The sequence below is a fragment of the Populus trichocarpa genome, chromosome 2 (assembly GCF_000002775.5).
Source record: "Populus trichocarpa isolate Nisqually-1 chromosome 2, P.trichocarpa_v4.1, whole genome shotgun sequence".
Taxonomy (NCBI): domain Eukaryota; kingdom Viridiplantae; phylum Streptophyta; class Magnoliopsida; order Malpighiales; family Salicaceae; genus Populus; species Populus trichocarpa.
Genome location: NC_037286.2, coordinates 7641143 through 7693307, shown reverse-complemented (window position 1 = coordinate 7693307; position 52165 = coordinate 7641143). Strand labels below are relative to the sequence as shown.

Sequence of the window (52165 nt, the reverse complement as noted above, 5' to 3'; positions counted from 1 at the left end):
AATGTGCCTTGCCAAGGACATTGGGTCATTGTGTGTGTGTGTGGGGGTGGGGGGGGATTTTCCCCATTCTTTACCCCCATCAAGATATCCTTTTTTTCGTCAAATAAGGATTGATTAAATCGAAAAAAAAATTTAGGGTGTGAAACGACAATAAAATGCAATTATATCCAATGGACTGTCTAGTTTCTATAGAAGCCATCACTAAAATACCACTAGAAAGGAGTAAGACTAAGCTAGAAAAATATATAGTAAAATCATCCTTTCGATTCTTTCTCTTGAACCCCCTACTAAGAAGGATATTTACTTTTTAAAATATCCCATATACATAGATGAGAATGAGAAAGAGGGTCAAATTTATCCTCATAGGAGCAAGAGTAACCATACAAATTATAATGCTACAGTTGCAAATATAGTAAGCAAGATCATACGAGAAGAAAGGGGAGATGCAGTGTAAAAATGAGATGCAGTGGGTATACAAATTTATCCTTCATTCGTTTACATGTCTATCCTATTTATCACAAGACCTGTCCATTTATGAAAAATATGGGCCGTTTTTTTTCTTTTTGGACTTGCGGGGATCTTGATAGATTACCATAGCATGAGGAGTGGGCTCACAAACAATCCTGTAGTTCCATATTAGAGAGGACTCAAGCCCAGACTGCTTTTTCATCAGCTGGCTTGTGAAAAACATTCTGAGAGAAACTTGATAGTGGGAAACAGGATGATATTGACAAAGAAGCATTTATAATGCGATATCTACCAGATCATTTTTATATTTGTTCTCAAGTAAACAACTGTATGGGGTTCAAAAACCCTTTTGGGACAAGGTTTGGAAAAGACCCCCTCTGCACTATACACTTTGAGGACTTCCCGGAAAGGAATTTGAAAAAATGGTGACGGCCGATCTATTTTAAAACAAAGCCAACTACAAGAGTATAGATTACATACAGCCCCCCTCCTTCCCAACTCTTATTTACCCCTTTTAACTTAATACCTCGTCATGAAATGCTTAGTCTGTTCTTTCGCTTACTGATCTTCTAAAGGATACCCCGGATTTTACATCATTTAAAGGGTTAAGTGATCCTAATTTTGTCGACACCTTATCCCTACAACTATTACTACTTGGTAACTTTCTACATTGTTCAGTCGTGTCAGGATGCAAAAAAGAATTTCCCCTCTTACCTTCCAGATCCACCAGCTTCCTCCCCCCGCTTGGTATCCTGTCCGAAAGATCAGGACCCCCAATCCTTGAATATGCATGCGAATCATTCTGGTTCTTATCAGCATGGGGTGAATACCTTGAGTACAAAGGGGAGGAAGATGAAGAAGTGTCTGAATCAGATGTGTTCCTCCAAGAGTTCCAACTTCCAAAAATGTAATCAGAAAGGTCATCAGTACTTGTAGAATCATGGGTGCTGTCAGTACTGCAGGAAGCTTCATCGGAATTGCCACTGGTAAAAGAGAAATTGTCACTTGATGAGTCCTCTTCTGAAATCCTCAGAAGCCGGTGGAGCTTCAAATAGAAAGATTCAACACTGGCCAAATTGTCCGAAGGAATTGAATCTGGATGCGATTGAACACTGGATTGCATAGACATGGATCTTGAATTCAATGCAGTGTTTGTTGCCTTGATTTTGGAGGGACTGCATTTATTTTTTGGATCAGAAGATATTATTCTGCTCCTTATCAGTCTTGGGGCCCTCGGTGAGCACCTGCAAAAATTTAATTGAGTCAAACACTACAACAAAAGAACATGAAGAAATTTCAACCTTCATAGAACTAATCTCCAGAGATCCATCACCTTGCATAAAGAAGCATGTAAGCGCCTTTTGATAAAACCCTTTCAAGTTCCACAGCTGTAACCTAGCCAATAATTGTCAATACCATGATCAAAAACTCACAGCTCGTGCACAAACACACAAGCATATGTTCTATCCATTAAAAAAAATATTGATGTATTGCAGAAAGGCGTTAACACTGAAACAGTGCACCGGGAGACCCTAAGAAGAAATTGGGACACAGATACCAATAGGTCTAACAATGAAAAGACTTCCAGACCCAAAACAAACCACAGCCTTCAAAGATACTGCTATAATGAAAACAAATTTTGATTCTTTATAGTTTGTACCTCACAGACATAGGCTAAACATATGTTTGTCTCCAATAATCAAGGTTTGACTTCTTCATAGAGATAAACAATATAAACAACACACAGGCTTGGCCATCTAAATAAAAGACTTAATCAGATAATAATCCCAAATGCAACAGAAAATGTCAAAGGTTCCTTGACTAAAGCACAAAGCAACAGAACCCAAACTTTTCTTGTAACCAATGGCTGATAATTAAAAATAAATTCTTTTAGTTTATATAAGAGATGGAGATGTCAGGGCGATGTCAATATACCCAGGACCAAAGTGAAGAGATTGTCACAACTAGAAGTTAATCAAGTACAACAACTAGGAGAAAAACACATCAAATGACCAAATAAACTTGCTTCGCAAATTAAGATAGAGAACATACTGTGCTGTCATCAATTTTGAACCACTTGTTCTGGATGTTTTTGACATAGCAGACATAGTGACCAGAAAATGCAGCATTCATGACATCCAAGTGAACAATCACTCCATAAAGCCTATATATGGGTGATTTATCACTAGTTCCACTCATATACGGTGCTAAGTCCAGGATCTCCGGGAACCGAATAGATTTATTGAGCTTTCCAAATTTACCTGACTGTAAAATCAAGCACAGTAAGAAAAGAAATAAGAATTTGCCTATAACACTGGATAAAAAAATACCATCTTTGATCTCCAGATCTACCTGAAAGCGCTTCAATGCAATTGTAAGGACATTAGGAGCCTCCAATATTGTCAACTTTTTCTTAGCCTTCTCATAAGATCTGCACCTGAACAGAATGATGATGGTAAACAAACTCTGAATGCTCAAAGCCAACAACTCCAACAAAAGAGAAGATTCAATATAAACTAGAATTAATAGAAAAGTCAGATCTTGATATTTCCTTGGAAGTAAAAACTGGCAGAGCAATCATCAAAATGCTGTACAGGCAGCATAACACAAAGCAACACAACTGCGGTATGTTTTCAGTTACAAACTGTTTGGTCCAAATGTCAAACAACTCAAATATAAAATCAATATTAAACTATTTAAGGTTTAAATCAGTTTGCACTGTCTCACTGCAATATAGAAATTGGTAAAAACAAGTCACCAAAAGAATAAACACATTTGAAACAATACTCTCAAGAGCTTTATCAGAAAAGGAAATTGACGAACCTGCCACACTGGTACTTGTTGTCCCCATCCAGAATCTCGGTACCCGTGAATCGTCTAAGTGCATCTTCAAGCTTCCCTATATCCCCCTCTATTTCAACAGTAAGATCCATCATTCTTTCCTGCCACTCTGACTTGTAATGGCACTTCATGCATTTAATCTGCAAACAGTAGCAAATTTGTATGCATAATCTAAATTATTGAACCTTTCTCAAAAGAGCACCTAGATGCTAATGAGAGTTAGGGGAAAAGAAAAGGAAATAAAAAGAGAATCGATTTGCATTAAATCTTTTGAGTGTCATTTAACTCCAAAAGATATTACCTTTGAGCGAAGGTAGCCTCCAAATGTAAGGCCTATGAGAGTGGCTTCTTCTTCAAAGGAATCTACTGCATTCACCCTAGCTTCCTTAAGGCAAACAGATTGCATTGCATCAATTGCATACCTGTTTGTTGTTCATGTATTCTCTATCAAGAAATTCTCCAAAAGCTGAAATCATAAAAACATGCAAGTTGCTATTTCATTGGTCACAGAGCAAAGAAACCAGCTCACCTCAGGAATTCATGTGCATCTTCTTCTCTTCCATTACCAAGCTGACTCCCAATATTTTGTAATTGGGATAGTATGCCAATGGGAGAAAGCGGAGATTTCCCTTCCTTTGCCTTTAAAATTACTTTTTCAAACTCACAAGAGAAGCACCGTTCTTTTTTTACACCTGATATGGAAAAGAATGGCCTTAGCTAATATTGAAAAAGTTGCAAAACATGTTATTCAAAAATGCATGCTGAATCTAATAAGTTGACCATGATGAGAAACATACAGGCTTTAGAGTGGAGCCCTTGCACAAAATAAGAAGTCAAAGGAGGAGTAAATGCCAAGCATTGTAGAACAGCATTAGCATAGCAGCTGCAGAAATGGAACACGGGATATGTTATCAACAACTTGGGGTAGTTTATGTAATGCTGACATAAAAAGTAGAGAAGATGCAATCAGATAGTGACTAGCATAATTAACATTAAGACAACTGCATGTGGTATTAATATTGCAAAATAATGGATAAAGAAGCCATTTTAATTACAAGTGATTGTAAAAATACACCATTTTGTTACTTCAATCTGCTTTCCCTACAAAAGAAACATGTCATGTACCTGTTTCCACAATTGATAAGGCCACATGGTCGCATTTCCACCTTATTTGAAGTGTATAACTTCACAAATAAATCATATGGGAAAAGGCCCTGAAAAGCCAAAAATAAACTCATGGAAATTTATTGCATCTCGAGAAAAAGAAAATGTAAGAGATGTAAACAAAATCAATTTATAACCCAAACCTTATTACTATATCTCCCACATTTAGGTCCTCTGAATTGGTCAACAACTTTCCACACTGATGACTTCAATCCATTAATAGAACTTGGAGAATAGCTAGAAATTTGAGAAGTAGCAGCAGCACCTGGTTCAACATTTTCAACTTTTCCTCCAAGTTTCACACTTGAAACTGAATGCCCACCGACACTAGAATTCAAATGGGTTTGAGAAGCACTAGATGATAATCTGTACTTAGATAGATGTGAAGTATCAACAATGTCATCAACAACAACATTTGACCTTTCAGATCTCAAAGCTTGAGATCTGCATACTTTTGAAGCACTTGGATCTAATTTAACTCCTCCGGAACTGAAAGAAACATGTGCATAAGGAGAGGACGATGATACAGATTTACTCTCAATGGAAACATTTGAACCTCCACCAGAGTTATTATCAACAAGATTGGACCTTTCAAAACTTATGGTTGGGGATCTCTTGACTTTTAGAGCATCAAAGCCATTCTTTTCTGGTGAAACTGCTCCATCAGCAGGCCTACTGACGCCAGGAACAGAAGGGGGTGCATCATCCGATATGATGTTGTTCACCTTTGAGCTTTTTGCATGCGAAATGAGAGCATCACTTCCAGATAGATTGGACTTGAAAAGTAGGGATGGTTTGTCATTAGATGACTTGCTGTTACCAGGGCCATTGAAATTTGACAGAGCAGATCCATCCCCAGCATCACTGCTGGGCCCAACAGAATCCAGAGTTCTCCACCAGAAACCAGAAGAAACCTTTGCTGGTTTTGTGATTGTTTCATCATTCCCGGCACTTATGCTATGGCTTGAAGAACTAGATGAGCATTGACTCTCCCTGTCATTGCCATGATTTGATTTACTCAATTTATTAAAACTACCTATAGAATCAACCAAAGTAGCAAACTTTGGAGATGATGGTTTGGTCGTAGCCACCTCGTTCACACTGGACTCCAGTGTATCAGGGGCAATATCAGCCGGTGTTTGTCTGTCTGATCCCTCTGTTTCATTTGAACTAATGCTCTCACTTACAGAAACACTGTCAGATGATTCCCCATTTGAATGAGCAGAGAATCCAGAAAATGAAGAGCCCGTAGGAGTGGAAAATCCAGAAAATGAGGTGCCTGGTGATTCAGAAATAGAATCTGCTCCCTCTGTGTCTAAAACAGAATCAACTATAATATCATCATCCTTTAAGAGTGAAACTCCAGGAGAGTAACTGGAATCAGACACCACAGGTTCCACGGAGAATGTTTCAATTGGTCTTTTCTCATATCTGCCATCATAAATATCATGTTGGTCTTGCTTTGCCGCCCTCTGGCCAGGATTGCCTCCATCATCATTAATGTGGTATGTGGTGGGAGGACGACGACATTCTTCCTTGTGACCTTGTCGCCAGTGGATAATTTGACACTTACCAGAACTGAAACAAACCAATTTGCGACATAAATATACAAATAGAAAGATCCGAAGCGTACTTAAGGAAGGTGGAAAAGGAAAACAACAAAAACTATTATCACCAATTAAAAAGGCAATCTTATAGATTGTAGAGAAGAACACATCAACAGTTGGCTAAACCTTGTTAGGTCCTCATAAAACATGTTTCGACAAAAGTTAGCGAACTAAATCATACTAAATTGCAGGATACTCCCGATTATGCAGAGCAACTTTTTTACAACTACATAACAGAATAATAGTGGATTTAGGACACTCCTGATTATGTAAAACAACCTTTGTAAAATTACATAACAGAATAATAGCGGAACTAAACACTATATACTTCAAACAAGTATTTCATCCTAATCCATGTATACTACCAACTTGCAATATTTGAAGATTGTAAATGTAATTTACATTAACATTTCCCACTAATGCCTTCACACAATTGAGAGCACATGGATGTCGTGAACTGCTGACATTCAAAAGTTATATATTGAATTTAATTTCATATGATGATAAACATTAGATTGCAGTTTTCCAGTAGTGACTTATATATGTATAAAACCAGTTGTACAGATCCTGATCTATAAGATACAGATCTCTAAAAATTCATTCAAGGATTGACACTCACCACACTGTCTTCTTAACAAGCTAAAATGTTTTCAGTTAGTAATACAAGTTTTCTCCTTAGTTTCATATGCACTTAACAACACTATCATATGAATGAAAGGTTCATATAACCCACGCAAAACAAGAAACTAGCTAAGCTCACATCTAGCATCTAACGAACGAAGAAGATCTATGATTTAGTTTAGTGAGTCAGAAATCCCTCCACACAGATTAAACCTCTATTTCGGAATTCCCTTCAACAATTAGCACCTAATTCCACAGTTTTTCCCCCTTCCCTGTTTAACTGGAACAATGTGAAGCAAAGAATCAGATTCTTCTAAAAGTATACTGTTAAAACAGCTTCGCTTCCGTAACATTACCCAATTATTATCAACAATCAACTCCAGTTCACTTCATTACAAAAAAACAGCAACAAAAGACATCAAATTTCACCGGAAACGAACCCAAATTCAACGCATTAAAGACTAAAACCCCAGATTAAAATCAAGCATTGACGCAGAATTAACATACCAATATCTAACAGCTTTACAGCGGGAACACCGTGTCGTTCTCGGGCAAAAACAAACAACACACTGGTAATTATTTTTTGAAACCGGAACGGTGCCGTACGAAACCGGAACGGTGCTGTACGAAACCGTGGCCTCAAACTCGGCCCTGGCGGCTTCCTCTGCCGCTAAAACCATCAACCTCTTGATCTCCTCCTTTCTCGCAACCACTCCCCGCCATTTACACCTAATTACAAACCAACCCACCGGAATAACCACTACACAGAAAACAAGGACCACTAGGCTCGAAAACCCTAGATCCCCCTCGACATGCATTTATGAAAATGAGCAGCATCCACCAAATTTCACGATCTTTAACCTCCTTATCTTGTACATGGATGGAGGTGCTGTCCTCGCTGACGATTTTGCATCGGTTGATTGCTAGATCGAAGCCACTGGTAAAAAAACCGACGGTGAGGGTTAAAAGAGGGTTTGTTGAGCAAAAAATAACTTGACTGGGTTTTTCGATGTCGAGCTAGTGTGAAAGATTAGGGGTCTTTGATTGTTGCTGTGGTTTTCGGACAATCTGATCGAGATTTTAGGGCTTCTTGTTATTGTTGTGAAATGAGATAGATTTTTTTAAAAGAGTGGGAATCAATTGGATTTATAATTTTGTTAATATTGTTTTTTTTTAAAAAAAAAAAAGAAATTTAATGGTTGAGGGAAAGGAATTTTGTTTTAAGAGACATTCAGATGCGTGAATTCTTTGCTCGTCAAATATTCGGACATGAGACCCCACCACCGGTCTCCGTTTTTTTTTTTCGTGATTTATATATTTTTTTTATCACGATTAAGTTATTTTCAAAGTAATTTTTATTTAAAAATATATAAAAAATATTTTTTTATTTTTTATAATATCAATATATTAAAACAATATAAAGATATAAAAATTAATAATTTAAAAATAAAAAAAAACTCTAAGGTTTTTTAAAGTATAGCTGGACCAAAATGATAAACAACATTATAATATGGTAACTTTCTCTTCTTTCAAAAACAAAATTTCAAAGATTTTAAATGAAAATGAGCATATTAATCAGTCGAAACAATATTGTTTGGCTGTCGATAGTGAAAATTGTAATGTAAATTTTGTAATTTCATTTTATTTTATTAAGTTTTAAGTGTATAAAGTTAGAAGGTATGTGAAAAATTGTTTCTGCGCCAATTAGTTTTGTAAATCACAATAGTAATTCACTAGTATTGTTTTCTTTTCTGTATTTTGACCCCTTTTTTGCCTTTAGTTATTGATTTTTTTTAATTTAATTTTTGGATTGATATTTTATTTTAATTTATTTTTTATATAGTTATTGCAACATAAAAAAAATATCATAGTATTAAATTGGTATCAAAACAATATCTCCGTATTGCAGTATGGTTTATTTTTAAAAAAATAGTTAGATAACAAATGATTTCTGAAAAACCAGGCTATCAAATTTTGTAGAGTCAGTGACATGGTTTATGAGTTTGACGAGATAGCTCTGGCTGCCTCAATTCACGGGTTTAGTGGTGGTTTTTCTTTTTATTATTTAAACTCAATTTAGAAAAAATATGTTATTAAATTTTAGAAAGTTTATAGCATGTTGACGAGTTTAGCGAGTTTAACTTCTTTTTTTAATTCATTTTTTTATTTGATCATTTGATACTGGGTTGATTGAGAATTGAGTTTCATAATTTGTTTCATTTTACTTTCTACGAAGTTATTACATCATGAAAAAAAAATATTGGTATCGATTTGACACTTAATTTTGCAACCATTTATTTTTGTTATCATATGGTTAAAAAAAAAGTTTTTTTAAAAAAGTTATTAATCACAATGGAGTCTATTACCCGGTTTGCAGATTTGATGTGTTGACTCGGGTTACCAGATTTACAAGTTTAGCGGATTTACTCATCAAACCTGGTATGTTTGTTTTTTTAGTTTCCGGTCATTTGATTTTTCTAATTGTTTTTTTATTTAATTCTTTTTCAATATTGGATTGAATGAGAAATAGAATTTATAGTTTTTTTTAAAAAATTCACAGGGTTATTATGATCTCAAGTAAATATTTTTTTTATGTTGGTTCGTGATTTTGAAAGTATCTAATTTTATCATAAAATTAAATAAAAATAATTTACAAAAACAACAAAATTATTAATTTCATTGAAATTCATTATCATTTACCAATGTCGTACGGTGAGAGATGTCGATCCAATCTGACACCGTTCTAATATTAAAAAAAATCATTTTAAAGTTTTTTTTAAGTTATGTCATATTTTTATTGGTTGTTCAAGTTATATTAAACTCATTAAATTAAATAATTCATTCTGAATCAGTTTTTATATAATTTAATACGAAACTTAAATCATGTAAGAAGTCAGATTAACAAGTTTTAAAATCGAGTAGCTTGATTGAATTTAATAATATTATTAAAAAAATTCATGCTTTTAATATTTTTTAATTTTATTTTAAAAAATAGTACAAACCGCAGTGAAACAGGAGAATATATTAGTAATAACGATAACGACAATTAACAGTAAAATAGCAGTAATGGTACAGGGTTTTGACAATTCTTATGTTCGGTTTTTTTTTTTTTTTTTTACCGAGAATTATAAATCTGGTGATGCGGTAGTTGGATTCATTAGTCAATGGATAGTCAGAGTTGGATGCATAACTTCCAAAATTCCTAACTCTTTCCCCGTCATTTGGTTCCAACTTCTTATACGGGCAACGGATAATGTTTGAGTGGTGATCCTGATGAAATTTCCCCACCACAATCATGAACTGTTCCCTTCCTTTCCGTGATAACAACAGCATTTTTCTCTTTCAATGGACAGCATGAGTTAGAAGTTATGTGCCACACTTGTAAAATGACTGCTTTCTTGGAAAAAAAAAATAGTGATTGGTGCAGTTTTAACTGCGATGCCCGGAATTAAATTTTAACTGCGCCACGAAAAAAAAAAAAACTTGTGTTGAGAAATCTGCACGGCACCGTTTGTTGATTGTGCTGGTTTCAAATTTTCTTTCAATATAAAAATTAATTTAAATATAAAAATATTATTTTTATATATTTTAAAGTGAAAAATAATTTGAAAAGCAACCACTACCACGTGATAAAACACTACCAAAAAGAAATTAAAATAATTGCAACCACCATAAATGCCTAATTGAGTTGCTAGTTGATAGAGGTTAATCCATGCATAAATGCCTCTTTGGAAGCTGTCTCATTTCTAGAGATGATTAGCAGGAAAAAAAAGAAAAAGAAAAAGAAAAGGCAAGTAGGTAGGATCTTAGTTGAGCATCTAAAGGTATAAAAAGATACTTTCTCTGTTTTTAGGGTTAGCCAACTCGTCTTTGGAATTTGGATTTATAGGGTCCTGCATCTAATAAGTTGCAACAAGTATTATTGTTTTTATATTTTAAAAGTATTTTAAAAAAAAATAATTTAATTTTTTTTCTTCAAATTAATATTTTTTGTATTTTTGAATCATTTTAATGCGTTGATTTCAAAAATTATTTTTAAAAAATAAAAAAATATTATTTCAATTAATTTCTAAATAAAAAATATTTTAAAAATAATTAGAAAAGATATCTTCCTGCGGTGTTTATAATTATTATCAGTAAATCTAAAATGTATAGAGAATTGATTTATACAATGTACTCTCAATCCACTCACATGATATAATTTATTAGACACAGTGCACTATGAATCCTAACGCAAGGTATTGTGAACAAACTATTCATAGTGCTTTTTTTCCTTTCCCCCCCGGTCTAGCCTTTGGTGGACCAGATTCTAGAACAATTTAGACTAATTTATTGAAGAAAAGTGAGATTAAATGACAGGACCAAGGTGAAAAACTTGAAGGGAATGGGTGATATTTTCAAATATCAGCATGGAATACCTATTTTGCCCCTATAAAAAAACCAATAAATCATTCTACTAGGGTGATTAAGTAATTTCATAATAGTTCATATGGGACAATTATATTTATATCCTATGGCATACCCACGCGCTACCGCGAGCTTATAAAATAAATATGTTTGATGGTGTTATAATTACAAATAAAAACGACAAAGATAATTTTGGAAATAATCATAACAAAAAAAACAGGAAAAAAAATCATATAGGGAAATACTATAACAATCCACAATGTTTTGTGAGGAAAGCTACAGTGCTTACCCCACATAATTTAGTCTTACTTTTAAATGTAGTTCTCAATTAGCTCAATATTAAAAAAAAAAATCGACAAAGATAATTTTAGAAAAAAAGCATTAAAAAATAACATGCGGGGAAAACACTGTAGCAATCCACGGTAATTTATGAAGAAAGCTACATTGCTTTTTCCATATATTGTAATTATAATTCGCAACCAGCTTAATATTAAAAAATAAAATCGACAAATATAATTTTGGGGAAAAATCATAAAAAAACACAAAAACAACAACCACAAAAAACTCATGTGGGGGAACACTGTAGTAATCTACAATGTTTTAAAGAAAAAAATTTCAAAACTAAATTCTCAACCAACTCCATATTAAAAAAATAAAATTGACAAATAAAATTTTGAACGAAATCATAAAAAAAAAACCATATTGGAAAACATTGTAGCAATCCACATTGTTTTGTGAGAAAAGTCACAACTGTAATTCTCAACTAACTCAATATTAAAAAAATAAAATCAAAAAATAATTTTGAAAAAAATCATAACAAAAAAAGTATATGGGAAAACATTGTAGCAATTTACAGTGTCTTAAAGAAAAAAATTACAAAACTAAATTCTTAACCAACTTAATATTAAAAAAATAAAATTGACAAATATAATTTTGTGAAAAAAAAAAAACAAAATTGGGAAAGAAAAAAAACAAAATTACAAAATTGGTTTTTCATGCTTACCTTTCTATCGAGTTATCCCGAGTTCATAACTTGACCAATGGATTTGGGGGTTGACCCTGGCGGGCTTAGGTCTTTTTTTTTCCTATAATTACTATTTTCCCCCGCTTTGTATATATTTTTTTAATTTTATTATTTAATATTTTATTAGTTGAAGATTGAGTTTTGATGGTTTTTTAAATTTATTGTTTCTATCAAATAACTTTAATCATAAATTTAACAAGTTAACGTACACTGACATAATGTTTTTTGAATTTATTTTCTTTTCCTTTTCTTTTATCATTCAATATTAATTTTTAATATTTGATATTGGTTTTTCTTATTTTTTTAACATGCGATTGTATCACCTAACTAAACGTTTTTTTTCCCTCGGCACCAGTCACATAGTTAGTGTCTTCCCATCAGGTGTGTGCTGCATTTGCAGGGTTGTCTGGAGACCATGCAAATGGCGTGAGTCACTGAAGTAAAATAGGAAAAAGGAGGAAAGTAAAACAACCATAGCAATGGCCTCGGTAGTTAAAACACAGATAGCCAGCCTATGATCAGTAAATAAAAGCAACAGGCTTTTGGCTTGGCTTCTGGTCTTTTCTTCCACGTACAGGAATATTATGCTAAACCAACCCCTAAAAAGTAAAATGGAAGATTAAAGTTATCTCCAATAATGTGAAATTATTAATAATATCAATTAATACTACACTCTAAATTAGGCTTTTCACTGTTTGCATTATTGTTCACAATTTAAAAAAGATCCTTAAAGTTTTTTGTTTTTTGCACTTGGAACAAAGAACTTTGTTTTTTTTTTTTAATTAATGTGGATGTCCGTGCCTGCTTGCATACATCTCAATTAACCCCACGGGCCCTGAAGTTAACTATCATGTAAGCCTTCAATGACCTTAAAATTTGTGAAACTGGAACTGATGATCTTTAGGGCGCAAACTCATGACCTAATTAGTTGAATTAACCCTTATTTATTCTTACAATCTATTTCTACATTACAGTAAATGTTCCTGATACAAAATACAATTATAAGTTTTAATTAAAAAAATTGAAAGCACAAACTGTGTCAGTTAGGTGATTTACGGTATGTGCACGGTTCACCAGCACTCATTTCACTATTCACGCCGCTTTTCGTAGCCTTATTTCCTTTTAGGTCCCTGAATTTTGTTTGTTTTTTGTGCTTTGATTGTTTAACTTTTTTTCATCCCGGGGCTTGTTTCTCTTTACATGTTCTCGCGTATATATCATGCAATTTCTTTACATGTTCTCGCGTATATATCATGCAATTTCTTTACATGTTCTCGCGTATATATCATGCAAATATTATTTCTCCATTGCATTGCTGGTTGCCATTACGGGAATACAATTACAGGGCTCAGTTAAAAAAATATAATAATAAAAGGAGCAAAAACCAAAATTAACGAAAAAAAAAATTGTTTTTTTTTTCATTTGTATTGTGTAAGGGCACCTTTTTCAACACTTTGATTCTTGTTTTTATCGAAGTTTACATTTAAGTTATAAAATTGCCAAAATTGACACAAGGTAAGAAACAAAGCAATTTGCAAAACAAAAAAGAATAAAACCATGTAAAAGTCCCATTTGATCCCTTAAATATCAATTTCTTCATATTTTCTCTGTTCTTTCGAGTTATTATCTCTTGGTCTAAATTTTTTTTATCACGTTTTAGTCCCTAAAAATTAAGAAAGGACAAAGAAGGTGAGCGAATTATACAAATCAATAAATTCAATTTTAGTCTTCATGGACTCAATTCCAAGAGAAAAACTTAACTAAGGTGGTTTCTCCCTTTGATCATGCTCTTGAACAAGTTTTTTAATTATTTTTTTGAAAAAATTTGTTAACCAGCATTGATTTAACAAGAACATAGTATTAAAAATAAATATAAAGAAGAAACACCAAATTTGAACTTAGAAGGGCATTTCTTTTTCTGTTTTTCGTAAAACAGCCCATCTTAGAAATAGGAACAAATAATGTTTTTATATATATATATATATATTTTTAGATCCGGAGAGCGTTATAGTCAAATCACCAAAAATTGAGGTGATATGTAATGTCGAGACATGTCAATAAAGTTATTACTGTAATTCACCAAAAATAACTAATTAAAGTTTTATTTGAAGTATTTGGTCAGCAGAATTTAAAGAAAATATACTTTGAAAGAGGAAAGTGAGAGAATTTTGAGAGGAGTTTGCTTTAAAAATTCGAAAATTCCAAGAATTTTGCAAGTTGCACGAACCGACCCAAAAGCATGAGAAAATTCTTTGAAGTTCAAACGATGATGACTGGACCCAGCCTGGAAACCCGGGAGAAATTATTTAAAACTACAGGTTTTGAACAAGTGATAGTTTATCTAGAAAAGTACTATGAGCCCATTGCATAAAAGGCCTTATTCGGCCCATAATCTGTCTAAGTATTGGCGCGCATCAAAGAGCCGTCATCATCACGTCTCTCTCTGTTTGTCACTATCTAATTTTCACGTAAACAAATACAAAAAATAAACAAATCCACGGAAACAGAAATATCTAGGACTCGGTTGTCAACTCGATCCTCGGAAGGGTAATTAGCAGCTGAGCTGAGTGAGTAAAAAATCAATCCATCCATCCATCAAACCATGAGTGCAAACCTTGGATGCGTGATCGTAGCCGTTGATGGAAGCGAGGAGAGCATGAACGCCTTGAGATATGCCCTCGATAACCTCAAGCTCCGATCTCCTGCTCCCGACTCCACTGAAACCCCTGGCTCCTTCGTCATCCTCCATGTCCAACCACCACCGTCTATCGCTGCTGGCCTTAATCCCGGTGCCATCCCTTTTGGCGGACCCAGTTAAGTACTGAAACCATCTGTATTCTGCTTTCGTTACTGCTTGAATTCTGATTTCCGTTTTAATTTAATTACTCAATGGTTTTCTTGAAATGATCAATTAAGGTGGTTTGGAGGTGCCTGCGTTCACGGCGGCGATTGAAGCGCATCAGAGGAGGATTACGGAGGCGATTCTAGAACATGCCTTGGAGATTTGCCGTGAAAAGAAAGTAACTTTTTCTTTTTTGGTCATGTCATGTCAGCTTCATGAGTTGCTATCTCTATTAATTCGTTTTGCTATTCTGCTGAGAATTACTTTAATGCTCAGGTGAATGTGAAAACACAAGTGGTGATTGGGGATCCAAAGGAGAAGATATGTGAAGTTGCTGAGAATCTGCCCGCCGATTTGCTTGTGATGGGATGTCGTTCTTTTGGCCCTATTAAAAGGTAGCTAGTGCAGCTCGAGATTAATTTATTTGACAACAAGTATTTTGGAGCTACAATAACTTTTTTCGTTTTATTGATGTTGAAAATAAAAAATAAAGATGTCATGTAGTATTGGTTCTTGTAGTTCATTAATTGAGCATATATTAATCCTGGTGGTAATTTTGACGATTGAGAGTTAGAGTTACGCATGGGCAACTTTACTGATATGATTGCACCCAGTGCAACCCGTTATTTCTAGCAGGAGTAGCATTTTCTTTAATGGTTATTTTGGACAAAAAAGCTAAAGATTACAAATGTGGGCTCTTTAATAATAGCCATTCATGCATCCATTTAACCAACCCTCAAATGATTTTGTTTTCCCAATAAATAGATATATGCACAAGGTTTCTTGTTAGTTGCTGTTTGAGTTACTTTTTAGATGCTAGCTACTGAACTTTTCATTTCGATTAATTGTAGGAATTTTAAATACATTCATTTGCTTTTTCTCGATTTAACCATGTATTTGAAAATTTGATAGACCGTCAAGCAACAAAGCTTGGTCAGTTTTTATTTTCGTTTCTTTTGTAACAACATGATCTCATTAGCTTAGACATAAAGGCATGACTGGCATGTCAATATGCTCCTTCAGAATGCTAAAATTGCTGAAGTGTTTTGTTTGTGAGCAGGATGTTTCTGGGAAGTGTAAGCAATTACTGCACCAACCAGGCACAATGCCCTGTCATAATAGTCAAGGGAAAGGACCCCTCATCGTGAACGAAACTAGGTATGCTTCTTAATACCACAGTGGAGTAATGGCCGCACTCCGTGTCTTTAATCCTTCAATTCTATGATGCATGAATTTTCTGTACACTTTTCGATCATATAACAGTTTATTTCTGTATATTTGTTCTAGTGATTCATTGATCCACAATTTATAACTACTGTGGCAACACACATAAGGTGCATAGTTTGCATTGCGGTGTTGCTTTGAGTTGATATTGTCTTAAGCAGAAAAAGTTGTTTTGAAATTGAAATTTGTTTTATTAAATACTTGCCCATTTCCAACTAGTTTGGGACTAGGATTAGTTGAATTGGATTTGATGCTGTTCTCACTAACAACTAACTGTTTTAGAATATTATTTCGATTGATACTTGCATGTGCCATTGAGCAGTTATTTTTAAACTTGATAACGAGTGGTTCCTCAATTTCATTAATAAATTAAACTGCATAGGTCAGTGTTTTTTTCTTCTTCCTTGAAATTTCTACCAGAGAGTTTCTTGAAATTTCTTTTACAACTAAACCAGACATAATAGGTTGTTCCTCAACCTCATTCTCAAACTCATTTGGACTCATTGTATTAAGTCCTTGTTCGTTCACATTCATCCTTTTCTTGTTGTTATTGCTAGGTCTTTGCGGTAATCCAATGAGTTTGATCTTTCTACCTTTAAAAGTGAAAGAACATGAATTTGATCAACAAGAAATGGTGACATTTAAATCATATATCCATGGCCTTCCTAAAATGACATGTCCTACATCCAATGGAATTGCATCACACCAAGTTTTATCATGATAGTCTAGGAATTTGATAGGGAACAAACATCTCTCATTGATTGCTATGGAGTTATTATTAACTCATGACACATTATATGACTTAGGATGGGGAACAAGTTTTAGGCCTAAGCGAGATACTACATCGATACAACTTTCATTATTAATGATAATCTTGCAACACTTATCCCTACACTTGATATAGGTGTGAAAGATATAGTCCTTCTCCAATCTTCAGTTCCCTCGGGTTGTGTCAAGGCATATCTAACTACACCCAACCTAGTTATCTCAAATGCTACGGTGTTTAGTTCATCATTGGTTCTAAAGATATCACTTAAGGTCGAATCCATGGTAATTGGAAACTTAAAGTTATATACTAGATGATTATTCACAAATGCATGTAACACTAACTTAGAAATGGAATTGAGATTAAAAATGGTTCTTGCAAGTAAAATCACAATACAAAAATAAAGCTAATTCAATTATTTTTTTTACATGGAGATTAATCAAGAACAAAATGCACCAAGAAAATTTTAAGTATATATTATTAGATCCTTAAATGTAAATGATTAATTAAACACAATGTCACAAATAAGAACTCACAATTAACAAAGAGGACTAATGCTAGATATCAATGATGAAAGAGGTTGATAGGCAAAAAAATTAATAAATAAAAATGCCAAATGAAACTTATTTATTTATTTATTTTCAGGCACAAAAATAATATTAATTACAACTTATGGACGAGCGGAAAACTAGAAAAGTTAAATTCAACAAATTAAAAGGTAGAGTAATTTATTGATCAAATTGCTTGACGATAAACTACTTGGAACATGCGAGCTATCCTTGACGTCGTGGAGCTATTGTCAGTGATGTCCCAAATGACTTCCTTTTACTGCCTTTCGGGACTTCCTTTTGCTGCCTTCAATTTTCCTTGTTGTTTTCGTTGTCACTTCATTTTTTCATGACTTTTTTTACACCTTTTTTTTTCTTTTTAAATCAAATTAAAAGAAAGAAGAGTGCAACTAAAAAAACAACCAGGACTTTATAGAAAAGTAAAATAACAAGGAAGACTTCTAAAACTACTCCTTCTTCACCCCTCTTTCAAAATCTGATTTGTTGTGCTGGCTGTCTGTTCGCTGGTTTGTTGCTGTTGTTAAAGAAATCAAAATTGCCACAGCTGGTTGAGGGAAATGGTGTGTTGGCATGGATGTCTGGTGGCCAAGGTTGAAGGCGTTGTTGTTTGGCTTGAAGTCTGCAAAAGTGCTATTGGTTTGTTGCTGCTATTCCAGGAAGATAGTCTGTTTTTCTTTTCTTTTCTTTTCTTTTTGTTAAAGATTTGATTCAAGGAATCTGAAGGTCCTCTCCTCTGTTTCTTTCTCTCTTTTTCTCTAGCAATCGAGGCTTTTGAAATCCCTTATTTCGAAGCCCTCAAATTCGATAGAATCTCAATAACTTTGTTGGTCTCCTGGGAAAACTTTTAATTGTTTATTGAAGGGGACTATAGAAACAGAGAAAAATTTGTTATTGGTTTCATCTGGTGAAATCCTCCAGCGTGTGGGTGGTGAAGACTCAGGGATAAATTGTTGGGTAGTGGTGGGATTTGTTGAACTGGGTGTTCTGGTGATCAAGAGCTGCTGGGTTTGACAACGTGATGTGATTTTGCAGTGTTAGGTGGCGTGAATCGGGTCTATGAATGAGGTCGGTTTGGCTGCTGGTGTTAGACTGATTTGGTGGTGGCTGAAATTGGTTTTGTGGTAGTGGGGGTGGCTGATTTGGTATGATCTTGTTGTTAGCTGTGTGGGGAAGTTGAATAGTGGCTACAATTTTGGGGCAAAATTGATTTAAAGGTGTTTTGTTATGTTTTTTTTTTTTAGATTTTGATAGTAAACGGGAAAAAGCAAAAAAAGAAACTCTTTTTTTTGTACTGCCACATTTTTTTTTCCCGGCTGATGAAAGCTTCCCACAAAATCTAGGGTTTATGAACAAGATTGAATGTCAGGAATTTAAACAAGCCCATAGATTGTTTAATTGTAAGAACAATTAAAAGGTCATGTTCTAGTATCAAAGCTGATGTGGTGCAAGAAGAAATTTGAAGTTAAAGAAGAAAGAAAAGAAGTAGCTAAGAAGAAGAAGTTAAAGAAAGAAAAGAAAAGGCTGAAGAAGAGTAGGGATTGGAAAAGTCACCAACTTTGCAAATTTTATTCAATTCAGAAAAAATTGTCTCACATTTAGAAAAATAGAATATAAATATTAAAACCCTTGCTAGAACAAACAATTGAGTTTATAGCTCAATAAATAAAATATTTAACAATAACTAATCAAACTCAACAAATAAAATCTAATTAAAAACCTCAACAAAAAGTTCAAATAAATTAAACAAACAACATAAGTTATAACTTAATTTATCAATGGTTTGGGCTAACTTTCATCATCAATCATCATACAAGTGGTTATGGTTATGTCTATCGTCAATCAAAATTTTCTTAGAGTGCCTTTGTTATCCTTGACCACTGTTGTCCTATTGTTGGCTGCAGATTATTGTGGATGTGATTGGAAAGAGTTTCAACTAGTGGTGTTGTCCTTCACTCTGTTCCATATATTTTGCGAGTGATTTTGGAGGAAAATCTTGGTGGTGGAGCACGGAGCCATTCGTGTTTGCACTGTTGCTGGGTGCATATTAGTGTTCTGTTGTGTAATCATTTTGATAAAATGCCGCCTTTTGTATTCTTTGACAGGCATTGTTGTATTCATTATAGTCTAGGAAATTGATTAATTTCCTCAACCGCGTGTGGATGCTTGAGTGCCAACTTCTCTGTGTTTCTACTTTCCAGTGGTGCTTTGATTTTAAGTTTCATACGCTGTTATACGTGAACTGCGGCTTTTACGTTGCATAATAAGATTTCCAAACCCCTCCCTCATTTCTATCAAATAATTTGAGGTCAACAACCTTTCTCAGTTCCAAATTCATGCTATGAAGCGAAAAATCCTTGCTAGCGCAGAATGGTTGCGCAGTTTCTGCAATAAATTTCATGAATTTTGCTGCGAGGTTTTAATTTCACAAAGAGTTAGGGGCATCATTTGATGCGTTGGTTTAAGAAATTGTTTTAGACGAGCTTAAAGCAGGATGCAAAAGGACAGCGTGATTATATTTAGCTTGGGGGTGTGTATTAGTGGTGGCTATGATCCATACCCAAACATCTGATCAATTGGCTTATTGGTTTTAGAAAGGAGAAATCCCTTAAATGGGTTATCACAGCGACAAAATGGTCGCTGGTGATCGTTGTGTAATGATAAGGATGAGCTACGCCGGAAGACATGCAAAAGTTGCTTGATTAGCTTTGGCCATTAGTAATTGCATGATTGCATCCCTCTAATAATTCTAAAGATTATTCCCTTTCTAGCTACTAGAAAAAAAGAAGAATTGACGAGTTTGGCAGCATTCTGCTCTGTCTACAAGCCGACAGTTTTTCATTCGATTCAACGCATTTAAACAGGGAAGCCTCGTGAATTTGGCGGGGACCCATACAAATCATCCTTCATGCTGTCTTCGTCCATGTCCTCTTGCTTTATTCAAGGTTGTCTTTTGCACAGTGTGGAAAGCATTTTCCTTGTATATTTGGGGCTTCCATCCGTTTTTCTTCAACTCATAAAACTACCTCAGGTCCCTTGCACTGGATAGACAGATTGTTTTCCAGGGAGATCGGAGGTGCCTTCATAAAAAAAACATTTGCAAGTGTCTTCCTTCATGCTGTCTTGGAACGGGAAAACAGAAGGTGAAGGTCAAGTAAACATAGGATTTCGAACCGCATGAAGCTTGTTCCGTCTCTCTAGTCGTAGAGAAAACGAGGGGGGGAAAGTGCCATGTTTCCAAGCTGACGGACCGTTTTGCATGCAGGGCTTGGTTAATTGACCAGAAGATCCTAGTTCCGTCTCAGAAAACAGACAGATTAGCTTGGTTAAATGACAAAAAGATCCTTGTACAAGGACTCCTAAAGGTTCTGGCTACAGCTAACGCAGTCGTCAGACATTTTAAACAATTGATGAATTTTGGCACTCATTCGTTGGCACAAAAATGAATATACTTCTCTTTCAAGCCAATTCGATGTCCTATTAGGCCGTACCTGACCACAAATTAACTAATAAGCATTTGAGAACGTTTTATCAAGTATTCCAAAAAGCTATATTAATTCACATGTGAGCAGAAAGCTTCCAAAATTGATTTCTAATCAGGATAACAGATCGAGACTCAAATTATCATCAAATGCTGTTAAAATAACACAGAAGGAAAGGTTTCTGGAAATATAAAACGAGGTTTGACACAAAAATAACAAATAAGAGGCAAAAGACCGTATTAATAAATCTTTAATACACTATTCTACTGGTTAGACTGCCTGAGATCAGTGTACATAACTAACATGCAGGGCTCTGTCACACTGTCATGAATAGGAATCTCTCATGAATCATGGCATTTTACTCTGCTTAACCTTTAAATAAATATATTGGCAGGTCCCCATAAAACCCCACAACGAAAGTCTTTTTAAGACCTATGGATGTACGGGGAATTGAGACCGATGGACATGGTTTTCATGAACACATGCAATACAAGTTTTGCTAAGTATTTTTTCCATGTCTTTTAAAGTATAGTATAACATTGTGATTAGAGGATTCTATGATGTTTAAGTTAATAGCGTGATGAAGAAAAAGAGCCTCGAATACCATGTTGTGTGTGATCATAGATTGAAAAGGAAAAGAAAGTGATCCAAGAGATTAGAACCCTTTACCTGATAGCTCGTTGATGTTTATACAGCCACAAGTCACGCTAATTTACATGAAGATAAGGATACAGAGGGGAAAATATTGTAGCACTTATCTTAAAAGCTATCATTAATTAAGATTATAGCTCTTAATTAATTATCGAGTAAAAAGGATAACATGCATGTCATAATGCAATTTTGTGGCCTCAATCATGACACAAGTACGTGTGAGTATTTAATGCTTATTACCAACGATATGGAGGATAGGTGTAGTAGTTTGAGTGCTATTCTATGTGTAACAATTGGATTTGAGAGTATGAGATATATTCGAAGAGATACGTGTATAGTCCATCGAGGAGAGACATGTAGCCAATCTACCGTGGAGAAAGGTTAGTTCAGAGGACGTGTGGTTAGTCCGCAGAGGGGGGCACAAGGTTAGTTCGGGGGGTGCATGGTTAGTCTCCTAAGGGGATATTGCGAGGTGAGTTTTAGGGATACGCTACCAATCTACTTAGAGGGATGTGTGATCAGTTTGCCGAGAAAATATAAAGTCAGTTTACAGAAATATGTGATGGGTCCTAAAAATAAAATACAAGTTTAGTTCGAAGATGCGTGACCTTAAGGAGAATACGAGTTTAATATGGAGATAATGTTTTATTAGTCCCATCATCCATAAATCAAGGTCGCTGCGGAGGAGAGATAGGTTAGATATTAGGCATATAACTTTTAAGGTGCCGATGGGGAAGTGCTCTGTAGTTTGGGGGACCAGTTTTTACGGGAAAGTCTTTGCAAGCCCGTGACCGACCGCATCCCGTGCAATTGGCCCATTGCGGACAAGAATCTTTATCGTTCGGATTGATCCTGACCCTCCCAAAAGAGGTCGATTCACGAGATGCTCTTAGAGCCACGTTGCATTACCAGGCTGCCTGCCTTCATTTTCACTTGAGCACTCGACTAATAATGACACTAATTGATGTGCAAGTAAGACGTATCTCCTCTGACACGCGGGGAGTATAATTTAACTACCCAGACTTAATTTATTTTTTAAAATTTATTAATTCAAGTATTATAAATTTTAAGAATATTTAAGGTTTATATATTTATTAATTTTAAAATTTTGAAAAATTAATCGATATAAACGTAAATTAATCTGAATATCCACATTTTAAAAAAAAAAAACAGAGAAAGACCTCTTCCCCAAGTTTAATTCACCGGAGCATTAAAGCTTAGCTGTCCACCGCTCATGACCCGTCAGTTTATTTGTAGCCTTCTAGAAGAGCCCCAGAGTGATCAAATAAAAAAAGAAAGAAGAAAAAAGAAGAAGAATACAACTCGTAAATTTTATTTATAAGAAGGCTAGCTTTGTAGTTTGCCTCCAAGTTGGAGTTCTTTATTATCTACATCTTGGCTCATTGTGATAATTTTGTGAGCCATAATTAACACGTTCGGATGCCCCCAACTTGACCCCAGATCATGCTGCTTGATGATATGAGCCGAAGATCTGTCCTACCTGGACTAACCTGGTATCACATTGCAATAATTACGAGGGTGTTTCAGTAATTTAAACCCTCCCAGAGCCTCACTGCATATATATATATGTACATGCATATCACTTCCACCCATGCACACACAACAACAATCTTACCTTGTCCGCTGTTCCTTCAGCTCAGAGTCCATAGCCATGGACTTCCCTCACTGTGCTGCTACATTCTTTTTGTTTGCCCTTCTATTCTCGACTACTAAAGCTGTAGATCCTTGTGCCACTCAGTCAGACACCTCTGATCTCTCTGTCATTCCCATCTATAGCAAATGCTCACCTTTTGTTCCGCCCAAGCAAGAATCATGGGTTAACACGGTCATCACCATGGCCTCAAAAGACCCAGAAAGGCTCAAATATTTATCAACGCTAGCAGACCAAAAGACCACTGCAGTCCCAATTGCCCCGGGTCAGCAAGTCCTAAAGATTGCTAACTATGTGGTCCGGGTCAAGTTGGGCACCCCGGGTCAACAAATGTTCATGGTCCTTGACACCAGCAACGATGCTGCATGGGTACCATGCTCAGGGTGCACCGGATGCTCCAGCACCACATTCTTACCCAATGCCTCTACGACTCTTGGGTCACTGGACTGTTCTGGAGCCCAATGCTCCCAAGTCCGTGGATTTTCCTGCCCAGCTACCGGGTCCTCCGCTTGCCTTTTTAACCAATCTTACGGTGGAGACTCCTCCTTAACAGCTACTCTTGTGCAAGATGCAATAACATTAGCCAACGATGTAATTCCAGGTTTTACTTTTGGATGCATTAACGCAGTCTCCGGTGGGTCAATACCACCCCAAGGGTTATTGGGTCTGGGCCGTGGACCCATCTCGTTAATTTCTCAAGCAGGGGCAATGTACTCGGGTGTCTTCTCTTATTGTCTACCCAGTTTCAAGAGCTACTACTTCTCAGGTTCTCTCAAGCTCGGCCCTGTTGGTCAACCCAAGTCCATTAGGACCACCCCACTTCTACGAAACCCCCACCGCCCATCCCTATACTACGTTAACCTAACTGGAGTTAGCGTGGGCCGGATCAAAGTACCAATTCCCTCTGAACAACTTGTTTTTGACCCAAATACCGGAGCAGGGACCATAATCGACTCCGGTACAGTCATAACCCGATTTGTCCAACCCGTTTACTTTGCCATCCGCGATGAGTTTAGAAAGCAAGTGAATGGCCCAATCTCAAGTTTAGGTGCCTTCGACACATGCTTTGCTGCAACAAATGAAGCAGAAGCACCTGCAATAACGCTACACTTCGAGGGCTTGAACTTGGTCTTGCCCATGGAGAACAGCTTGATACATAGCAGTTCTGGCTCACTAGCATGCTTGTCTATGGCTGCAGCACCAAACAATGTGAATTCAGTGTTGAATGTTATAGCCAATTTGCAGCAGCAGAACCTTAGGATTATGTTTGACACGACCAATTCCCGTTTGGGAATTGCCCGTGAGCTATGTAACTAGAATTCTGTTCCTTTTTCCTAATTAGCGTTTGCTGAGTTATGTTTCTTTGCAAAATAGGCCGTGCTGAATAATTAAACAGGACACCTCCTGTTGTCATAGAAGCTGTGTTGTATCATAGATTAAGGTTTTGTTTAATTATGAAAACAAAATGAGAGTGGTAATTGTATTGATATGAATTAGGATTTATTGTGTGCGCGCGCGCGTGTGGTTTGGAGAACTCTGCTTTCAAATGAAAATGGAAAAGCCCTTCAAACTGTTTTGGAACACCCCATCTCAATCTCATTGTTGATCGAATATTCAAATAATTTACAATATGCTCGTCACACCCCCGCAAGTTAAAAATATTTAATATCAAACGCACAAACGACATGAAATAATAATAAAAAAAAACAATAGCACACAAATTGCAACATGTTAATTTAAATTGGTCTCCCTTTTCTTTTTTCGATCTTGCTCGTCGATCAACCCCACCACTGGTGCACTGCAACACCCTCATCCCTTAGCTTTCCATACAATGCTAAGCATTCCCAGTAGGTCTTTTTGCTGCCATTCCCGTTCCTTCGTGGCTTGCACTCCAAGAAAAGCTCATCCACTAACCTTATTGCCTTGCTTTTCACCATCTCCTCCACCACTTCCGCCTCTGCCTTCATCACCACATACTCTTCCCCCTTCACATTATGTTTCAACCAATCTGACATCCCAACTTCTTCTACCTGAGGCACCTCCTTCCCTGACGATTGCTCAGTCACTGTCTCAATCTTGTACATTTCGAAATCAAGATTTCTTGTAGGATAATTCTTAGCGAACCATCCATTACCACTTCCACCTTCTTTCTCTGGCAACCCCACATCAATGAACACACGACGAGGATAACTTTCAAGTGAATCACCCATTAAGTCTGGCAGATATCTTGTCCTTTTCAGGTATCTGCTCGATTTACCTGATGCTGCCCGCGGAGGTTCCAGGAGAACATCTTCCAGGTTCTCTAGTGCTGCTTTCTTTGCCTCGTTGGCATGATATCCTAGAAGCCGCCTTTGAGTGATCAAATTAGCATCCCCATATCCTGTTTTCCTCATGGCCAAAATATTAGCGGCCTGAAATCTCCTGAGATAAACTATTTTGTAGTTGAAAGGCTTGTCGAATGCAGAGGAAGGATCATTGCTTAGTTGAACAACCGCAATGCCACCAACTTTGAGAGTCCGGTCAATGAATTCTGAGGTCGTCTGGAAGTCATCATAGGTGAAGGCGAAGTCGAGTGCTTCACCAGGAATTGAGCGTTGTCGATCCAAATTAGCAGCAGAGACGATTTTTGTATCATTGACATTGAGGATCTCAGATATGTGAATGGCATTACCAATGCCATTGCCATTGCCATTGCCACTGCTAACAAAAACTGCATTGTCCCCCGTTTTAAGTAGCCCCTCGTTTGCTAAATCATGGATAAGTAAAGGCAAGACCTTAGCATCGAATAAATCAGGATCAGATTCAGGCTCAAGAATAGGTGACCCAGAGGATATAGAAGCATCGGAAAGTACTGTTCTCAACAAGGGGAATGTGGCAAAGATCAACGCCAAAAGCAAAGATTGTGCGAGAAGCCTCAAGGCCCTAATGTTAGGGAGCTTGACGATCACGTATTTGTCGCCATAAAAATCAATGCTTTTGGTATGCAAGGGTAAGTGCCTGTCTTTCTTGAGGTTTTTGGATTGAAATCGTTGTAGAAATTGAATTGCCATAATTGCAAAAATTGATTATGGCAGAAACAATATTTCAAAAAAAAAGGCTGATGAAGTGTGAATGGTTTCTACGAGAAAATCAAGCTACATGCAGGAAGGAAGAAATCTAAATCACCTTAAAGCAATATGTCTAATCAATTAAATCTCTAAGGTAAATAACGGGAGGGAGAGCAGCAAAACAAGAACTTAGCGAGTACAAAACCTGGCGGCGGTGTGATTCCCACCCACGAGGGCCACACGGGTGCTTTGTATTCTAGACCAAAGTAACATCAACTGCCTTAACCGCTGCACCTCCATTTCTTAATTTTTCATTTTCAGATCGATGATTTATTCCTTCTGCCACTGATTAACCTTCTCGTGTTAACACATCAGCGACACATTATCTGCAAACACCCTTAACCATCGATCAAGAATTTAATGGAGGGACGGAGACAGTTTCTTTTTTGTTTTTTTTTTCTCCTACAGGGAATTCTATGAGTTGGAGTGCTCAGGATTTGTGAATGGAGAGAGAAGAGAATATAAGGAAGAAAAAAATAGGCGTGTGAAAAGGGTTATGCCAACAACGTTGTAATGGTAAAAATGGTTGGTGTCACGAGAAATGAGTTTAGCCATTGCTACAGTCTTAGTTTGTTTCTGTGTTGCTATAATTTCCTTCTGGTCTCCTTTGGAAGCGCTGAGCTTCGGCTGTCAACATTGGATTAACTTGTGTAACCACTCCCTGTTCTTCCTTTTTTTTTTCTTTTTTTTTTACTATAATTTTATACGATGGAGCGCTGGTTGCATGGCTGGAAGTCTAGAAGATCATTTTTGTCATTGAATTAAAGTTGGAGGTGACCAATTTCTCATCAACATCTGTTTAAGAACTCCCACGGCACGTGTACATTTGATCAAGCTGCTAGCTATTTAACAATTTGATTCAATAACCATGTCTTTAGTAATAATTGAGTCACGATATATACACATCCATAGTTTTTTATAGATATGAAGCGGGATGACAGAATTTTTAAATTTACACTTCGATTTTTTAATTGGTATCTGTTTTAACCATCATAATAAGTTTTTGCTTTAAAAACAATGCTTTTTATGAAAAGAGAAAAAAACATGTTTTCATGAATTAAAAAAATATATGAATAAGAAAATTAGTTTTTTTTTTATTATCGTTATAGTTTTTTTCCTAATTTTTTATTTGATTATTGTTGTTTTTTATTCAATGAACAATGTTGTTGGTAATTTATTTTTGTCAAAAAAAAATACATGAATCAGAAAAGACAATTTTGATAAAAAATATATATATTTCTCCTTCATAATTTTATTCATTATCTTTTATATAAATATTTATTTTATTATCATATGATCTAGATCACGAAAAGCTAACCTAATTTGACATAAATCAATCTAAAATACAATCATTTCAATTTTCTTTTTATAAAAACATTAAGTTAATGATGTTGTTGAATTCTTTTTAAAAAAATCAAATTAGTTTTTAGTCACTCGACCAGTTGCTTCGCGCAGATTTTCATAACCTTGCTGTGCAAAAATGGGTTATGCATTTAAAATGTATGCCCCAGTTATTATATATATCATGAGCGATAAGAAAATGGAGCGAGAAATCTCTTCCTTTATCCAAGAGAGGGTCTTTCTAGTTTGCATGGTCCAGTCGTTGATCTATAAAAATTATACAATAAAATTAGGTAGGTCGCCACGATGATGCTAGTTATTGAAATTTTTTTACTAAAATACTAAATATAGAAGGAATCCAAATCTCTTGGATGTATAGAAGAAAAAAAAGTGTATAAAATAAAAAAGCAAGATTTTGAATATTTTGGGTTAATTCCTCACATCAAAATAACTTTCACTCCTATTTTTTTAAATTAAATTGAGGCTGGAGTACATGTCACTATATTAACTTGCCAGAATTAACCAAGTTTAATAATATTTTTGAATAGTTGCGCCCGCCAGATGTTAGTCCCCAGGTTTAATAATATTTCCGAATAGTTTACTCACAGTAAGGCGCACATTTACCGCACACACAAATCGACTTTTATATGCGCTGAATCTCTTACATAAAGTGCCAAATGTTAAAGCATTGTAGCTGCTTGGCATGGTTAACGTGAAAAACATTCAATAATTATAGAAGAGACGTTCTTTTCAATATCGATCATGTCAGTCCCCAGCTATGCCAGCGATCCTTGATCACTCCCAAGGGTTGTGTTCTCGTGATCCTAAAGGTCATTTCTAATGCATCAAATATCTCACGATTCCATGAAAAAAAATACATATAAAAGAAAAATAACAATGTTAACGTCGCAGCAGAGAGTGACTTTGTTCCCAACTCCATGTAAGTCTAATTGATATAATAATTTTCCGTCCTATGGTTGCCATAAACGGCTAAGATAGTTTTTAATATTATAGAAATGATTGTTTTTAATATATTTTTTTATTTGTAAATATATTAAAATAATAATTTTTATTTTTTAAAATCAGCAATTAAAAACAATCCAAGATATAAAAAAATATTTTTTAAAAAATACAACACGTGACGGTAAAGAACAACAGGCTCTAGACAAGCCGAAATATAAACGAATTCGCACTACATTTTCGGACCCCGGATGAATTAATAGTGGGTTGGACCCTGTAAGTGTTCAGGTCATGGGCCCCCGAGCGTGAGTTTACCAGTCAACCCATGTTTCGTGCAAGTAAGAAATAGGCCAGCCGAAAACGATCGTCGTAGCTTTTAATGAAACGAGAAATTCCGGTACTCATTTTCAGCAATAAATCTGAAATTAACCATTGGGTCGGGCCGTCAGGGTGGTGTTAAATTTTAATTCTTTGAATTTGGTTTCGAAAATAAATATATAAATAAATTGTTTTGACTTTTCAAACTTTTTCTCGAGTCCTCCTGGTCAAACGCAACTTTTTTTTACCAGGCGAAAGAGTCAAGTCAACCATTTCTTTTCTTACGGTCAACCCCAACCCCTTTTCTCTCTCTTTTTTTAAAAATAAAAAATAAAAGAGGTGAAACTAGTCTTGTTCTCATACAAATGGCAATTCCCTCAATTATCTGCTCCTCCCAGATTACAGATCCAAAATTTCCGAAACCGCAACCCCCAGGTCCCAACGCCCACGTGTGTAGTCTTGTCCTTCCTCTCTCCGAGTCCTCAGTTCCGACCTCCCCTGCTGATTATCTCCCCGTCTATAAAGCTTCGAATCCTCTGACTGAGTAAATGGATGTTTATACAAGTTGAGGAACCGATGACGTGTTTTTAAATCTTTATTTTAATTCAACTAGTGCTAGGACCCGCATTATGCTGTGAATAGAATTTCAAATTATTTCTTAATATAAAAAAAAGATATTGATTTTATGAATACGCTTCCAAGTATCCTAAACTTTTTTAATTTTTTAAAAAAAAGACTGTGTTTATGATTAATAAAGTAAATTAATATATATAAACTAATAAACAAAAAAAGATTTATTAATTCTTAAATATTAAAACATGAAGTTGATCTTCCGAGTAAAAGCAGAGAAAATAGATCTATACATAAATATTTTTTTTACTTGGGTTTTTTTTATATTTTTATTTATTTATTTTAGAGCTTAAATCTGGTTTCTAAAAAAGAGCAACCTTTATTTTTATAAATGTATCATAAAATACAACTTATTTACATAAAATACAACACAAACAAGATTAAAGACAAATTGAAAATAATTTCTTTAAAGTGTCATGAAATTAAAAAGATTAAATATTATTTAAAGAAAGATTAAAGTAAATAATTTTAAAATAAAAGAGATAGTATCAATTATTTAATTTTCATGGCCGGGAAAGGGTTAGAGGATACCTCAATAGAGAGAGAGAGACAAAGAACAATACATGCATTGAACCCATCTCATAAAGAGAAACATGTTAACTTTAATATTGGCTTTTTTTATGCTTAGTATGCGACCTTTCAAGCACTTTTTCCCTCCTTCGTATTCTCTTATAACTCTTTCTTTTGTTTTAATATTTACGGATTAAAATATGAAAAAATAAGGCTTGGTATTAAAATATAAAATATTAAAATGACAAGAATCAAATTATATATATATATATATATATATATATATATATATATATAAACTTCAAGGACCGAACTTAGTTGTCTGTGCCAAAATGAAAATAGAATTTGTTTTCTTTAATTATAATCTATAATTTTATTTTATAAGAATAATTTTTAATTTACAGTGGGAATACTTTGCATATATGAAACTGCAAAAAAATATATATATATTTGATGATAGAAAAAAAAAGAGCATTATCTAAATTAACAATGCAATGCACGTTACACCTGATGAGTTAGCGTCCATTATTACTTGTCTCCAATTATTTTGGTTCATAGGATAATGGTGTCGATTCCTTGTCCATGGGGTAGGGTGATTTAAGCATGTTTGAGCATGTATGTGATGATTATTTTTAAAATCATTTTTTAAAAAATATATATTTTAAATAGAAAATAAAAAAATAATGATTTGAAATAAAAAAAAAATATTTTTAAAATATAAAAACAAAGTCATGCACTTGTGTTAGATGCTCCACGGACATTTAAATTCATATGCACAAGAAACAAGTTAATCCTAAAGCTGTGTCTGCCACTAAAGCTTTGGCACGTACGCATAAGATTGGAAAATTTTCTCCTGTGTATTAGAATTCATTGGATCCCCTGTGTACGTAGGAGGACATCCATCCACCATCCATGTGACGTGTCAGCGAATTCAATGACTCTGGACCCATCATATCAGTCTGAAGTTTCCATGGAAGATGCTGTGTTGTGGCGGGACAAGAATTCATTATTTTCTTACACGGGATTCATTACCATAATTTCTCAATTTACTGTTGAAATATTCTGTCAATTTACTAATCATTCATGTAACGTCGGTAAGTTTTTTTTGGTAATAAACTTATTAGTAGATTTAGGAACGGAGAATGCATATCAAACAAAAAAAAAAAATTACTCATTTTGATCTGTAAGCATTTTTTATCAGTAACCTTCACATATTGCCGACAAACAATGAGTTTTTTTTTTAATATTATTGTTGGAATAAAATTGTCGGTAATTAAATAGCGGTATAATGATATTTATAATATTTTTTTTAATTTTCTAAAATACATGAAGACTTAATCTATCGGTAAGACCTTCAATAATGTATATTTTAAAAAAATCTACTAAACATAAATAGAAAATAATTAAATTAAAATAAAATCAAATATTTATTGCAATTTTAAAAATTTATAAGTTCAATTACAATTAATCTGGAATGTAGGGGTTGAAGGAGGAGAAGGAGGAGACGGGTCTTCGTCGTGACAGTGGGGCTAATAAGGAAAAACATATGTACCACTTATCTGTGATTTTATTTCCATTACCAATCAATGAAGTTTGGTCATCTCAACACCGAGTCATCCGGTATCAACAGTAAGATGGGTCATCCGAGCTTGAATTCGTTGGTCTTGAATCGCCTCGAACTCTGGAGTTTAAGTGCTTGGAACCAATTGCAAGTATCCAACAATTGAAACACTTTGGGCCATCCACAAGTCATCGGATATAGTATTTGAGATATCATACACTTGATTTCTATTGGGTCTACCGAACAATTCTGTCACCAATCACAAATTTGAATCAAGTTTATGATGGGTCAAAGAATCGTCTATGTATCTTTCTTTTAACCAATTGTTATATGTATCATGAAAAAAGTTAGCAAACTCTAAAAATAATAACTTACAAAAAAACATTTATTGAAACTCGATCATGTCACAAAGTGTTGAGCTCAACATAATATCTTGACTATCCACGAGATATCGCACTTGTTTTTTGACTGTCATCATTTCGCACGTGTGTTTATACGAAAAACTCATCTCATTCGAACCTGATTCGCGTCAAAAAATTGTAACATGCAAGAGAAATATGTTGTTAATTAAATCTATTCATATAAAACAACATATTTTTAAAAAATAGATGTATTAAAAAAATAATCTTACGTGTTTGCCAACTGAAAAAATGACCTATCAAACTGAAAAAATTATTATATATTATAACACTAGGTATCAAATTGTCACAACAACACCCGTCGTGTTTTTTTTTTCTTTGACTCCTCAGTTTCACATTTAGTTCAAATTAATCTAATAGATACGTATAAAAATCACTTTTAATAGCTTTCTATCAATCTAATATTTATTAATATAACACCGACTCCTTAAAATTGATTAAAAATTAAATATTATAAAAAAATCTAATTCCCAAACCTTTCCGAGTAACCCTAATATACATGGAAAAACTCAATTGAAAAGGTAAAGATAGAAAATACACATCTTGAACTGATAAAAAAAAACAAAGATTTTGGCAATGATCTCCCCCCTCCTCTCTCCGTTGATACATGTTCTGATCACCTAATAAAATGGAGCATGCGTTACTAGAAGAATTTTCTTTTTCACTAATATATACTTTATTACTTACAATACCTTTAATTAATTATTTTATTTTATTTATTATTGCCTTTTTTTTGCCTTTCTCAGCCGAAAAAACAAAGTTTTCAACTCAAATAAATAAATAAATAAATGATATTTGTGTTTGGGATCGGTTTTAAAGTTTAGAGATTCGACGAGTTAAAAACCAAACTGAATTTATCAAAACTAAAATAAAGAAACCAAATACTTATCCCGTAACAAATTTGACTACTAGCTCTTGCTTTCTTTTGGGCTCCCAGAACAGTTTTAGTGGGATCCATTAAGAAAAAGCTCATATGATCTCGACATGTGTCATTATCGGGTTTTTTAAGGGCTCAATGGTGGTTCATTAACCTTGACTACCTTGAAAAATACCATTTATTACGCCACTGATTGGTATTGCGTTTTAAATGGGTTGAGGTAAAATTTGATTTTTTTTTATATTTTTAAATTATTTTAATGTGTTAATATGAGAAATAATTTTTAAAAATAAAAAAATATTATTTAAATATATTTTTTTAAAAAAAATACTTTAAAAACAACCATTACACAATAATTAAAACACTTCTAAACAGGAATTTTTTAAATAAAATATACTTTAAAAATAACCACTAAACAATCATTAAAACACTTCTAAACGAGAACAATCTTATGGTTAACACAAGAGATTTTCATCAAAATATCTAGAATCCAAACCTTAGAAAGGGTTTTACTCGATACATGCTGAAAGTCTTATTTGTTTTTGCGTTTTAAAAGTGTTTTTTTAAAAAATTAAAAATATTTTATTTTTTTTCTTGTTTTAAATTAATATTTTTTTAGTATTATTAGATTATTTTGATGTATTAATTTCAAAAATAATTTTTAAAAAATTAAAAAATATTATTTTAATATATTTTTAAATAAAAAATATTTTAAAAAATAAACCCAACTAGCATTCCCAAAATATCAAAATACTCATTAATAAAGCTCCAAGTTGCGATTGCCAACGTCACATCTTATTCGTATCCTTCTCCAGTGCCACCATATGCCACTGCTGCTTTTACAGCTGGCACCACCTATTTATCACTTCCTCGTCGCCATCAACATTTTATAATCATCGTCCATATTATTATTAATCTGTCAAAATAATGAAAAACAATATTTTCCATCCTCAATACCTTTGCCATCTCATGGTGAAAAGAAGAAAGACAAAACGTCAACTCTTTTTTTCACCTTAAGAATAAAACACAAATAACCACAGCCCGAAATTTATGACACAGATCCCATATTGATCGCTGCCAGTGTAATTCATAGCTGAATTTAGACAGTGGTAATGGGCTGTTTAGGCACAATCGTGAATCCTTTTTCTAGGTTGTTGCTGTAAAGGACAGCGGATCGAGAATGTATTTTAAATCGTGTTTTTTTAATATTTTTTATTTAAAATTAATTTTTTGAATATTTTGAATATTTTATATGTTAATGTAAAAAATACATTTTTTAAATATATTTTAAAATAAAAAATAATTTAAAAAATTATCATTTCCAAACTTCCAAACATCTTCTTTTTCAAAAACTATAAACCGTCCTCGTGGTGTAAATACCATAAATAGCATTAAAAAAATAAAGAAATATGAAAGGTGTGCTAGCTCTCTCCTAGAAGGTAGGATGAGAAGGAAAATATGAGTCAAATGACAATAATTGTTTTTTTTTTTAAAAAAAACGAAAAGTCAGGCCAGGGCAGTGAAGAAGCTGAGCTCAGTTCCGCCTCCCCCTCGTAAACCTGGAGTACCATTTGTTCATTTGCGTGCGGGTGTGTTTGGCAATGAGATGGAGTGTGTTTTAAAAAATAAAAATTAATGTTTTGTTTTAAAAAAGAAAAAACAAATAAAAATAGACTTTCCAACCCCACCAAACCGCGTATTCTATTCTTATAGTTCCCACTTCCCATACGCACCATTCCAAGGCCAAAGCATCGAATTTCTTTACAACTTTCCTATTCTCTCCTCCTGCACCACCCTATAAATACTCCTTTACTCTCCTGCCCTAAACCATCCTTTTTTTCTTTCCTATTTTGTTTGCCCTATTTTTATCTGGCATATGTCTCAAAGACGAAACGTCCCCCATTCTTCTTCTTTTGCTTTTAGCCTCCATTCCCATTTCCACATCTCCAGCAACCTGAAACCCAACTGGTAACGGGAAAAACCTTTAATCTATCAAAATAATCAAAATCATATCATGGGTGTGAAGGGTTTTGTTGAGGGAGGTATTGCATCGATTGTTGCTGGGTGCTCCACTCACCCTATGGATCTAATCAAGGTCCGTATGCAGCTCCAAGGCGAAAACTTACCCAACCCACAGGCTCACAATCTCCGCCCTGCCTATGCCCTTAACTCCGCCGCGATCCCTCATAATTCCATCCATGTCCCTCCCCCACCAACGCGTGTGGGTCCAATTTCTGTCGGCGTCCGCATCATCCAGTCAGAAGGCGTCGCCGCTCTCTACTCCGGCGTCTCCGCCACCGTCCTCCGCCAGACTCTCTACTCCACTACCCGTATGGGACTCTACGATGTTTTGAAGCAGAAATGGACCAATCCGGAGACAGGAAACATGCCGTTGTTGAGCAAAATAACCGCTGGTTTGGTCGCCGGAGGGATCGGAGCGGCTGTTGGCAATCCAGCTGACGTGGCAATGGTTAGAATGCAAGCTGACGGGCGTTTACCCGTGTCCCAAAGGCGGAACTATAAAAGCGTGATTGACGCCATCACGAGAATGTCGAAGCAGGAAGGCGTAACTAGCCTGTGGCGCGGGTCATCTCTTACGGTGAACCGCGCGATGATTGTCACAGCATCGCAATTGGCATCGTATGATCAGATAAAGGAAATGATCTTGGAGAATGGAGTGATGGGGGATGGGCTAGGGACTCATGTGACGGCGAGTTTTGCTGCCGGCTTTGTGGCGGCGGTGGCATCGAATCCGGTGGATGTGATTAAGACCAGGGTAATGAATATGAAAGTGGAGCCAGGGCAAGCTGCGCCTTACAGAGGAGCTATTGATTGCGCAATGAAGACCGTGAAAGCTGAAGGGGTTATGTCTCTTTATAAGGGCTTTATACCTACAATTTCAAGGCAGGGTCCTTTTACTGTGGTTTTGTTTGTGACTCTTGAGCAGGTTAGAAAGTTGCTCAAAGAATTCTAGTTAGTTGATGACGATGATGACGACGAAGAAGATACTAAGTTTGGGCTATCGGTATAATTATTAGTGTTATTGCTATTAAGATGATAATAATTAAAAAAAAATTAATGTACCGTTAATCTTTATTAATCTGAGGAGTTTATTGAAAAATGTTTTTCCTAATTTCTCAAGAGTATGATTTGATGCTTGTTGAAAAGGGATATCTTGCCGAATTATTTGTTGGATTATTCAAATTGGGAAGCAAATTAATTCTTGTTCAGAGACAAAATTAACGCGGCTATGAAAAGCTAATTTAGGACTTTTAATGTAATTGGGTTTGGTTAAGGATTGCTTGAGCTGTGCTGTCGTCTTTCTTTGAACATTGAACTGGAAATACCAAAAACAATCTGACGTCGGTCTGAAAGATCTTCAGAGGGATTTGCCTTTAAAATGCTTCCGTCGCCTCCTGCCAATAAAAAGTGGTTGTCGTGTTTTGTGCCTATTGTTATTTGTCAGTAGGATTTGTGGTGAACACGTGGAACCTATAGATCACGCGGACTTTCGGACAAATCGTTTCACCGTCACCGCAGAACGTGGCGTGGTGTTTATTTTAATGAGTGTCTCCTCTTTATCACCCACCCTTTGCTGTCAAAACTCAACTGGTCTTTCCAGGAAGGTCCCCCCATTTTCTGGAAATGACTTGTTCCTTTGTACTGCCACATGGAATTTTGAAGTTGCAAGAAATTTCCAGTTTATGGGGTTTGATTATGTTCTTCCCTATTTCACGAGTTGGTAATGTCTCATCAGTTTCTTACAATTATACTCTATTTACAAAAATTAGCACCCGCGTTTCAGACCATCTTCTATGGCAAAAGCTACTTACAAGATGTTTAACACAGCTATTTTGCTTCTGCTTGTAGAAGCTTTACAAAATGAAGTATTGTTTTGCTTAAAAAAAATTTAAATTAATATTTTTTTATTATTTTTTTATAATTTTAATATGTTGATATAAAAAATAAAAAATTATTTTAATATATTTTTAAATAAAAAATTATTTTAAAAAAACATCACAATCTCGAAAAGAATATAGCTTTTTAAATTGTATAAATATAATTTTTTTAATGTACACTCCAATAAAAAAAATCATTTTAACAACTAATTTAAGAAATAATATATTTTAATATTTTAGCTCTTTTAATAAATATGTAGGATTTGACTCTTCCACTAGAGATTTAAAATCAAAGAAACATATGCTATATATATATTTTTTTAATTTTTAGCTCCTCTTTTGGCTTTCCCAGGTCAACAGCAAAAGGCCCAGTGATTCCAACCATATAAAAAATTACATTTGACAATACAAACGATTAAGACTATCAACTACTGGTAAACATAAAAAAATATATTAATTTTAACCTTTTTTTTTTCTTTCAAAATTTATAAAAACACCAAACTGCCCCTACTGAATCATCTCTGAACCAGCAAAACTCAATAACTAAATTACAGACAGTTCTTACATCAAGGAAATTGTTATTATATGTATACATCATGGACTTATGGCGAAGTCATAACTTTGAGCGTCTCGACAAGGGCATATATCAACCTTGCAGCTCTGTCATCCCGTAAGACTCTCTAATTACTCATCACTAATACCTGTCTCAAACAAATTGTTGAGGACATAAGCTATGTCCCCTCGACACAAAATTATAGTCCATGTATCATCTCGAATTAATCCTTGGAGCCACCAGAGGTTTACCTCTGCCTGCATTATAGGATACATGGCCATCAGATTTTCCTCTTTCCAAACTTCGCAGATGCCGATCTTCTGAATATTGTCCACCATCTAGGTCCTGCAGTGATTGACTATCTGATGTTGTAGATTTTTCAGAATTCTGAAGTGGTTTTCCCTCTTCTTCTCCCAGACATTCCAATCCTTTACCTTTTTCTAGATTTTGAACCGAATATATTTCTGAACCTCGGCCCTTCTCGAGTTTTAGATCTGAACCTCGGCCCTTGTCCATATTCTGGAGTTCATTCGCAATCTGGCTACGCCGCTCCTTCAGAAAGTTGAGCCGGGTTGTCAACCTTGTCAATGCAGAAGTGGTGGAATTCATTCCCTATTGGGCACAGTTGTGGCAAGTGGCATGAATATATCTGATACTGTTTACTTTTATGAAATAAAATGCTTTAGGCCTTGAAATAAGCAATTACTTTCATATGTTCCCACAGAAATCAAAGAATGTTTACTTCCTAGGCATATTTACCCATCCGACCCAGACCCAACACAGACAATAATTTGATTTGGCATAGAGTACCCATGCACAATTAGAAAGCTTAACGGCCTACCTCACTCCTTGCACCAGACCTCTTGGAATTGGTTGAAGAAATGGGTCTGGAGTTGCCACAATGTTTTGAATCCAGCTGCTGGGTTTCAGCTCCATCCATACACGTATCCTGCCATAAGGAACCCTCCATAGTTGACTTAATCCATGTTATCAAAGAGAATAAATTGGAAGAGCTGAAGGTCAACATGTTGATTAGGCATCCTGAGAAGCTCCCACTATAGATTTTCTCACAATCTATTAAATCTCATCCCAATCTTAAAAAAAAAGGTTTCGGCTGCCATACATAACTTAATCAGGATTCTGTAACAGCTGAAGAAATTTGCCATTATAGTTTCAGAAAATTAAGCCAAGAAACAGGGGCAAACTTGGAAAAAAAGAGAGGCATTAATGTAATGGCACGTATCGGTTCCTAGTGGCTTTAAAGGTAAACTCGGTAATTTTATAATTTTGTCTATCTATTCCTAACTTGGAGAGACAAATTGACCTCTACATTTATACATGAGACTAGAAAGAAAGAAGTATAAGAGATGTTCAAGCAAGCAGCATTTTATTGATATTCAAGGGGCTGGGATGGACAGATTTAACGGGCCAAAGTGAAGCTCATAAGATAGGTCTAGCCATCTGCTGCAAGTGCATACCTTGCTTGCAGAACGTCCAAATTGTGAAGAAGCAGTAGCTTCAGCATCCTTCTCTTCACCATTCCTGCAAGAAGGCAATATTAACAACAGCACCACACCCACACCCGCGTACAAGCATGCCTTTCTTTAGTTTCTTTTTATCACATGCACAAATCATTTGCTGTCTGTCCAATCCTCTTCAAAAAAATTTTTAAAAAGAAGAGGAAATGGAAAAGGCTTTTCTTTTAAATGATGGCTTCTTCTATACTTCATCTATCAATTTGAAGCACCAATGAGGCTTTGTATACAAATGTTGGTGGCTAAAATGTCTAAATACTTATCAGATGTGAGGTATGGAAAATAAAATTACCCTTTCGCCTTATGTAATGAAGCATTCATAGGCTGATTGCCCAAACCATGCATAGAACCAGAGCGTTCATCACACTGTTGATTAAGCTGCGCATGTAGATCATCAACCTTCTGCTTCAAATTGGCAACATCTGCCTCTGCTTGAGTTATTTCCTCAAGCTCTGCCTTCATCTGTAGCACGATAATAAAGTTAAGAATTCAATGCAACAATCAAGACCAATTATACTAGTTACAGAAGAGGTGAGCCGACTTTTTCATCAATTGTGACTGGAACTTGCAAGGGTCCCTTGGAAGTGTTAAGTCCTGCTTCCAGAAATTTTCTCTTCTCTCTCTCCTTTTGCAGCTGTTCCTGTAGTCTTGCTACCTGTAAATACAATGAAAGTCCTCAGTTCAAGAACCCCAGAAATCTTTCAATCAATCTAGTATTTGTAGTTTACTGAGTCAGAAACAGCTATGAATTGTAATCTACATGCAATGAAAAATGAATAAAGAAATAGTTGACAAAAATTATGGCATGTATGTGTCATGAACAGACACGAAGTCATAGTTGTAATTAACTGCAACTTTATGACTTTTTACTCCTCCTGTCTGTTGGTGACCCATTTGTGTCATTACCGTTCGTGGTATGCAGCATGGTTCTTAAAAAATAGAGACATAATAGAAAAGTCAAAGCAGCAGCTTCTATTTCCGGATCATTCTTGTGGTCTAAAACGATCTTACATTTATTTGTTAGAGTATATAGACTTTGAATTCACGTCCATGCTGAAAAGTGAACAAAGTTTCCTGGAGGTTCTTTCCTGGGGGTTCAGAGAGTTTCTCCGAGCTATAACCTTTTGCAACATTAAAGAAAAGGCACGGGCATAGTCATCGCATCACAATGTTGTAATAGAAAAAAAATAAAAACCATGCAACAGCGATCATTTTATGGCGATCTTGACATCTCCAATGAAAAGGTTTCAGAAACAGCTTCCTCCTGCAAAACTTCCTAATGCCTTCATATGCTAAAGGACTTGAGTACCCCCCCCCCCCCCAACAGAATCATCTTGAAAGGGGAGGAACAGAGGAAAAAGGAAGAATCAAAATAACAATAGAAAGGATAATAAATTTTCTCCATAGAACATACATCTTGCTGGAGAGCTAGACGATACTCGTGAAACACCTTCGTTTGTTTTTCCAAGTTGGCTTGCAAAATGGCATTACCTTTGACCTATGAAGGAAAATACAGCAGATTATTAAAGTGAAAAAAGAAAGAAATCTCCATATACTGACATCAAGAGGCATTATTTAAGTCCCTACCTCTTCAGAAATTATATTTTGCATCTCAATTTTAGTTGCCTCCAGCTTCTGGATTTCAACACTAAACAGTCAAAAAGTCAGATGATCAGCATGGCTGAAGATAAGAAAGAACAGTCCATGGCACTAAAACTAAGATTTTATGTCACTTCCAAAAGCAAAATGTAACATCACATGCCAGAAGCTATTATGAAAGTTTCTGTATCATTTAATTTAAATAAGATGCATGGATTGTTCTATTAATGGTGCTATATTACAGCCATAATAAAAATCATGGGAGCTAGACATTACAAAGATGTGACGTGCCTTAATATTGTCAACGCATAAAAGTGCAATTTTGCCAAGCATTACCTAGTTGAACCGGCTAAAGAAAAAATTCAAAGAATAAAAGTAGGGTGCCGTGGCACTGTACCACGTGGATTATTTTTACACAAATCACACAACTAAGAACAATGGCACAGGTTCTGATTAGATACAACTGTTTCACCATTGTTTCTTGTGTGTATTTATGTAACAAATATTTGTGCTATAATATCTTTTACCATTTAAGTACAGAAAAAAGAGAAGGAAGAGCTGCATTTAAGCTAGAGAGTATCATAGCAGGGCATTCTAATCTTCACCATATACCAAAATTAGAGTCAGCATAAGAACTGATTGAACAGAGTAGACAAAATCCTCGCCCAATGGTGATGAGGCCACTAACACTAAGAATTCCGAACTCCAATCAATCTTCGAGATGAATGAGGGTAATAAACTGGGATTCAATTTTTCTAGTGCTAGACGGAACTTCTACTTCAAACCCAAAGTTCTCCTAATTACTAACACAGATGAATAGTAAGCCAGTATATCAATTAGAGGTTAGTTCCACATAATTCGTTGACATCAATTTGATCCAGCTAACTTTCTGATTTTGTTCAGATATATCAAAGGGGCCACTGGCTATAAAAAGCCTTACTTTTATACGAGATATTTTTCTAGAACTGAACTTTACATTAATTAGAATTATTTCCTCAGAATTTGGTGATATATTTTTGATCCAGTTGAGATACAATGGTAACTGTACTCTTTTAGCTCAGACTTGCAGAAAGTGACAGCTGGCTGTGGAAAGCCCCGCTCGTGATAGATATTTTTCTACCATGGATATTAAAACACACCCACATACATGGGCATCTAGCCCCTACTACATCATCTAAACTAACAAAGAGTTGTGTCTAACACATTCCGCATTCATCCCTTCTACAAAGAGTAGAACAAATGGAAAAGAAGTCCAACTGCAGTGGTAGTGCTAAGGATGCTGACCACACGTTTGATTAGAGAGAGATGCATGAAGGCTACCAAAAATACATGAGAAAAATGCTTGTGAAAGCAGAAGCATGATTCATTTAGAGGAAATGTATACTTACTCTTCCTCAATAGGGTAATCAATGGATTCCATAGAAAGGTTCTTCTTTGCCTGAATTCGTGCCAAAAGGAAAAAAGAATTTGATTAGAAATGCTTATATTGCACAAAAAAGCATTCTTTGTGATGAGACAACAATTCATGGTGGAAAGTCAAATGCCCTTTCGCAAGAGAAATCATTTAGCCACAAAACATCAAATTTTGGGGAGCATTACTGAAGGAAATGGCAAGCCAACACATAAATTTAGATAACATGCACTCACAGCAGTACGTCCCCAAACAGTTGGACGCTTGCCGCGCACAAGTCCATTTGATATAGTGGTAGTTTTTTTAGCATTTGGGGATGCATTATAATCAGCAATCTTATTCTCCAAACTTGTTTCAGTAGAAACATCAACAGACAGGTCATCTGACTTATCTGGCAGCATTGCCAAACTGTAGTTGCTTTGATCTGGTGTATCAGGCAATGAAGCTTGAACTGGATGTGATGACAACTTTTGTTCAACTTTCAAATCATTGTCTACCTCAGCTTCAGGGTACTTGAAACCAGAACTAAGATCATCACTGCCCTGCATCTTTAATGCACACAGAATAAGAATAGTTCTTGTTCTTAACTTTCAATTCACAAACCAAAAACAATACAAAAGGAAACTAAGTCAATAATGAGTGGAGTCATAGATGACAATACAACAAGATATTCAAATTATAAGGATTCGATGCAGCAAATATGCATCAAGAGCATTGAAAAGATGCCCAGAGTTGCAAATGCAGGAGGTTTATATCCATAGTCTTGCATAAGGTTTGATGATTGCTAGGTTTAAACAAGATCATCACTTTGTATAAAAAAGCAGGTCAGAAAGTCCAATGGATGCACCTCATGGTCAGATGGATCATCTTCGCAAGAGTCACCGCTCTGAGTGCAGGTTCCACTTGATGCATTGTCATTATCAGCGTCTGTATATACATCAGATTCTTCTGTTGCGTCATCTACATAAGACTCATCATCATCAGTTACCTCCTCATCCTCGCTTCCACATTCATCTGAATCAGAGTACAGTCCTGGGGACATGGAACCTTCCTGCAGACGCAAAGCAAATTCAAGCATAAAATAAAAACTCGCAGCAAATGAAGTAAAAAATACAGCATGGGGAAAGAATGGCCAAGACATTCAACTTCAAATGTACATAACCATCAAATAACATTTAACAACAGCCTCTATGACCTATCATTTCTTGTTCTGTTGAGCTATAAAGTTCCCGTATCCCAAGCTTTATGCTATTCTTGTATTTCTTGTTCCTCAAGTAGACAGAATGAAATTCAGGGGTAATTTCTGCTAAAACCAAAGGTCGGGATGATAAAGATTCCAAGGCATCAGTAACTAAAACTGCAAAGCTGTTAAGTGGCCTTTATGCCTTATGGAATATTAATAGTAAATGAAAATACTGTTGAGCTTAACTTTTGTTATCCATCAAATGATTGTTGTTCACTTCGTGTTCATTTTAGGCTCCAAAGTAAACAGAAAGTGTTTCAGACCTAGTTAATATTTAGTTAGTCAGAACCAGTCTACACCTGATTAGGAAGAAAAACTTTCTAATTTAAACACTGGTAAAAGAAAAACTGTTGAGCTTAACTTTTGTTATCCATCAAATGATAGGTGTTCACTTCATATTCATTTTAGGCTCCAAAGTAAACAGAGTGTTTCAAACCTAGTTAATAATTAGTTAGTCAGAACCAATCTACACCTGATTAGGAAGAAAAACTTTCTAATTTATTCATACTCAAGTTACTCAACTTACTCAAGTTAAACAACAACAGAGACGTGCAGCTTACACTGAATATTTTTTCATACTCTTCCAATAATGTTATAACAATGGCTTGTGCATGATTAGCTGCAGCTGCTGCTTTCAGAAGCTGAATGGAACCATCGCCCCCCACATTAAAATTGGATTCAATTTCACAGTCACCGGCTAGAAGAGGACGAAGAAGTAAGGGTGCCATACAAGCAGCCACAGCAGAAGTGCTCATTCGGTTTACAGCTTTGTGAGAAGCTACAGTTTGCATCATTAGAAGAATTCTGAACATAAAAAAGAAAATGAAGCAAACTGATTCAAAATCAATGCAAGAAATGCAGAGCGGAGGAGCAACATCTAGGCCTCAATCCAGAAAGAAAATAGGTAAAGAAAACACAAACGAGATAGTTTGATGCTCCAAATCTACAAGACTAAAAAATGAAGTTCAGTCTACAAATATCATTTATATTTTGTTACATCCTGGAATCCCAATAATTCTTTTCCGGAGTGTCAAATTCCAACATGCATCTCAAAAGTATGAGAGAATTTATCTACCTCTGCAATAATCGACGGTTTGGCTCTGGGAACGTTTCACATACTGCCACCCGCATGGCATTTACCCTACTGCCACGATCAGTTCCTAAACATTATAAAATCATCAATAATGGAAAATCAGATAACTAATAAATTGAATAACACAGACTACTGAAAATTCAATACTATGGTACAAAAGAAAATTATTGAGCAAAATTCCACGGAATAATTCCCACTAAAATTTCAAATTTCATCAGACACGGCATATCTACAGATCCTCAGGATGTCTCAACAAACACCATGGGATTGGGAAGAGACTCAATCTTTGACCCAAGTCAGTAACATAGCCATAAATCCACAAAATTGTTTCTAAAACTTACTGCAGACCAGTTTGTTGATGACAGGCAGTAAATAAATCTTCTACTAGATTTTAAACTACATCTAACCAATCACCATTATTCTCAATGTTTAACATCCAAGCATATAACTCCTTCAGAGGTAGCATAAGGATTCAAATTGCGAGAAAAGCATGACCAGATTAATGAAGTGTAAACGTAAAGGACACTAAATAATCAACACATGCAATGCGCATACCTCAAATATGTACATAAAGAAGATAGCGCTGATAACTAGAAAGAACACAGTTGGAATATATATGCACATGCATTACACGTGTACTGTATTCCATTTAATTCAACCGACAAGTAATGTCACGGTACCTTTTTAAGTCTTCCAAAACTCTCTAAATTTGGTAATGAAAGAAACAATTTTTGTGAACCAAACTGTATCACTGGATGTAAAGATTGTGACTGATAAATTTTATATGAAATAAAATGGTTGGGCATTGAAAAATACATAATGCACTTGACAAGTTTTCAGCATAAATATTGTAAGTAACACATAAGGCAGAACAGGAATAGATGAAGATAATGAAATACATACTCCAGGAACAGACTTACGCCATGCTTCAAGCAGTGCATTGCAGCATGATGTGGGGACTGGAGATGATGGCAACTCTCGGAGGAAATACTGTAATGTTGGGAGACGATATTTATTAAAGAAACATGAAGACAGCTGGCACAATTTGTTATTTGTAGGAATCAATACTAATATTGCATCTGGAAAGAGAAATACCTTGACACAATCAGCAATGACATGTGCATCCTCCTTCGGAGAGAACTCAGTTGTTCCTAAGGCACACCAAAAGCATTAGTTTGAAACTAAAAAAATAAAAACATATTATTTCCATGACATTTCCACGCAACTGGTTTCCTAGCCTATATTGCTTCATTAGTAAAGAGGGTTTTGATTCTTATATTTTCTTGAGCTACTGTTAAATCTTAAATCAATGAAATGTATATCCGAGCTTTAAAGTGTGATTGGGCTGCATTGTGAAACATGAGAAAAGACACAACCCATGGGACCTGCATTTTAAACTAATAAACAAAAAGTACAGGTTTACTGAGGACAAAGGATATCTGAATAAACTTACCCTGCTCATATTCTTTTATTCGATGCTCAACATCATCAACATCTGCAGCTTGCCGCAAGATGCCTTCCACCTTTATTCCTGTTAATCGTTCAGTCAATCAAGTTCAGACAAGTGAGGAAAAACAAAAATATATCATTACATAAGTAACCAATAAAGAAAGAAGTCTTCCAAACTCTAATACTAATGTTAGATTAACAAAGTTTATATAAAGAAGACAATTATTTGTGAAATTCATGAAGGTAAACAGGTCGAGATGAAAAGTGAAACGGATGAATGCATCGATCCTTGTTACAGGGGGGGGAAGAGATATTATATTGGTCTGAGGTAAAAAAACATTTCAAAGTCATAGTAGCCTGTAACACTAGAAGAAAGTAGTCTTTAGTCACTCCCCACTCCACAACTAACAATTCATGAATATTTTTTGAGACAGTTTAAAAGCAGATAACCCAGAAGAAAAGTACTTGCAACTTACAAAGCAGGTTAAATATTTTTTCCATATTTGGTACCACCACCATCAAATGTGATGGGAAAACACTGTTAATAAGAGGACACTAACAAAAATCAGAGCATGAGAGTTGAAAGGGGCAAGTTTCAACCAGCCAGACAGCACAGAACTTCCCTCATTCATTATAGTACTCGTAGCTTATTGAAGGCCCTATTACAGCACTCCACAAGCAAGCATCGGATTAAGTATAGATGATATTCAGACTCTTTATCTACAATTGCAACGGAAAAGGTGCAGACTATGAACTATGGTATAGTACCATATCACATTGAGATCACATCCATATGGTTAATTCACTACTGACAAAACAAACATCTTTAGATCATATTCATATGCAAATTAATTCACTACTGATAACATAAACGATCATATCCTTGTGTACCAGAGAAGGAAAAAAACAAGAACTATGCTGTCCCAGGTATTGCCAGTTTTATCTCTCAACCACGAGATAAAGGAATCCATTGATGAAATAGGAAAAGGAAGTAATCCAGAGATGTGGACAAGGAAAGGCAATAACAAACATAATGGAAAGGGAAACCCACCATGGTCTTCTATAAACCTTAAAGCCTTCTCCAGAAAAGATGGAGATCCATCAACATCTTCTATAGCAAGTAAAATCGGTCTGCCAATGACCAAAGATTTTACAGGATGCTTATCCTTCACTACAGGAAAAAAATGTCAATATCTTAAGGATCTGAAAAATAAAAACAAAGTTTTTAAGTTCAGAATTTCATAAAAAAAAGTCCAGCCCCAAATATTATAAATCTCACATATTTTTGGTCGTCACAAATCATGACGCAAAAAAAGAAAATAAGAACAAACAAGAAGTCACGGAAGAACAAAAAACCTAAAGAAAATGGCATGCAGGCCAGTAATTCTCCTTCTTATAAGAAAAAAAAACAGTTGAAAACTAGGGGCCATGAAATCATCATTAACCCTTTTCCATCTAATCTTCAGTGGTTCCATCATACTGTTGCTGAGGAAAACTGTAATTTCTAAATGCATCGAGGCAACAGCTAGTGATTATGTTTTCTGTGCTATACAAAAATTTAGATGCAAAAACCACACCACATAAGCACAAAGTACACTGATGTCAACCAGAAAGGATGAATACTGACACTGTTCCAAAGAACCATCAGCTCCATCAGCCTGATCATCTCGGAATATACCATTTTGCCCCATCACAAGAGAGGTGCTTGGTGCCTGTGCCAGAGCATTCTCAAGAGCAGTCTTCCATCCATATAAATCTTCAGAAGTTTCAGCCTGTGGCAGCAACACAAAGCAACCACAAAAATGTAATCAAGATTGCAAGAAGAGACAGAAACAAAGCACAAAAATGCACACCCAATTCTCACTGAACCCCATAGGATTTGCAAGTTGAGAATAGCTATGTAGGTTAAATCCATTGTGGAAAAATAAGGATGCATAGGATGAAGAACTAGTGGGATGGATAGAGCTTATGAAAGGCATTAAAATTGCGACCTTGTCACCTTAGAGTCATCTGATAAAGTTACAATTATGACCTGCATAAATGACTGATTGAACTGCTTGTGTTCTTGAGATCAAGTATGGTGAAATAGTTTGATGCGTTCTCATATCAAATAGTGGAAAAAAACTGAATGATTAAATGCAAACGAAGCTAGACACTAAGCTGGAAAGCTTGATCTTTGTTCTTTGCCAAGTTACAACCCAGATCAAGCTCAAGCCAATTGAATACCCTTAGGCTTAACTCTTTTGCAGCCTCAGGAGATTATACGTGAATACATATCAGAAATGCTATCTAAAGCAATGTCAAAAGGGATCACAAAGAAGCAAAAAAAACATCACCTTGAGAGTGAATGCCCGTCCATCACGGCCATCAGGAAAGAGAACAGTCAAGAGCTTTTTATCTGCTCTGACAACCACACTGTGAAGTTCCAAAAGAAACACGAAGTTAGTAAACTACTTCCAGTTGTGAAAAACAATGAGAAGAGTGCGTGATTAACAGTGTCTAACTTGAAAAAGCAAGCCAACCTGCCTGAATTGTTGAGGTCAATACCACCGAGGGTCAGGTTCACTTCACTCCCCTTCTGAGGAATAGCACTCTGATAAAATAAAAATGCTGTGGTGAAGGTTACATGGTAAAAAAACAGTGCACCAATGCTGGAAGGGTGGGGGCTAAACTTCCATAATTATGAGAATTACCACCATTGCCAGTAAAACATATGAGAAGGCAAATTAAAAAGATGCAATAACTACCATATGCAAAACTACTAACCGGATTGCTTCTGAAGAAAACCAGTGATGTTCTTGTTAGAATAAACCACCTTTTCTTCCAGGATGTCCATCCAATTCCTGTACAACACAGGGTTAAAAAATATAACCCCAGAGTGAACAAAGATCCTCAGAAATGCACATTCAAATGCTCACGGTACAGTTGTTCTCAAAAGAAAAGGCTTGGTTTTCTTGATTGGATCCTCAAAAAAGTGACAATGTTACTATCTGTATACATAATATCTGCAGTGTTTAATCAAGCACGTTAAGAAATGCCTCTTTAGTAATATCTGCGGTGTCTAATCAAGTATGTTAGGAAATGCCTCTTTAGATTAAAGAACTCGCACCCCCATCTTCTCTCTCTGTGTATTATCTCTTTCTATGACAGTACAATAGCATAGCAGGATAAAACTACAAAATCGAAATAAAAACCAAAAACAAGCCAGCTCCAACTGGGATGAAACTAAAATCACAAAAAAGAATATCATCATAAACTGTAGTCGATTGAACACAAGTCAACAACATTTTTTGTCTCCGTTCCATGCATATCTTGCTATTTGTAATTAAGCGTGAGAAAATTCGTAAAACCAAAAATATAACACACACCTTTGGATGAAATAAAAAGCGGCCCGCTCTTGAAAATCTGCAACATAGATTATTATACTTGAGAACAAAAGAAGCAACAGACTCCGATCCATGAAGCCAAAACTAAAAATCGATATCATCTAGATAAGCTACCTGATCAGCAATCATTATGATCTTGGTCTTGAGAAAAATAAAAGCGTGGGAAAGGGGGGGAAATTACCACATTGCCACCGTGAAAACGCATATTTTCAAGTTGTCCTGGTGCTGGAGGTGGAGGTGGAGGAGGGGGGCCGCCGTCTCCCTGCATTTACGTCATTATGAATCACGTTGTGAATTAAAAGAAAAGGAAAACAAGAGTAAGAAATCATTTTGCAAATAAACCTTGGAAGATTCCGTGTTTTTGTTGTTAGTCATCACTTGATCGTCCAGGAATCACAAAATCACATAATGTGCCTTGTTTAGATGTTTGAAAAGGTGACGGGAAGACAATGAGGAGCGAGGGAGAGAGAAGCGTGAAGAAGGGAACGGAGGGAGACTTTAGTTTTTTCTTGTCCTTTGTTGCCTCCTGTGGGGTGGGGTGAAGGGGATTTCTTTTTTCCTTCTATTTTCTTCTCTCTCTTTCTCACGATATTTTATTTATTTTTTTACTTTTCTGAAATGTTTAGGGAGGGGGAAGAGATGAAATTCCAACGGAAACCCGCTGGCAAAGCAAAAAAGGAGGAGGTCCAAAAGAGAGCAAGCAGGAGTCTCCCTCCTAATATGCTGCGCTTGTACACGTCACCCCTATTCTTCTTCCTCTTTCTCTTTCATCGAGACGTGGTGGAGGGATATTATTATGGAAAATCGGAAAGGATACCAATACGAGAGATATTCATACATACATACATACATATAAATATACATACATATATATATATATATACATACATATATAGACCCACACACAATAGATTTATTGCCAGTGCTTCAATGCTGGCCGAGCAAATTCTTTTTTGATGTAAAAAAAAATTCAAATCCCGGGTTATTGATTCAAATAATAATTTAAATAATATAAAAAAATATCAATAATAAATAAAATAACAAAAAAAAAATAGATCTAGATCTATCTGGATTATTAAACAATTTAATGTTAACCTGATATAATGCAAACTATAAAAAATAACAAAGCAAAACTAAAAAAAAAACATCAATTTAAAAAAAATCAAACAAATTCAGATGAACCTTCTAAACCAGGTTTTATCTCAAAAACCTATCTCGTTAAATCATGTATTTGGGTTCAATTAAGAAACTTAACTCTAGATCAATTTAATTTTAAATGATGAAGATGTTAAAAAAATATATAAAAAAAAACTCACAAAAACAACAAAAGAATGGTGATAAAATTTTAGAAAAAAAATATAAGAAGGATGAAATTTGAAAAAAAAAACAAACAAGATAAATAACAATTAAAACAATGAATATCAAATTAAAAAGATTAAAAAATTATAGAAATGAAATTGAGAAACATGTGTAATATAGATTATTTATAGATTAAAAAATAATATGGAATGAAATTAAAAAGAAATTAGCCAATGGAATCAAACTGTAAAAAATAAAAAAACAAAACCCAAAAAATAATAAGAAAAATAATTGAAATTAATATTTATAGATTAAACTATTTTCACTTGCTAATTCTTCCAAGACATGTCCATAATAGCTACGTACAAACATCATAGATTATTTCTACACTAGGTTTACACACAACTACACATTCAATCCATCTTTGCGACATATAATTATGAAACTCCCAGCACCATATCCACTCACCTGTTAGTCCTACACACATCCATATTAGTTCATAACATCATAGATTAATTTTACACTAAGTTTACACCCAACTACACATTCAATCCATTTTTTAACACAAATTTCACAATTTTCCATCCCTAATAAAGATGTAATGTGAGTGTGAATTTTCTTTCAGGATAATAACACGTGTGTGAGTGTGAATTTTCAGTCATGTGATATGAGCAGGGGTAAGTAAAAAAACCGAAAAATAGAGAAAACCGGAAAAAAATAACCAAAAAAATCGAACCGAAACCGGTCGGTTTGAACCGGTTTCAGTTTTTTTTTTTAAAAAAATTGATTTGGTTACTTTTTTTTTTTATAAAAACCGAATTGAACCGAAAATAATCACCTCTAGATATGAATCTGAACTACGTGGGTTTTTCCTTCTTACTTTTTCTTGAATGTGACTCTCTAGTTAGTAGTTTCTTGGTAGGAAAATTACCATTGATTTTTAACATGTCGCTCATTCCTTCTTCTTCTTCTTCCTCCAGGTTTACCTAATGATTCTCGCAGCATGTTGAATTGGTCGGTGCCATGGACATGCTTTGCACCGCACAAATCGTGTCTATAAAGCAATTTCTCTGTCTCTCGTATATCATGTCGTCCATTATGCATCTTCACTTTGTTTTTTCTAGGATTATTATGCGTGTATACAGTTGTTTGGTGATGGATTGATCATCGTCCCGTATCAAGGGCAGAGACTTCTTTGTGGGGTTACGGACTGGAGGTAAAGATCACTCGGTTTTTTTATCATTTTGCAATTGATTATTTTCTTTTAATTAGCGCTTGCCATTGATTGAATGGAACACGGGATTTATAGAAAGGTTTGACTTAAAACCTAGTTTGTTTTTTTGGTTTTAAAAGTTTTTTTAAAAAATTTAATTTAATTTTATTTATTTTAAATTAATATTTTTTAATATTTTTTTATCGTTTTGATACAGGGATATAAAAATAATTTTTTAAAAATATATATATTATTTTAATATTTATTTTCCATAAACACCCCTTTATAAATGCACTTGTGTTTTTTTACGGGACAGTGATTTTTTTCGATCCGAGAAAAAGAAGGGAAACAAATGAAACGAGAGGATTGGAAAAACCTTGTCTGCCCCTGTCGTTGTGTGAATCTTTAAACATGACAAACAAATACT

At 35.1% G+C, this 52165-nt stretch overlaps 6 protein-coding genes across 14 annotated transcripts; 3 read left to right on the top strand and 3 right to left on the bottom strand.

Moving 5' to 3' along the window:
• Positions 1-727: 727 nt before the first annotated feature.
• LOC7461817 (ubiquitin carboxyl-terminal hydrolase 16) lies at positions 728-7849 on the bottom strand. 2 transcript variants are annotated; one of them, XM_024595203.2, is made up of 11 exons: positions 7209-7849; positions 4617-6051; positions 4435-4523; positions 4107-4192; positions 3839-4001; positions 3611-3731; positions 3292-3449; positions 2821-2899; positions 2521-2733; positions 1802-1863; positions 728-1712 (listed from the first exon to the last, which is right to left on the bottom strand). In XM_024595203.2, exons 1-11 carry the CDS (start codon positions 7517-7519, stop codon positions 1010-1012), a joined length of 3420 nt encoding a protein of 1139 aa, XP_024450971.2. In that variant the 5' UTR covers positions 7520-7849; the 3' UTR covers positions 728-1009. The 2 variants fall into 2 exon arrangements, with proteins under 2 accessions (XP_024450971.2, XP_002301091.4); XM_002301055.4 differs by having other exon boundaries at positions 2821-2905; positions 7209-7847.
• Positions 7850-14581: 6732 nt separating this feature from the next.
• On the top strand, positions 14582-19832 carry LOC7461816 (universal stress protein PHOS34). 4 transcript variants are annotated; one of them, XM_002302301.4, is made up of 5 exons: positions 14582-14945; positions 15049-15152; positions 15251-15369; positions 16035-16132; positions 19435-19832. In XM_002302301.4, exons 1-4 carry the CDS (start codon positions 14735-14737, stop codon positions 16120-16122), a joined length of 522 nt encoding a protein of 173 aa, XP_002302337.3. In that variant the 5' UTR covers positions 14582-14734; the 3' UTR covers positions 16123-16132; positions 19435-19832. The 4 variants fall into 4 exon arrangements, with proteins under 4 accessions (XP_002302337.3, XP_024449956.2, XP_024449955.2 ...); XM_024594188.2 differs by lacking the exon at positions 19435-19832 and adding an exon at positions 18060-18281 and having other exon boundaries at positions 14587-14945; positions 16017-16132; XM_024594187.2 differs by having other exon boundaries at positions 14589-14945; positions 16017-16132.
• A 3429-nt stretch (positions 19833-23261) lies between these two features.
• LOC7467196 (aspartyl protease AED3) lies at positions 23262-24828 on the top strand. The gene has a single exon (XM_002302300.4). It carries the CDS (start codon positions 23276-23278, stop codon positions 24650-24652), a length of 1377 nt encoding a protein of 458 aa, XP_002302336.2. The 5' UTR covers positions 23262-23275; the 3' UTR covers positions 24653-24828.
• A 285-nt stretch (positions 24829-25113) lies between these two features.
• On the bottom strand, positions 25114-26385 carry LOC7467195 (uncharacterized). Its single transcript, XM_024594033.2, has one exon. It carries the CDS (start codon positions 26383-26385, stop codon positions 25114-25116), a length of 1272 nt encoding a protein of 423 aa, XP_024449801.2.
• An 8430-nt stretch (positions 26386-34815) lies between these two features.
• On the top strand, positions 34816-36191 carry LOC7467194 (mitochondrial uncoupling protein 5). Its single transcript, XM_002302299.4, has one exon. It carries the CDS (start codon positions 35073-35075, stop codon positions 36030-36032), a length of 960 nt encoding a protein of 319 aa, XP_002302335.1. The 5' UTR covers positions 34816-35072; the 3' UTR covers positions 36033-36191.
• Positions 36192-37472: 1281 nt separating this feature from the next.
• On the bottom strand, positions 37473-50032 carry LOC7461814 (rho GTPase-activating protein REN1). 5 transcript variants are annotated; one of them, XM_024594089.2, is made up of 24 exons: positions 49569-50024; positions 49408-49488; positions 49209-49245; positions 48607-48683; positions 48363-48433; positions 48177-48255; positions 47468-47612; positions 46892-47011; positions 45845-45922; positions 45487-45542; positions 45312-45381; positions 44374-44458; positions 43859-44102; positions 42903-43106; positions 42292-42603; positions 42033-42082; positions 40633-40693; positions 40460-40543; positions 39587-39700; positions 39338-39507; positions 38989-39052; positions 38352-38459; positions 38011-38122; positions 37473-37980 (listed from the first exon to the last, which is right to left on the bottom strand). In XM_024594089.2, the coding sequence occupies exons 1-24, from the start codon at positions 49599-49601 to the stop codon at positions 37724-37726; spliced, it is 2712 nt and encodes a 903-aa protein (XP_024449857.2). In that variant the 5' UTR covers positions 49602-50024; the 3' UTR covers positions 37473-37723. The 5 variants fall into 5 exon arrangements, with proteins under 5 accessions (XP_024449857.2, XP_002301088.3, XP_024449856.2 ...); XM_024594091.2 differs by having other exon boundaries at positions 37833-37980; positions 38011-38090; positions 49569-50032; XM_002301052.4 differs by having other exon boundaries at positions 37473-38122; positions 49569-50021.
• Between the last annotated feature and the right edge of the window lie 2133 nt (positions 50033-52165).

Coding starts and splice junctions, on each gene's coding strand:
- LOC7461817 (XM_002301055.4), bottom strand. CDS start 7,519: ATGCATGTCGAGGGGGATCTAGGGTTTTCGAGCCTAGTGGTCCTTGTT. Junction 4,002..4,106: donor AGGGCTCCACTCTAAAGCCT/GTATGTTTCTCA, acceptor TTTCCATATCAG/GTGTAAAAAAAGAACGGTGC. Junction 3,450..3,610: donor GAGGCTACCTTCGCTCAAAG/GTAATATCTTTT, acceptor TACTGTTTGCAG/ATTAAATGCATGAAGTGCCA.
- LOC7461814 (XM_002301052.4), bottom strand. CDS start 49,601: ATGACTAACAACAAAAACACGGAATCTTCCAAG. Junction 44,103..44,373: donor AACCGTCGATTATTGCAGAG/GTAGATAAATTC, acceptor TTTTATGTTCAG/AATTCTTCTAATGATGCAAA. Junction 42,083..42,291: donor CTGTTTGGGGACGTACTGCT/GTGAGTGCATGT, acceptor GCACGAATTCAG/GCAAAGAAGAACCTTTCTAT.
- LOC7467194 (XM_002302299.4), top strand. CDS start 35,073: ATGGGTGTGAAGGGTTTTGTTGAGGGAGGTATTGCATCGATTGTTGCT.
- LOC7467196 (XM_002302300.4), top strand. CDS start 23,276: ATGCACACACAACAACAATCTTACCTTGTCCGCTGTTCCTTCAGCTCA.
- LOC7467195 (XM_024594033.2), bottom strand. CDS start 26,385: ATGGCAATTCAATTTCTACAACGATTTCAATCCAAAAACCTCAAGAAA.
- LOC7461816 (XM_024594187.2), top strand. CDS start 14,735: ATGAGTGCAAACCTTGGATGCGTGATCGTAGCCGTTGATGGAAGCGAG. Junction 14,946..15,048: donor CATCCCTTTTGGCGGACCCA/GTTAAGTACTGA, acceptor TGATCAATTAAG/GTGGTTTGGAGGTGCCTGCG. Junction 15,153..15,250: donor AGATTTGCCGTGAAAAGAAA/GTAACTTTTTCT, acceptor TTTAATGCTCAG/GTGAATGTGAAAACACAAGT.